The 71707-nt window shown below is 43.1% G+C and overlaps 2 protein-coding genes and 1 long non-coding RNA gene across 4 annotated transcripts in view; 2 read left to right on the top strand and 1 right to left on the bottom strand.

Annotated features, from left to right (window-relative positions):
- The window catches only part of NEFL (neurofilament light chain), a 4159-nt gene extending 572 nt beyond the window's left edge, over nt 1–3587 (top strand). Inside the window, exons 1-4 of the mRNA XM_008249462.5 lie at nt 1–608; nt 1553–1677; nt 2134–2453; nt 3012–3587. The exon at nt 1–608 is cut by the window's left edge and continues 572 nt beyond it. Of these exons, the coding sequence (XP_008247684.3) occupies nt 1–608; nt 1553–1677; nt 2134–2453; nt 3012–3157 (1199 nt within the window). The 3' untranslated portion in view covers nt 3158–3587. The remainder of the gene's footprint in view (nt 609–1552; nt 1678–2133; nt 2454–3011) is intronic.
- A 28754-nt stretch (nt 3588–32341) lies between these two features.
- Nucleotides 32342–37458, bottom strand: NEFM (neurofilament medium chain). Its single transcript, XM_002709311.7, has 3 exons — nt 36319–37458; nt 35491–35615; nt 32342–34217 (listed from the first exon to the last, which is right to left on the bottom strand). Exons 1-3 carry the CDS (start codon nt 37390–37392, stop codon nt 32831–32833), a joined length of 2586 nt encoding a protein of 861 aa, XP_002709357.4. The 5' UTR covers nt 37393–37458; the 3' UTR covers nt 32342–32830.
- Nucleotides 37459–37586: 128 nt separating this feature from the next.
- Nucleotides 37587–45007, top strand: LOC149127757 (uncharacterized). 2 transcript variants are annotated; one of them, XR_016229917.1, is made up of 5 exons: nt 37587–38354; nt 40885–41005; nt 41272–41401; nt 43175–43415; nt 44375–45007. It is a non-coding gene; the product is annotated as an uncharacterized LOC149127757 (long non-coding RNA). The 2 variants fall into 2 exon arrangements; XR_016229916.1 differs by having other exon boundaries at nt 38043–38354; nt 43175–45007.
- The last annotated feature ends 26700 nt before the right edge of the window (nt 45008–71707 follow it).

The raw sequence follows: 71707 nt of genomic DNA on the forward strand, positions 1-71707 counted from the left end.
GCCTGGCTGCCGAAGACGCCACCAACGAGAAGCAGGCGCTCCAGGGCGAGCGCGAAGGGCTGGAGGAGACCCTTCGCAACCTGCAGGCGCGCTATGAGGAAGAGGTGCTGAGCCGAGAGGACGCCGAGGGCCGGCTGATGGAGGCGCGCAAAGGCGCTGACGAGGCGGCACTCGCTCGCGCTGAGCTGGAGAAGCGCATCGACAGCCTGATGGACGAAATCGCCTTTCTGAAGAAAGTGCACGAAGAGGAGATCGCCGAGCTGCAGGCGCAGATCCAGTACGCTCAGATCTCCGTGGAGATGGACGTGTCCTCCAAGCCCGACCTCTCCGCCGCCCTCAAGGACATCCGTGCACAGTACGAGAAGCTGGCCGCCAAGAACATGCAGAACGCCGAAGAGTGGTTCAAGAGCCGCTTCACCGTGCTGACCGAGAGCGCCGCCAAGAACACCGACGCCGTGCGCGCAGCCAAGGACGAGGTGTCCGAGAGCCGCCGCCTGCTCAAGGCCAAGACCCTGGAGATCGAAGCATGCCGGGGCATGAACGAAGCGCTGGAGAAGCAGCTGCAGGAGCTGGAAGACAAGCAAAACGCCGACATCAGTGCTATGCAGGTGCGGCCCGGTGCGACACACGGCGGGGGCGGGGACCTGCAGAATGTGGGGGTCGGGGCAGGGGGAGAGTTGAAGCTGCGCCCAAAAAGTGGAGACCAGGGCTGGTAGGGGTCGCACTGTGCTCCCAGGGGACGGTGTGGGAGGGGCGGGGCCCTTGGGTGGGGCGGGGCCGCTACTGCAGTCTGGGTGTGTGAGTGGTGCAGTGGAGTCTGGGTTCCGCATTGAAGCTGTCCAGCGTGGGAGGGGTCAGGCGGGGGCGGGGGAGAGGTGGGAGTAGGGCGTTGCCCTGGCCTGCAGGGATGTCGGGCCACTACCTACCTGCATTCACCTGAAGTTACTTTGCAACACCAGTGGGATCACCTGGTTAATAACCATAGCGAGTAAGTCTTAGTTAGTCCCGAAAGGTTACTGTGGCCAGTATATTTTATGACTGGTTAAGTACCAGCTACTCCTCCCCTTAGCAGGTGGACAGGAACCCAGACAGATTTGTCTTGGGTAACTAGCTGGGGAGCAGAAATATAGGAAATATTTTAGAGAAAGTATAAGCAATTTAGCTACTTCCTTCTCTTATGAAAAATGGATAAATTTTCTGGATTGTGACCTGGCTAAAGTGAAGTTAACCCATAAATGAGAATCCAGCCTTTTCTGTCAAGTTAGTTTCCATGCAGGCATATTCTGATGCTCCTTAGATTGTACTAGTTGAGGATATTGTCTTAAAGGAATGTTCTTTCTTTAGTTTTTTTTTCTTCTCATACTTCATGAAGCTGGATATTTTAGGCAAGAAATATTTTCAAAAAAGAGCGAGCAGCTGTTTTAGGGGAGATTTTTATTAAAGGTGTGCCCCTCGACTCTAACTGAAACTGAGTGTTTGTAACTGAGCTACAGTAAAATGATAGCAGTAGGAATTGATGCTTAGATTTTCTTCTTTTTCTGTCTTCCAACAGGACACGATCAACAAACTAGAAAATGAATTGAGAACCACGAAGAGTGAAATGGCACGATACCTAAAAGAATACCAAGACCTCCTCAATGTGAAGATGGCTTTGGATATTGAGATTGCAGCTTACAGGTAACAACAGAAGGGCAAAGGTAGTAGCCAGAAAGCCTCGGAAGAAAATCAGATGCCATTTAGATCATGTTGAACCAGAAGCCTTCTGCAATAGCCCTCTGAAATGAGGAGATATTATTATGATTAGTTGGCTTCTTCGAAGGAGCAAGTGTTTAGACAAATATCAAAGAACTTTACCCTGTAATATTAAGTCCTGTTTTTAGCTTCTCATTACACTTAAAATCTAATAGAACTATTTAACGTACTTTATTCTGTATCCCCCCACCCCACCCCACCCCCAGTCTCATTCATAAAATTCCTAGCCATTGGATTTTGGTAATTCCCAGCCCTCTCTTGCTTGCATTTGCCTGTAGGGTGGCATTGGGAGAACAGATGAGAGGTGGGCTTAGAGCAAGTCATTAAATACACTTCCTAGGTTGTTTTAATTTTAACCCCACCCTCTGTTGGTCTCCCCAGAAAACTCTTGGAAGGTGAGGAGACCCGACTGAGTTTCACCAGTGTGGGCAGCATAACAAGTGGCTACTCCCAGAGCTCCCAGGTCTTCGGCCGGTCTGCCTATGGCGGTTTACAGACCAGCTCCTACTTGATGTCTGCCCGCTCCTTCCCGACCTACTACACCAGCCACGTGCAGGAAGAGCAGATCGAGGTGGAGGAGACCATTGAGGCTGCTAAGGCCGAGGAGGCCAAGGACGAGCCTCCCTCTGAAGGGGAAGCTGAGGAGGAGGAGGAGAAGAAGGAAGAGGGTGAGGAAGAGGAGGGAGCCGAGGAAGAAGAAGGTATGATGAAAAACAAGCCCATGCACCTTCACGTGCAGACTGGGCATGGCTGTTTCTTAGGAGAGGTACAAGGTAAATGAAGTCCTGCTTGTGCTTAGGGGTGCTTTATTCAAACATGATCTCAGAATCTTAAATAATACATTTATCTGTTTATTCAATACACCTTTACCAAGCACCTATTGTGAGTGAGATGATTGATCAAAAATTTCTTTTTTGCTTTTTTTTTAAAATTGTCACATACTTGTAAAAATCCATCTTTTCATATATTTAACATAGCAACCTGGTGCCCTAAAGAGCAAAAATAATCCCAAACATACATAAAAGACTCAGAATAGGTTTTGCAGAGGAGCAGAGCTCCCAGGTGTGAATCTCATTCTGTGTACATTTGTGGCCTCTGGCAAATCACTCCTTGCAAGCCTTGTGTGTTCCCTGTGCTTTTTGGAGAATGGAGCTGGGGAATTTGGGTAAGTGCTTTGATAGCTGTGTTTTCACAGCAAACCTTTGCAGAAATGTTTTCACTAGACTTACCATGGATTTGGATTTTTCTTTGTGTTCAAGCTGCCAAGGAAGAATCTGAAGAGGTAAAGGAGGAGGAAGAAGAAGGAGGTGAAGGTGAAGAGGGAGAAGAAACCAAAGAAGCAGAAGAGGATGAGAAGAAAGATGAAGGTGCTGGGGAGGAACAGGCAACCAAGAAGAAAGATTGAAGCCCCTTTCCCTTAACTATTCCAGGAATAATTCTCCCGAAATCAGGTCAACCTCATCACCAACCAACCAGTTGAGTTCCAGATCTTCTATGAATTAAGAAGTCAATATATGTATAATTCTGAGATGACTTAGGTTGGACATTCAATGTTGTGCTATGAATTTGCTCCTTAATGCAGAGTATCTGTTTGCTTGCAGAGTGGCTTTCTGGCTTGCTGCCAGCCTGTGCATGGTCCACGCTTATGAGTTCAGGATCTATGGCAATGTGAACCATTCAGATGTTTACAATAAAAACACAACATGAATAAATGAATTACTTATGTTAATGTTAACCTTCATGGAAAAATAGTCCTTTGAACTTTTGGTGGTTAGAAATTAAAGACCTCGAGTTATGTGCAATAAATAGTAAATAAAGTTACACTGAATGATGTATTCCTTGCTGTGGTTGTTGACTCAATTAAAATATCTTAAAATGGCATCAATATAAATCATATACAAGTGCACTGTTGACCTTTTTTTTAAGTCAAAATTTTTAGCAATGACAATACTTTTAAATTCTTAATTGGAAATCCTGTGAGATAAAGTTAGAGCCTCATGAAATCTCTCCCCTCAAGACATATAATGATAACAAAAATTATTAAATGAGACAGCCTAAATAACAACTTAGTTTGCCCCACAAAATGTACTGTTAGGTTGAGGCATGGCTTTTTAGGAGTTTATTCTGAAACTGTGTGATAAATATATCCTTTATGGTTAGCAGGTGCTAATACAATCTGTGCAGAACATGAATCCCACACATTCATGACTATAACTACATTTAAAAATACAATCTAAATATCACATGTAGAAGTTGGAACCTGAGCAAATGATGCCATTAGGATAAATACTTTTTTTAGTAATGTATAATTTTGGGAGGAGGATATGAATATCAAAAGTTATTTGCAAACATATTGTCTGCAGGCCTGAGCTCATAATTCCATGTGCTGATAGCTTAAATTTGTTGCCTCAAGGAAATAGCATATAATGCCACACATTTTTCAACCTTTTATAAATTACAGATATAGATAGTGAGATAATTATCAGTCACTTTGGGGGTGGGGGAGATAATGTACATTATATTGGCATTACTCTGTGCGTCTATTGGGAAATATCTGAATTTCAATGATAGCTCAACTGGTTGGACATTGCATCAAACACATGTCCCTTCTGTCCTCCCTGTCCACTGTAAAGTTATGAAAGCTCTTGCACTTGCATTTGATGTGGAATATAGATGAAGCCGCTAACTGCTGCTCTGCTTCTGTCCTTGAATGCTTTGTCAGCTAATTTCATTCAGTATTTGTTTTCTGGATAACTTTAAAAGTTATGAATTTCACCTGAAGCCAAAGTGGTGTCCATTGAAAGTTTTTGTCCTATAGCATTACTTGTTTCTAGTTAAATATATGTTATTCTACAATAGTTAAAATATTTATTTGTTTACCATTATGATATGGATTTGAACTTTGAAGGCTGTCAGAACATCAGCTTCTGTAAAGATGTGTAGTGTCCTCCAAAGCCAAGATTTCCACATTTATGCCCATTAGACACAGGCTAACACACACGGTAAAAGACAGATGCAAACTGTGTGTTGAAAGTAACTTTAGCCAAATGGAAATGGCAGGCTGGTTGAAGAAAGATCATTGTACCATACTCTATCCTGTGTGCCATAATAAAATACTAAAAAACCTAAATTAAGTGAATTTGAAGTCTTTTGTAAAGTTTTCCTAAATTTGATACTGTGGTAAGTACCCCCTTTCCCTCTTGCCACTCCAAAAACTGCAGTTCTCATTCAATATTTTCTCTTGCAATTGATGATCCTACTTTGCTGTCATCTAATTGTACAAACCAGAACCTCTATATGACTTCATACATACCTCCCATTTCCTCTCCTCAATCAGTCTAATCTAATGTATCATCAAGTCCTATTGAGTTTACTGTTTACTACCTTGAACCCATCTACATTTCTCCAATTATACTGTCACTGGCCTAATGGTGTCTATTCTTACCTGTCGTCGATCAGCACACCACAGTGTGCTAATCCTGTGAAAAGCAAGTCAATCAGCAAAAGTCTGATTAAACTCCTCCAATAGCTTCCTATTTCTCTTATAAAACACCAAACCTTCAAGGCCTACATAGACCTGACCCCTACCTCTTTCTCCAACTACATTGTGTATGCATCCCCTGCTCCTCTCTACCAGCACGCCAGCCTCTCTGCACAGTTCTCCACTTGCCCCCTTGTGGGGAGCAACTCGGACTAGACTGTTACTGGAATTAAGACTTATTCTATGCATCTGCTCTCCCACAATATGGCGCTGGGAGAGGAGAAAACAGCTTCTACACAGCTGCCTCCAGTTCAGCCAATAAACTGTAGGACTTGCTCCTGATTGGAGAGCAGCGTACTCGGCGTGTGGGCAGCCGAGTTAGGATTGGCGGAAGAGGACTATAAAGGAGGAGAGAGACGGCATGCACCAGGAACATCTAAGGGGAACATCTAAGGGGAACACCTGTGCAGCCCCCGAGAGAGCCGGCCTTCCACGGAGGTGGAAGGGACAGTAGCCAACCCGGGAAGAACCAGCAGCAAACCCGGGGAGGGCCGAGCAGACGAAAGAACAGCGCAGGGTCCTGTGTCGTTCCTCCACGAAGAGGGGGAGCAACATAATGGTGCCGTGACTCGGATATGAAGCCTAGGCAGGGCTTAGTGTCGTTCCTCCACGAAGAGGGGGAGCGACACCCCCTGCCGATTCCTCTGTCTGGAATACTAATCTTTCTGTCCTTCCCTCATCCTCGCCCAGCCCATTCCTACTCAACCCTTGGGATTAAGGCTTAGTTCTTCCCAAAGAGAAGCCTTTCTTGACCTCTTCTGATGGGTCTATTATGTCCTTATTAAAATCTACCACCTGAAGGGAGTTGCTATATTTCATGTAATGTTTCATTTCTAAGATTGACTTGGTAAGATGTTAGCTTACTTTTTTGTTCCACATGGAGATTCCAGTACTGTCAGTGTGGCTGATGTATCCTAGGTCCTGTTCTAGATGCATTGTCTGTATTAACTCATTTAATTCTCACTCACTATACAATATCAGGAGTCCCGCATGATCGCCGACCTCATTTTACAGATGAGAAACTAAAGTGAAGCAACTAGAGCAGATCACATGGGTGGTTGGGCAGGGCTGGGCTTCAGACTGCATGGTTCAGCTGTGTAGTTCATGCTCTTAACTAGCCCGTCACACTGCCACTTCTTTGCAGTCACTTTGTAAGGTACACTTGGAATCAGACTACGTCTTCATAAGCATGTTTTGTGGCAGTGGTCAGGGATTTTTTTTCACAATAATCAGAACTCTTACGATGCATTCTTTGTAGCATTCAAGGGCTGCACAGGTACTCAGAACATCCCATTGTACGGTCATGAGCCCATAGGATGCTGCTGCAATCAGTGATGACCCCTGTATATTACAGTGGTCCCTTAAGATTGCTTTGCCTATTGATATGGCAGCCATCTTACACAAAGTAGGCTCTACGATGTTTGAACAAAGAAAATTGCTTATGACATATTTCTCAGACTATCTATGTCACTAAGCAACATATAACTGCAGTTAGGAGGTTCAGGCTTATCTTTCAACCCTTTAATGATGAATATCAGTATCTAAATCCTTCTGCCTCGTGACAAGGGTTTAGAAGGCAGAAGCCAGATCCATAAAAAGACATGCCCTTGAAATTTATCTTCTAGAATCATCAGTTTTTTTTTTTTTTTACAAAAAGATTTACTTATTTATTTGAAAAGTTGAGTAACACACACACAAACACAAGCACACAGATCTTCTATCTGTTGGTTCACTGTCCAAATGGCTACGATAGCCAGGACTGGACCAGGCTGAAGCAGGAGGCAGAAACTCCATCTGAGTCTCCCATTATGGGTGGCTGGGGTCCAAGCACTTGGGCCCTTTCCTGCTGCTTTCCCAGGCACAGTAGCAGAGAGCTGGAACAGAAGAGGAGCATCCAGGATTCTCTACTGCTCAGATATGGGATGTTAGCATCTCGGACAATGGCTTACCTCACTGTGCCATAATTCCAGTGTTATTCTTACACAGATCTCTTGAACTTTTAGTGCTCCTCATTGTTTCTCCTTTTACCTCTTTTACTCTTTTCCCCTTCTTTCTTTTTCTTCTCCTTCCTCATCCTCTTCTTCCTTCTTGCAGGACTACTTGTTAGCTATTTTAAACAATTTGGGGAGGAGAGGTAAAGACTGACTGAATAAATAAATGTCTTTGTTTCCTTCCAGAACATCCAACCAAGCACCATTTAATGTTTAACAAATTTAAATAATTTTTAGCATTTCAACAAATGTTTCTGGGATGGCAGAGTTTAATATTTGGGAGAACGTTCCATAAATGTAGAGAGATTCTAGAATTTCTTCTTTGTCCCTTGGGGACAGTGTGTGAGGTGTCAGAACTGGTCCAGGCAAGATTCATTTGTAAAAGCTCCCAGTGGAGAATTCGGGAGATTTTCTCCTCAGGAAAATGTCCAACAGAATGGAGTGCAGTGAATTATACAAGCTATACCCAGGGAGCTGTTTTCAATTGAAAGTCCTCTTGAAAATTTGCAGTGACGAGTCTTACATGAGGACTAGAATGGCAAAAGGTAACACATCATGGAAAGGAAGAAATCTTCAGCAGCCCCAGAAGATAACTCTTGGTAATTTCTTTTATACCAGCCTTTGTAAATTACTTCAACATAGACAATTATTTTTATATGGAGAGTTTTTAAAAAGATAATATATATAACAGCATTAACAAATTTAAAAGGAAGAAATCACATTTCCTACATTCAACTCCAATTATTTTCATTTTTATGTTTTCCTTCAGTCCTAGATCCTGTATATGTATATTTTGACATAGATCCTCCATCCATTCCACCAAATTAATTACACAGGTGGTGCTCAAGGTGAAGTACTGAAGCAGAAAGTGTGCCTGCTTTGAGGGACTTAGCAGTAGGATGTATGTATCAACAGATATGAACAAGTAAAAGGTTAATAAATAGATGCTCTTTGATCAGAGTCAGGTAATGTTCTGAGGAATGATGGTTTTGGGTAGAGGGAACAGCAAATAAAATGACCACTTTGAATCTAGAAAAATGCCTTATGCTCCTATAAGTAACATAAATAAACAGAGGGCTAGGGAAACTAGGCAAAGGTCAGATTATGCGTGGGTGCATAGATCAAGGAGTTCAGATTTTATTTTTCTGCAGTTGGGTACTTTTGAAGAAGTTGAGCAAGTATGGTGATAGAATCTCATTTCTGTTTTGTAAAGGCTACTGTGGCTCAATTGTATGAAATGGACGTTAGGGAAGCAAGAGTCCATGTAAAGTGACTAAAAGGCACTTTTAGTCCAGGTAAGAAAAGAAGGAATGGTGACTTAGAATAGGTAGTGGCAGTAGAGACTGTATGACGTGGTATGACTCAGAAAATTTTTGAGGCAATTTCTTGCCAACAGAATGAATGCATGGAGAGGAAAAGTTATATACAGTATCTTATTTTTGAAAACTATGTAGTACAAGAGTCCTCAAAACATTCATTTAAAATGCATATTATGAAAAAACTATGCAAAGATTTTAAAATGTTTGAACCAAATAAACTTGTCTTTTGGCTCTGTGTTATAGGAACTTTTTATAGTCCCCTCATATTTCATCTTTGTAATATGCAGTTATATTAGTTATCTTGACTGCATAATAAATCACTTCAGAGCCTGCAGCTTTAAACATTCCAATCATTTGTTATTTCTCAGTTGGTGTAGTCTATTATTTGGGAGTGACTCTGTTGGGATTTTTAAAATTTTATTTATTTATTTTTGACAGGCAGAGTTAGACAGTGAGAGAGAGAGAGAGAGAGAGAGAGAGAGAGAGAAAGGTCTTCCTTCTGTTGGTTCACCCCCCAAATGGCTGCCACAGCCGGTGTGTGGAACTGATCCGAAGCCAGGAGCCAGGTGCTTTCTCTTGGTCTCCCAGGTGCGTGCAGGGCCCAAACACTTGGGCCATCCTCCACTGCCTTCCCAGGCCACAGCAGAGAGCTGGACTGGAAGAGGAGCAACTGGGACTAGAACCCTGCGTCCATATGGGATGCTGGCGCCGTAGGCGGAGGATTAGCCTAGTGAGCCATGGGCGCCGGCCTCTTGGGATATTTTGGCTTTTGTTTTCTCAGGGGATTACAGACAGATGTTGCCTAAAGTTGCTTAACCAAGGCTGCAAGATCCATTTCAAGGTGTCTCATCCTTTTGGCTAGAAGTTTCCTCTCCATGTAGGCCTTTCCATGGAGCTGCTTGAGTATCCTTAGAACATGACAGCTGACTTAAGCAGATGGTGCAATGTCTTTTATGACCTCCCTTTGGAAATCACACACCCTCACTAGCGTTTTATTCTCTCAGTCATGAAGACCAACTTGTCTGACTGAATGTGGGAGACTCTACACAATGGTAATGCTAAGATGTGAAGATCCTCAGAGGCTACCACAAGACTGGTGGGCACATGGCTATTTCTTTTAAGAACAAAAGTCATCCATTCCAGAGTTTTGAAACAAACCCAATTTCAAATATGCTTTCAATCTGTTATCACCTTATCTGATCTTGTATACCAAACCAAAGTTTAAAAACAGCTTTGTGAGAATTACAAATAGATTGGCAATAGATTTCTTTATCCAATGGATAGATTCATGTTTGCCCACCTATTGAAATAGTTCTTTAGTAATTCCCCAGTGGAATTATGTGATCAAAGGGTGTTATATATATATATATATATATATATATATATATATATTGACAGACAGAGTGGACAGTGAGAGAGAGAGACAGAGAGAAAGGTCTTCCTTTTGCCGTTGGTTCATCCTCCAATGGCCGCCGTGGCTGGTGCACTACGGCCGGCGCACCGCGCTGATCCAATGGCAGGAGCCAGGTACTTATCCTGGTCTCCCATGGGGTGCAGGGCCCAAACACTTGGGCCATCCTCCACTGCACTCCCTGGCCACAGCAGAGAGCTGGCCTGGAAGAGGGGCAACCGGGACAGAATCCAGCGCCCCGACTGGGACTAGAACCCGGTGTGCCAGCGCCGCAAGGTGGAGGATTAGCCTAGTGAGCCGCGGCGCCGGCCAGTGTTATATATATTTTAATAGTTCCTTATATGCTGCATCCTCATATCTCTTTTCTCTATAGAGGTTGATAACTATACTTCAAGGTCTTACCTTTCTTCTGTTAATCCATTTAAAATGCAATTCATGTCACTCTAGTTAATGGGATAAATATGATGGCAGCTAATGTATGACTTCGGGTAAGTTGTGTTAAAGTCTAGTGAAAGTTGTCAGATACAAAATGGAGTTGCCCGAGTCAACCCTAACTAACACAAATAAATAAAGCTGGGAGGTCATAGTTTCCTATGCATAATTCCCTGATGGTAACTGTCACAGAAGGCTCTTCCACAACCACAACATTACACAGAGGCCACCACAACCTTACAGAAAAAGTACCATGTCAAGGACATTTGCCCAGCAACTGTCTGTTCAACCTCAGATTCATTTCACTCTGGTTATTAAACACTGTGGTTAAAGAGTATTTCAAAATCCTCCTCATTTTTTACTTTAAGAATTTCCTTTGTCTCAGCCTCTTTAAATAGTCCCGTATTTTACCATGGCGTGCCTATTTCCATTGCAATGCTGTGCTATTCCCAATTACATATCATTATTCTTTGGAGGTACACACTCACTCTCTGATTGTTATTTGTTTTATTATTTGTGTTGACAGTTGTGACAGAACAATGTGTTTATTGTTTCGTTGGATGTTCAAACCCATCTCAGTTATCTTAGCTTTCCACATAATTTTAAATAGGTATCTTCTACTAAATAAAAAGCAATGCTGATTGCAAGTCATCTTAATATGAAGTCACTTAAGACAAAAAACAGATACTATGGATGAGTCTCAGGCTTCTTGTCATTGTCAAAATACTTCCATTTGTGTATTGCTGTCCATTAGCCTCTTTTCTCTTAGCTAAATGTCATTTTTTCAATAACCAGCCCACAACCTTCTATCATATAGCATATAGGCCCATACCTGATATGACCACCCCCCCCAAAAAAAAACACCAAATAGAAGAATTCTTTTATATAGGAAAACTAATATTCCTTGTTTACTCTGTATCTATATAAAGATGCTAATCCAGATAGAAATCCTACATTAGAAACTCTGTATTTTACCTGACTATCTCTGGTTAAGAGGAAGGAATGGTCTACTTACTCTAACTTGCAATTTTGTTTTGAATTGTTTATTCACTGGAGAACTCTTCTTTGTTAAACACATACGCACACTCTCACACCCCCAAGGGAATCCCTGGCCACCTCTGTTTATCCTCTTCTCCCACCTAGATATAAACACAGAGAAGATATGTGAGAGAGCCACACCTGTTAAGTCCCACATTCACACAGCTAGGGTAGGAAAATTGGTGTCAGACATGTGAAACCCGAGGGTGATTCTGAGGTGCGAGTGAAAGATTCTACCTTTGCCAGGTGCAAACAGTGTTTGTCACTGGCCCCCACGGTCAGCTGATTCCAGGGACTCACCCACTGCTCTGGAAATGTACCTAACGGGAGTGTGCTTTCCCCTAGAGCGATCTGTGGACATGAATTCAGTGTGAAACAAATTCTAACCAAAGGGCACACTTGGGAGAGCCAGGAGCTTCGGACCCAGCTTGTTCTCTCTGTCCCGGCTGTACACTTGGCATCTGCCCCTGACACATCTCAGTCTCACTTGAACAGTGGAAATTCGAAAATGGCAAGTGAGAAGCCAGCTGGAGCATCCAGACAGCTGGGACTGGAGGTTGCTGTAAGCTTCTACAATGCCCCTGCGGTGACCCCCAACCCTGAAGCAAATGGCCTTTCTCAGGCAGAGTAATTGACCAGGGCCAAACTTGTGTGTGTGTGTGTGTGTGTGTGTGTGCACGCCTGTGTGCTACCATGTCTGCAGCAGAAGGTTCTGTAACAGGGGCCATACAGGAAACTTGCTGTTCAGATGGTGGAAGGCCGTGGGCCTTTGGCCTGGCAGTGACTTGTATCAGTGCACTTGGGTTCAGCTTTCAGCTCTGTCCTGCTTCCTGCTCAACTGGTGATGCCTCAAGTGGTTGGGATCCTGCCATCCACAGCGAAGATCTGGATTGAGTTCCGGCTCCATCCAGGTCTTGGCCCTGCCACTGGGGGCATTTGGGGAGGGAATGAATCAGGGAACGGGAGCTCTCTCTGTGTCTCTGCCTCTCGAATAATAATAACAATAATAATAATATTAAACAAATTAAAATAAAAATAAGTGGGGCAGACGGCCAGGAGCCTTTGCAGCCCCACAGCGCTTGCAGCCTGCTAAGGAATCAGCACTTGGATCCAGCTCAGGGGTAACTGAAGCGCAATGAGTAGCAAAGTCCCTTCTTTCATCCACTGGCAGCGTTCTTCCTGGAGGGGAAGGCTTAAGAAATCTTCCCCTCACTGGCAGAATGGCCTTCTACCACGCGTCCCATTCCCACCCTGGGGAGCGCTGTATGGTGGGAAGCGGAGAGGTAGGAGTACTGGGCTTCCATCTCCTTCTTTCCTGGGGACTCCTGCCGCCGGCAGGCACACTCCAGGGAGCTGGGTTTGTTCCTAGACAGGATGGTTTCCCTTTCAGTGGCGTTTGAGGATTGCATTGGAAATATGTATCATTCTAATGTATTTTAAACAATAACCTCTGTGAGAATCTAATGAACGAACAAGAAGAAAGTCTTTGAAAATAAAAAACCTCCCGATGTCACTTTTTTATTTTACACCGCTGGGATTCGGTTGTCGCAGGAGCTCTCTGCAGGCGCGGTCTGCCTCGGCTCCGCCCACCGCCCCGTCCCTCTGGGTCCCCGTGCTTTTCTTTGTTTCTGTGCCTGATATGAGGACAGACAGAAAGGGGGCTGTGTGGAGGCTGGGGTTGGGGCACAGACACCACCAGGCTGCACACGAGGGCTTCAAAAGCTTTCCCGGTCACCAAAATGAATGCACCAAGTCCCAGGATGCTTTCTGGGGGAAAACCCGGTGCTGTGTGCAGCCCACTTCCTCCTGCAAAGGCGCGGAGCGCCGAAGCTATAACCTCAACTTTCTTACCCCGAAAACCAGGCAGTCCCCACACTTCTGAAATGTGCTAAGGCTGGTTGCGCGACACACATTTTTCACTGCGAAACTCAGCCACGTGGGGTGGAGCGCAGAGTCGCGGGAGGCGCTGGGGAACCTCAGTTTGCCAGATCTTTTCTCCCGGTCGCCGCTCAAGCACTGCAGGCGGTGAAGTCGAACTGCAGGCGGTGAAGCCGTAGCAGCGCCCGGGACCGCGGGAGAAGCGCGGTGGTGGCGCTGAGAGGAGCGCGGGGAGAAGCTCCTCTCGGAACGTCCGTCGCCCGCCCAGCTCAGGGAGGAAGAGGGAGACCTACCGAGGGCTGGGGCGGTTGTGGGCCCCCGGTTCCAAAGGGGAATAATGCGTGTGTGGGGGGGAGAGGGGTGGTTGGCCACAATGAGATGCGGAGAGGTTGGGGAGGAGAGCAGGCTGCAGGGGACCAGTCAGCCGGCACCTCGCCGGAATTCTTGGTGAAGGGCGGACCAGCTGCGTTGGCATCGCTAGGGCGCTGGCTGCAAAAGCACTCCTGTCCATATCCCAGGACTGCTGCGTCTTAACCAGATACCTGGTGATTCCTGTGTACGCTGAGTATCAGGTCCCCAGTAAAGAAATAAGGGATTCTGGTCTGCGGCCCACTGGCTCAAGAGGCAGCTAAAGGAGAGGTGCGCCAGAGGAGGTGGGAGGCTGCCTCTCACAGCAGAAGGGAGGCAGGAAGAGGCTCCACATCTGTCTCTTTGCTTGATCAGCTGAGGACCAGGGCAAGGGCAAGAGCCAGCTCATGACATTGTCGTCTTCCTCTTCCTCTTCTTCTTAAAAGAGGGTGGATGTTTTGATGGAGTGGGTTAAGCAACCACTTTTTTTTTTTAAGATTTATTTATTTTACTTGAAAGTCAGTTACACACAGAGAAGAGAGAGAGAGAGAGAGAGAGAGAGAGAGAGAGAGAGAGAGGTCTTCCATCTGCTGGTTCACTCCCTAGATGGCCACAAGGGCCGGAGCCATGCCAATCTGAAGCCAGGAGCCAGGAACTTCTAATGGGTTTCCCACGTGGGTGCAGGACCCCCAAGGACTCGGACCATCTTCTACTGCTTTTCCAGGCCATAGCAGAGAGCTGGATCAGAAGTGGAGCAGCTGGGTCTTGAACCGGCGCCCATATGGGATGTCAGCTCTGCAGGTAGCTGCTTTACCTGCTATGCCACAGCTCGGGGCCCAGCATTGTGTTCTAACCATGCACTCCCCCCACTCCTACCCCAGAGCCACAGCTTGGCAAAGTGGCTTTGAGAGAATCCCAAGGGCTGGAATCCCAAGCCTGCTGGAGGACAGCCATTTGTGATGCTCTGGAACTTTCAGACCCTTGATCTCCCACGACTGCCTCCACCCTGTCCAGGTGGGGAGGGGGAGGGAGAGGAGAGGTGTAAACTCAGAAGTGGAAAATGGTGTCAGGAGAGAACCCAAATGACAATTAAGTTTCCTTAGGCAAGATGATTGGCGCTTCTGACCACAACATCCCGTCTGACTTCAAGTTCATGTTTGCAATCTGCCAAAGTGCCTGACCCCACGTAGTGCTTCCCAAGTTCACCTGTGTAGTAGTCTCTCCCTCTCTGCAGGCTGGGGCGGTGGTGATTAGCAAGCATGTACTACAAATTTCTCTGGACTCTGTCTACCCCAGGGAGAGCTGAAGCCTGGCCCTGGGCCCTGCGGAGTCAGCAGCCCTGGTGCCTGGCATGCCCAAGCCAAGGAAGAAGGCGAGGTGCTTATGAAGGCTCAGGATCTCTGAGGCAAGGTGGGTTTTTGTTGGCTTTGGCGTGAACACTTTCCCTGGAGTTGAATGCTGGGTTTGGGGACTCACTGTTGTCTATATCTGCTAGTAAGGAGTCCAGGAAACTTTCTGAGTACCTGCTATGAACTAGATACTGTCCTCAGGCCCTGGGACACAATATAAATACAGCCATCCCCCAGTATCTGTGGGAATTGATTCTAGGACCTCACACAGGTATCAAACACCTCAGGTGCTCAAGTCTCTTAGATAAGTACAAAAGGTCACATAATTAGCATATAATCTATGCATCCTCCTCTATACTTCAAACTATCTCCAGATTACTTAAAAAACCCAATACAATGTAAATGGTTGTAACATTGTTTGGTTTAGGGAATGGTCACAAGGAAAAGTCTGTACATACTTAGTACAAATATAACTTTTTATATTGTTTTCAACTTGACATTGACTTTGGCAATTTTTGAAGTTTTATTTATCAGAGAGAGAGAGAGAGAGAGAGAGAGAGAGAGAAACTTCCATCCATAGGTTCACTCCCAAAACTTGCCTAAACAGCAAGCCAGGAGATCCATCTGGGTCTCCCATTTGAGTCGCAAGAACCCAAGTAGCTGGGCCATCACCTGCTGCCTCCCAGACACAAGCTGGATTGGAAGCAGAGGCAGAACTCAATCCCAAGCACTGTAATATGTGATGTAGGAATCCCAAACAACAGTTTAACTCACTGCAGCACAACAAGTTGCATACAATTGTTTTTGACTACTTTTGACCAATGGTTGGTTGGATTTGTGGATGTAGAACTGAAATTGTGATTGACCCCCTAAAATATCATATCAGAATGTGGCCCCCTTAATGTTCCCCAAAAGTCCCATTTGGGGTACCATATGAAATCCTGATTTTGGGGTGCCATACAATATCACCTGTGCTTATTAATAAGTTCCCCATATTAATAAGCCCATGTGGGTTCTTGTCTAATATTCAGAGAAGAATTCTGAATACTGGCATAAATGAACGAGGCAGCGTGGTACATTTTAAGCTTTTATTCAGTGCAAAAGTTGCATAGGAGAGTGAGGGCCCTGTCTAAAGGAGAGAGGTAGATCTGGGCTCATACCGAGTACCAGGAACCAGACACATGGAAGAGCATCCAGGCCAAGAAGCATGGGGTGGGTGGCCCAAAGGCCATGCACCTGGGAGGTACAGGGCTGCATAGGTCCAGTACTGGCAAGAGGCCAAGGAAAGGAAGTGGCAGGCACACTGTGCCTCAGGTTTTTAATCCACTTTCAAAGGGGGAGTGGTTAATTAACCTGATTGGCCAGTGAGTGTGCAGGTGTGGCCAGGTAGGGGTGTGAGGTCACACAGAGGCATGGTGAAGGTGTGGTCTTCCAACTCACAAACCTACTCATTTTTAACCTGTATGCCTGCCTACCTCAGAACCTGTGGATATGAAGGACTGACTGTACCTTGTTTTCATAGAAGCAGAGGACTTTTTTTTTTTTTTAATTGATGTTGTATCAGGTGATATGGATTCTAATGAAAAGTCAGGGGTGGGAATTTGGCTCAGCAGTTAAAATGCTGCTTGGGGTACCTGCATTCCATATCAGAGCACCTCGGTTCAAGTTCCAGCTCTGTTCCTGATTCTAGTATCCTGCTAATGGGAAGCAGCAGGTGAAGGCTCCCTGCTTCGTTCCCTGCCATTCTATGTGGGAGACATGGATTGAGTTCTGGGCTCCTGGCTTAAGCCTGGCCCAGCCCCAGCCCCAGCTGTTGTGGGCATTTGGTGAGTGAGCCTACAATGGAAGATCTCTGTCTGTCTCTGTGCTTATTCTCTGTCTCTCTGCTTTTGCAATAAAAACAAATAAATTAATGAAAGCGAAGTAGGTAACTGGGACGGAGTTAGCAGGGAGGTGCAATCACATGGTCAGAGAGGTTTTCCTATTAAGATGGCATTTAGGCAGGGACTTGACATTAGGGAGGGAGGAAGGCCATGCAGATAATTGGTAAAGTTTAGTCCCTGGGGCCTGAGGTGGGAGCACAAGCAGTGTGTTGGAATAAGAACAAAGAGGTTGGTGGAGGGTGGTGAGAGATGAGATCAGATAGGCTATGAGTCAATGAAGTAGGGCCCTGGGAGATGGGAAGTCATAGGAAAGCTTTGGAGGATTTCCAGCCACCCAGTGACATGATGTAGTTTCTGTTTTACAAGGATCACTCTGACTGCTGTGTGGAGGATGTGACATGGGGGCAAGTGTGGGGGCTGGAAGACCAAGTAAGAGGCTACTGATATAATGTAGGTCAGAAATGATGATGATTTGTTTTTAGGTGGTTATGGTGGGGGGTAATAGTTGGTATAGAAATGTGTATGTATTTTGAAGGCAGAGCCTATGGAACTGCTGTAAGATGGAAAGTGGGACAGGCCGGCGCTGCGGCTCACTAGGCTAATCCTCCGCCTTGTGGCGCCGGCACACTGGGTTCTAGTCCCGGTCGGGGCGCCGGATTCTGTCCCAGTTGCCCCTCTTCCAGGCCAGCTCTCTGCTGTGGCTAGGGAGTGCAGTGGAGGATGGCCCAGGTGCTTGGGCCCTGCACCCCATGGGAGACCAGGAGGAAGCACCTGGCTCCTGGCTCCTGCCATCGGATCAGCGCGGTGCGCCGGCCGCAGCGCGCCGGCCGCGGCAGCCATTGGAGGGTGAACCAACGGCAAAGGAAGACCTTTCTCTCTGTCTCTCTCTCTCACTGTCTACTCTGCCTGTCCAAAAAATAAATAAATAAATAAAATAAAAATAAAAATAAAAAAAGAAAGTGGGACAATCAGCAGAGTCAAGGGTGACTCCAGACTTTTTGATCTGAGAAACTGAGAGAACAGAATTTCTGTTTGATGAAATGGGATAAGACAGAAGATGTGACAGGCTGTAGAGCAGGGGCAACACCAAGCCTGAGGTTTTGACCATGTTTACTTTGCAGTAGCAGATAGAAATGCATGGTGCTAATTCAGTGCTAGATAGACAAATCTTGCTAGTGTTTTGAAGCTCTCCTCTTCAATACTCTAAGCCCTTTTAAGAAAGATCCCCTTGAATGTAAAATACCACAAAATTAAGTAATTCCAAAATTATAGAAGCTGCTTTAGAAACAGTTCTAATTTTATGTATGAGGAAACCGAGATTCAGTGGCAGGAAGGGACATAAAATGACTTACAAATATGATGTCACTGAATAGAGCACCACTGGGACTCCAAGACTCCAGTGTATCTCTCCTGAGTGGTCCAGCATTGCCACCTGTGAAATAACATTAGTACATGTTATTCCTGTTCTCTTCTGATGGTAAAAATTTTGGAGGACTGAATAGATTAGTGAACAACTAGTCTTGTTTGGTTACAACAATGTTAGTACAACAATGGGCAGGTCTGTATCATTTAACATGGACTTCTCTCTATCCTTTTTACCTCTCTCTTTCTGGGATTTTAGTCTTATTGCTGACTGTTTGGTAGCTAATAAATAAAATAATTCCATCAAGGGTCAGTTATTGACTCAGAAATAAGGGTATAAATCAGGAAAACTCTTGAGGGTTGTAAATCTCATTTGTTCCTTTAGTTCTTAAGATCAACTATGAATAAAAGAAATGCACACTGTTCAAGAAATGACTTGAACTTTTTTCTTGATGAATGCTTGCCTTTGAAATAATCAAGCTGAACTGAATGGGCAAGTTCTCAATTCAATTAACTAGCTGGCTGAATCAGACTGGACATGTTGGAGTTCACTTTAGGTTTTTACTCCTGGCAGAGGAGAAGCTGGAGAACGGTAGGTTGAGAGTCCATGCCCTGGGTGGTATTAGGAAGAATGGGGTGGCTACTGCAGCAACATGGAATGTGGACCTCTGCCCACTGTGAGAGACCCATGCCATCAAAAGGTCTGTGGTTGAAGCAAGGGGACTGAGGGGTACAACATACTAGAAGCCAGCCATTTATTCTTTGGGCAATCAATAACCCATCCTAATTCCCAAGGAGTAAAGGCAGATCTAAGCAAAGTACTTTAAAAGACATAAATAAGCACATGGTAATTACAAGCAGTCCAATGTGTCATTATCTCTATTCTTTGTTAAAGCCAACAAATTCATTTTACATCTCTGTTATGAGGCTTGTTTTCTCCTCTGTCCCCGTCCTACCATCCATATGGGGACCAATTCCCCATCTGTCCATTCCTTTCATTCCTTACAGTTGAGATTTTAATTTCAATGATAATAAAATTTATCACCATCATCAAGTCTTGGTTTGATAGTATGTTTTACTTTTGAAAGCACCTTCACCATTTCTCACAAGACTGAGAGGTAGGAGGACTCTTCTCTACACAGCTTACATATTAAATAAGATACACAGTGGTAACGGTAATTGGTTTCTCTTGAGATACTGCTGCTACTTGAATATCTCATGGACACTTTCCATGACAAAGACTATGTCCCTGTTTCTCCTCTTCCCTAACCCCACTCTCTTCTAAATTCTTCCCTAGTGGATTCCATACCAATAGTTGAAAACTCCATCCTTTTGGGTTCCCAGACCAGTCACTCTTGAGTCACCTTTGATTTTTCTGTTCTACTCTATTCAGTTCTCCATCAGCAAATCTCATGGAAGTCAGTTTCAAAATAAGCCAGAGAGGCCCAGCACTTCTCACCATCAGATATGTTACCATTTTGATTTTAGGCACTAAAATCTCTTATCTAGATTATTGTAATATCTTTGTAACTCCTTTGCTTCAACTCTTCCTGTCCCCCTATCTATACTCAATACCTTTGTAAGAGTGACTCTTTCAAAATGTACCTGTGTCACTCGTTTATTCAAGGCCCTCCAAGGCCTTGTACTTGTGATCTAACAGTCTCCTTTTTTTTTTTTTTTTGACAGGCAGAGTGGACAGTGAGAGAGAGAGAGACAGAGAGAAAGGTCTTCCTTTTGCTATTGGTTCACCCTCCAATGGCCGCCGCGGCCAGCGTGCTGTGGCTGGCACACTGCGCTAATCCGATGGCAGGAGCCAGGTGCTTCCTCCTGGTCTCCCATGGGGTACAGGGCCCAAGCACTTGGGCCATCCTCCACTGCACTCCGTGGCCATAGCAGAGAGCTGGCCTAGAAGAGGGGCAACTGGGACAGAATCCGGCGCCCCGACCGGGACTAGAACCCGGTGTGCCGGCGCCGCAAGGTGGAGGATTAGCCTAGTGAGCCGCGGCGCCAGCCGATCTAGCAGTCTCCTGAATCAGGCCCCACCTGTACCATACCTCTGCTTCGTCTTGCCTAGTCTTTATTCTTGTTAAAAATTTATTTATCTATTTTGATGGGCAGACACACACACACACACAGTGGGAGAGAGAGAGAGAGAGAGAGAGAGAGAGAGAGGAAGAGACACAGAAAGAGGAGACAAACTGGCAAATGAAATCTTTCAACTGTTGGGTCTCTCCTCAAATGCCTACAATAGTGGGAGCTGGGCCAAGCCAAAGACAGGACTCCCTGATCTCAATCCAGGTGTCCCTCACAAGTGACAGGGACCCAAGTACTCGAGTCATCACCTGCTGCCTCCTAGGGTGTGCATCGGCAAGGAACTGGAATCAGAGTAAAGGCAGGACTCAAACCCAGACACTCTCATGTGGAATGTGGGCTGCAGCAAACACCCATCTCCTCTCTTGTCCATTATATTCCTACCAACCTGCCCCTCTCGTTATTTTCTAAATGTGCTAAAAAAGATTTTGCCACAGACCCTTTGCTCTTGCGAATGTATTCTCTCATGCATGAGTCTATCTATGTATCTTTCATAGCCATTGGCATGTATGAACATACTTCAAAACATTCATGGAAAAATGGAATTGAAAGATAATGAGTATTTTCCATTAACTTTTTAAAAAGATTTTTTAAAATTTATTTGAAAGGCTGAGTTAGAGAGAGAGAGAGAGAGAGAGAGAGAGAATCTCCCATACACTGGTTTAGGAAGTGAACCATTCCCACATGGCCACAATGTCTGGATCAGGCTGAAGGTAGGAACCTGGAGCTTCTTCCAGGTCTCCTACAAGGGAGCAGGGATTCAAGCCGCTGGTACAACTTCTGGTGCTTTCCCAGGTGCATTATAAGGGATCTAATCAGAAGTGAGGCAGAAGTGGAGCAGCCAGATCTTGAACTGGCACCATATGGGACGCCAGTGTCACAGGTGGAGGCTTAACTTGATATACCACAAAGCCGGCCCTTCCATGAACTTTTTAAAAATCTCTCATTTATCTCTTATGTATTAAAGTGACCTTCCATAACTATCCTGTGTGAAATAGACATGCCTTTTCTTGCATTTAGTGCTTTCTAAACTCCTTAGCCTATCTTATTTTTTTTCCTCAAGGCAATGATCATGTTCTGAAGCCGTTATCTTTTCCTAGTGCTTTTCCCCTATGTCTTCCTACAGCAATATAAATTCCATGAAGGCAGGAACTTGCCTTATTCGCTGCTATACTTCCAGGCTGGGGAGCCATGCCTGTCTCACAAAGTATTTGTACTTATTAATATAGGTTGAATAAATGGCTTAATGAATTCAGAGCTGTTCAATGGGATACCTTGGTTAACAGTAGGCTCCTTCACCAGAAGGTTGCCAGTATTGGTAGAATGTTATAAAATTGATTTAAGAATTTCAAGAATTATGCTCAACTAGATAGTATTTAAATAAAAGTGGTGCAACAGTATAATACAGGGCCAAGATCATGTGTCAGAGAGAACTGACTTGAGTGTATTCTCTAGTGATCATTTTCTGATGTTGGATAAGCAATTAAACTCTTAATCTCAGTTTTCTGGAATTTTATACTCTATCTCACAGGGAGGTTGTTAAATTGAAATAATATAAGGTAATAAAAAGTGCTATTATTTAGTAGCCGTGATGCTTCACACTTACTAAACAAATATTAACTATGATGATAAAGTCCTTTATAGCCTTGAGATTCTGAGAAGCTATGAAGGGACACGCTCAAGATCACCCAAGACATGGGTCTATCTTTTGACTCTTGGTTGGGTCATGCTTTTCCCTCCAAACTACATTGTCAGTTCTTTTCCTTCTGGCTTCCTGCTTTAGTTCTGTTAACATTCCTTTCTCTATTGATTCTTTGATCTCTCAAATTCCTCTCTATTTTGGAATTTTTTCTCAACCCCTATCTCGCCTACATCTTGACCTTTGCTGCTGATACTCACTTTACCTAATGCCAATTTTTCAACCAAAAACATTGCTACCACAGATTTCTCACGTTGACTCAGATTTAAGTGGGATGAATCAAATATCAATTCACTCACTCCTATAGTTGGCATGACTCCTGCATAAACTAGATATTCAATAAACATCTGCTTACTGTGCATCAGGAGCATTGTCTTTAAGCAAAGGCCGAGGTGTAATCATCATCATCACAGTAGAGATTGTTATTATCAACTGAATGTGCCTATTTTCTTAATGGAGATAGTTTGGGTTACAGTGACCACAGAGACAGGAGACTATTTATAGAAGGATCATTGGATATGATAAATGATAAATGCTATGTAATATCTAGCCATGGTGACAAATGACATAAAGTGGAGGAACATTTATAATGATATACTTAAAAGTGAGTTTCTAACTTATATCTTCAGAATGATCACAGCCATATTAAGTTTGTTCATTAAAAAAGTCAGAAGGAAATACACTAAAACACAACACTTATTTAACCTGGCAAGAATATGATTGAGTATTACCCAATGCCAATAGTGTGCAATGAATAGTTATTACATTTACAATTTAAAAAGTAATATAGCTTTTCTTATAAAAAGCAGCCTAGTAATGTGTATGGTAGGGCCTACATGTAATTTTCTTCTAATACAGATAAAATAATCTCTTTCAGCTTCTATTTCTGCAAGGTGAAAGGGAAGATCACAATATAAATCCTGAATACTGTGAGGCTTAAGCAGGACACAGTATCTGAAGCTAGTTCTTCAACTGCAGAGAAATGTATGAATTTCAGGTGTTTTTAAGCACTGCTCCAGAGGTAGCTGTGAACATCATGCAAAGCCTCACGTTTCCAGCTCTCTGTGGGATGGCTCTTTCCCAGCATATTTTCTGACCTGCTGTCTGTCTGGGGGGTACAAACGCTCATCAGGACTCTGTGTGAGCAAGCTTGATGCGCTCAGGTCCAACCTTAAAGGAGAGAGCCCTGGGATCAGGAAGCATTGCTGGTTCCCTAAAGATTCTGGTTGTCCTGGCACATTAATTCTGAAATGATTCCTCAATTAGTATTGATTTAGCATAAATAAAAACTGGACATTGAATTGTTAATTCTGAGCTTCCTATCCCTGATCACTCAGCTGTGTCCTGATTATTGCATTCACATCCAATTCCTCTTATTGTTTTCTTCCACAAGCTGATCAAATGCCTTCATTTTGTTTCAGAAGGAGAAAAACACCAGTGTTCTCCTGGGGGTCTTCCTTTGCTGGTGGTACTCTGCCTTGGGGCTCTGTGCTCTGCAATGTATTTTTCAGGAACGTGAGAGGGGCAGAGTAGTTGAGATCCATTGCATTCCCATATTTGCTGCACTGTTTCCTCTTTCTAGAAAAGGATTTGACCCTGCAGAATGGCATGAACTTCCTCTCAATGACCAGTTCATGTTGAAGGGATTGAAGCTGTAGGACTCCAGCTGTGCATTTGTTCTCCATCACCAAAGGGCACCTTCTAGGGCTCTTATTCATGAGCAAGGTGATGGAGTCCATAGGAGAATTATCTATGCAGAGTCACTGGGCTTTCCTTTGATCTGACTCCTGAAGTATGAGAAATAGCTGCATGGATGAATAGTCTATGGTTCTCAATCTATTGATTAATGATCTGTATTGTCACACACAAAAACACATGTACACAATTTTGGAACTTTTGTACAAGCAGAGACTTTTGGACAAGTGGAAGAGTGGAATTTCACATCAAAAGAAGGGAAAAAGAATTAAAGAGTAGAAATGAAGCTGGGATGGAAACTCGCAAATTGTTTTAACCTTTCTAGAAGTTTCATTTTACAAACGGTTAGGGTCAAACCAACATTTGGGTTTTTGTGGCTTATTGGTCCCCAGACTAGATAAAGTGAAGGTCTCCTAACCAATTACAGGTAGCACTTACTGAACTCTTACAATATACTAGGTTTTTTACATGGCCCAATGAACTTCACAAGAGCTAATTCCATAATGCTCAAAAAAGCTCTTCTATTGGCCATGTTTTGCAAATGAAGAAATTGTTGTTCAGAAAAGTGGAATGAATTGCTCAAGGATACATGCTGGGCCGGCGCTGGCTGTGGCTCACTAGGCTAATCCTCCGCCTTGTGGCGCCGGCACACCAGGTTCTAGTCCTGGTCGGGGCACCGGATTCTTTTCTGGTTGCCCCTCTTCCAGGCCAGCTCTCTGCTGTGGCCAGGAAGTGCAGTGGAGGATGGCCCAAGTGCTTGGGCCCTGAACCCCATGGGAGACCAGGATAAGTACCTGGCTCCTGCCATTGGATCTGCACGGTGCAGCCGGCCGCGGCGGCCACGGCGGCCATTGGAGGGTGAACCAACTGCAAAAAGGAAGACCTTTCTCTCTGTCTCTCTCTCTCACTGTCCACTCTGCCTGTAAAAAAAAAAAAAAAAAAAGATACATGCTGAAATATCAGTCATCTGCCACCTTGCTCTGAGCTCCATTTCTCATCCTGTCACTGTGCTGCTCTTGTCACAGGAACTACATATCCCAGACTCCCTTGCTAAGCAGCTTCCAGGTAAGAATCATCCATGGGTTGTACTGGAAAAAGAGTCAAAAAGGGAGGAGGGAAATTCTGGTCATCTACCCACTTCTCAGTCCTGTTTCTGGGCAGCCTGTGCAGCAGGAACATCTCCTTCTTGAATTCTTAATCTGGCCTCTGTAAGCCACCGCTACTCCAAGGTCTCAATGCTTGCCAGCCTGCCTCTGCTGTCAGGATTCTAGCTGTCCTGGGATGATCCTGGCTTCTGGGCTCTAATTCCTATGGCAAAGGCTTCTTTGCTAACTTCTGAATTGTCCCATTGTCCCTGCTATCGACTCAATTATCTCTACCCAAAATTTATATGTGGAAGACTTAAGCCCCACGATGTGACTGTGTTTGAAGACAGGGCTTTTACAAGAGTAATCTGATAGGATTAGTATCTTTGTAAGAAGAGACACTAGAGAACTCTGCCCTGTGAAGATACAGTGAGAAGGTGGGCATCCACAAATCAGGAAGAATGCCCTCCTCAAAATGATAATTCTGGCCCCCAGAACTGTAGAACATAAATTTGTCTTGTTTAAGCCAATCAGTGTGTGGTAATTGCATGGTAGTCTACACTGATGAATACATCCCCTTTGGAATTGTAAGCTATTCCTCTACATTTCTGCCTTGTCTGGAATTCCTAGAATGATTTTTCTCCTGTCTCCCAATTGGTCCCTGACTTACTGAGTCAACTAACAAGTTTGGAACTGGATTTGAAGTCCTTATTTAATCAGTTAGTAAAATCTGTGTTCTTGAAAGTTACATTGTTCTTTTCAACCTCCTATTGGCTGTCTGTGGAGATTCATGGGGGAAAATCAGGTAAAGAGGCTCTATCCAGGGGCACCAAAAGGGATGGGAATGAAGAAAATGTCCATGGGGCTGGTGCCGTGGCTCATTGGTTAATCCTCCGCCTACGGCACCAGCATCCCATATGGGCTCCAGGTTCTAGTCCCGGTTGCTCCTCTTCCAGTCCAGCTCTCTGCTGTGGCCCGGGAAGGTAGTGGAGGATGGCCCCAAGTGCTTGGGCCCCTGCATCTGCATGAGAGACCAGGAGGAAATACCTGGCTCCTGGCTTCAGATCCATGTAGCTCCGGCCGTGGCGGCCATTTGGGGGGTGAACCAATGGAAGGAAGACCTTCTCTGTCTCTGTCTCTCACTGTCTATCTGTCAAGTAAGTTAAAAAAAAAAAGAAAAGGTCCAAGTTTTCAGAGGTTTTTAATGTGATATTTTAGATACAGCCTTGGTAATGACACACTGAAAGCTGATGGTGTATGTGGAGAGAGTGTACTCCAGTTAGTGACTCTGATGCTGTAGAGCAGCAAGAGGGAGAAGGATTTGTCCTGATGGAAAGACCTCTAGCCTTCCTTATCAAGGTTGTAAAATGTATCATGCAATGGCATCCAAACCCTGAACTGGATTATGTTTTTTTTTTCTTTTCTGATAGGACATGTTGTTGTAAGATATTAATGTGGCAAGGTACCAGACTTTTTTATTCCTTAATAAGTATTTCTTTTCTCTCCAGGAAGATCTTGCTCACATTTTCCCACCAAATTTGAAGTGGGGGGCAGATACTTTAGATGACACATTCATTCATTCATTTTCCTCCCTCGACTTTGTTTTTGTTGTCTCTTGTTGGAGATATTGAGATCCATGTCTTCCTGAGCAATCCTTTACGTACGTTCCAGGCAGAAAATTGGCAAAGCAGTTTGCTGATTGCCAAGGAGAAAGATATCACTGTAGAAACATTGGTGGCATATTTCATAGGTGGCAGATGAAGAACGGAGATGGGCATCAGCTCTTCAAATGTCACTGACACATGATATGCTTCTAATTATAATGCTCTTTCTAGTGTGCCAAGGGAATGAACTCTGTGGGTGGACATGCTTTCACAAGGACACAATGATTATTAGCCTTCATAATCAATGATGCCCAGTAAAGGAAATTCAATCTCAAGCTATGATAATGACAGATGACAGTGGGTGGGATGTGGAAGTGACATATCCAAATTTGTTCAACTTTCTAGCATGCTACATTCAAATCATGCTTTGTTAGAACTGTCTGGACCTATCTAATCACTGATGCACAGAAATAAATTCACTTGACACTCAGTCATTTTAATCAAACCTAAAATCCTTTCCTTGTGCTATCACTGAGGACTGAAGTGTTGGTAAAAAATATTAGACAGATGTGTGTTGTTGTATCCTGAGTTGTATGTAAAAAGTGACTAATGGGCTGGCACCATGACTCAATAGGCTAATCCTCCACCTGCGGCGCCGGCACACCAGGTTCTAGTCCTGGTAGGGGTGCCGGATTCTGTCCCGGTCGCTCTTCTTCCTGTCCAGCTCTCTGCTGTGGCCTGGGAATGCAGTGGAGGATGGCCCAAGTGCTTGGACCATGCACCCGCATGGAAGACCAGGAGAAGCACCTGGCTCCTGGCTTTGGATCAGCGCGATGTACCGGCCGCAGCGGCCATTGTGGGGTGAACCAAAGGGAAAAAGGAAGACCTTTCTCTCTCTCTATCTCTCTCTCACTGTCCACTCTGCCTGTCAAAAAAAAAAAAAATGAAAAAAAAATAAAAAAGGTGACTAATGGATAAAAGGGACACTAACTAGTTAGCTCATTGTTCCTTAAGAGTCTGAGACATGGGAAAACAGGTATGCAACATTTCAGGCACCAATCAGAATTTCAGTATGTTTTAGTTGATAAAGAAAAGCCCACAAAATAATGTTACATGTCCACATATGGGATGGAACCTAGACCATAATCCAGGGGGATACATAATTGAATATACTATTTCTGCCTCCTATATAGCAATAACTTCTAAAGGAACACATCCCAAGGGTCAGCTAATTTCTTCATAATCTAAAAAATGCAAAATGGAGAACTATTTGGGACAACCTAAGCACAACAGGTAGAAAGTTTATTTCAAGAGTAAACAAATGTATATATTTTTTGTCTATAAAAAAGGCATGGACTTAATATTAAAAAACACCAAGGACTGGGTTCCTAATGTCTCAAATATATAAAAAATGATCAAAATAATGTCACACGTATGTTTGTTGGGACAATTCAATGATTTGTTACAGGAAAAGTGCAAAGAACACATAATAAGCAGTCAACTCAACAGTTGTTAATGTTGCAAGTTGTTTAGATTTTAGCAAAGCCCTTCACTGCTCTGATGGTCCACTCTGCAGAAAAGGGAAGAGGGTTGAACTCCAGAGGGAGTTAACATTATAGGGTATCCCAAATTGGAACAATGTAAAGAAGCCTTCCTAAACAATCAAAGGTAACTGTTGGCATGGTGTAAAGCAAGTAACTTCTCTGTCACTGTGGATAATCAGTTGCAGATTAGGTAATAACTTTTTAGGCATGAGAGAGATAGATTAAATACTAGAAAATAATCCAGTCTTCAAGTGTCTATGTTTCTAAGTAACAGGCAGTAAATATAGTGCAAAGATTTATATTCATCTACTTTTTGAAGTTTTGTGAGTATTTCCTATGTTTAAGACAGTTTAATATGCATGACTGCTTTGACTATTACTTTTTCTACTACTACTACTACTACTACTACTACTACTACTACTACTACTGGTGACAATGAAAGTTTATCATTTACCAGACACCTACTCTTTGTCAGATGCTCTTGAGTCTTGCATTGTAATTTTATTTAGCACAATTCAGTAGAAATTAGATAGCCTTGATTAGAAAGAAATCAGGCCGGCGCCGTGGCTCACTAGGCTAATCCTCCGCCTTGCGGCACCAGCACAGCGGGTTCTAGTCCCGGTCGGGGCGCTGGATTCTATCCCAGTTGCCCCTCTTCCAGGCCAGCTCTCTGCTGTGGCCAGGGAGTGCAGTGGAGGATGGCTCAAGTCCTTGGGCCCTGAACTCCATGGGAGACCAGGATAAGTACCTGGCTCCTGCCTTCGGATCAGCGCAGTGCGCCGGCCGCAGCGGCCATTGGAGGGTGAACCAACTGCAAAAAAGAAGACCTTTCTCTCTGTCTCTCTCTCTCACTGTCCACTCTGCCTGTCAAAAAAACAAAAAAACAAAAAAAGAAAAGAAAGAAAGAAATCAGGAGAAAGAGGAGACAGCTTCCTTTTTTATTTCAGATATCCATATATTCTATACTTACATAGGTGGAAATTAATAACTTCTAAACTTCCAAATATTACCATACTGTCTTTTAAGGGCTAATTTCCCTTAGCTGAAATATTCTTTCTGTGTAAGAGTAAATTTTGACATATAAGTTGAGGAAGAAAAATGCACCATATATTATGAAATCACTATATCAGGATTCAACATATACTTACTTGTGTTTTTCCAAGTGCTGTGGTTTGAAGGTATCCCCTAAAAGTTAATGCAATGGAAACTTAACACCCAAATTCATATGTTAAAGGTACTTGGAGGTGGGGTCTTTGGGAGGAAATTAGGACGAAGGGAGGTAGTGAGGGTTGGGGACCTCATGCTGGCGTCATTGGCTAGCACACTTGTTCTGTGCTCTCTGCTGTGTTTGAAATAGCAAGAAGGTCCTCTCCAGATGTTGAGCAGACACTGGCACCCTGCTCTTGCACTTCCCAGCCTCCACAATTATGAGCCAAATAAACTGTCCTTTGTTAAGTTTTTTTTTTTTTTTTTTTTTGATAGGCAGAGTTAGACAGTGAGAGAGAGACAGAGAGAAAGGTCTTCCTTCTGTTGGTTCACCCCCCAAATGGCCGCCACGGCCAGAGCTACATGGATTCGAAGCCAGGAGCCAGGTATTTCCTCCTGGTCTCCCATGGAGTTCAGGGCCCAAGGACCTGGGCCATCCTCCACTGCCTTCCCGGGCCACAACAGAGAACTGGACTGGAAGAGGGGCAACCGGGACAGAATCCGGTGCCCCGACCTAGACTAGAACCTGGCGTGCTGGCACCTCAGGCAGAGGATTAGCCAAGTGAGCCACGGCGCCAGCCTTTGTTAAGTTTTAAAAATTATTTATTTATCTATCATCTTTTTGTTTTACTTGAGAAGCAGGGGGAGAGAGAGAGAGAGAGAGAGAGAGAGAGAGAGAGAATCTCATTTGTTGGCTTACTTGCTTTTGCTAGATTAGGCTGGGCCAGGCTAAACTGGGCACTGGGATCTCAATCCAGACAGCCTATGTGGGTATCAGACACCCAGATACTTGAGCCAGCACCTGTTGTCTCCCAGAGTATACCATTCGCAGGTAGCTGGAAACAGAACTTGAACACAGGCACTCCAGTTTGGAATGTGGGTGTCCAAGCAGCATCTTAATGACTAAGTCAATTGCCCACCTGGACCCTTGATTTTGTGCTCTTCCCCCACATCACCCAACCACAGATACAAGCAAGAGGATGGGCCTAGGGGCTTTGTGACTGGTCTGACTTCTCAATTATGTCTTTAGAATGATTACTCCCACTGTGAACATTAAAAAATATATAACTTTGTTTTGTTTTGTGTTTTTATTTTATTTATTTAAAAGACAGAGTTACAGAGAGAGGAACACACACACACACACACAAACACACACCCAGAAGGTCTTCTGCCCACTGGTTCACTACCCAGATGGCCACAATGGCCAGGGCTGGATCAGACCGAAGCTAAGTGCCAGAAGTTTCTTCTGGGTTTTCCATGTGGGTGCAGGGGCCCAAGTAATTGGGCCATCTTCCATTGCTTTCCCAGGAGCATTAGCAGAGAGCTGGATCAGAAGTAGGTAGCCAGGATTTGAACTGGAGCCCATATTGAATGCCAGCATTGGCTTTACCTGCTATACAACAACACTAGTCCCTAAAAATATATAACTTTTGATGTAGTCAACTGTCAATATTTTTTTCAGCTCTATTCTTATCTAAGACAAGAATGCTACATAGAATTATAGAAATGATTTACAGTTAAGAAAGCAGAAACGTATAGGCATAATATAATGGACCTAAGTTGACAATTTCGTTATCTGTAGACCCTGTACTTGAACTCTAGCCCAATGCTTTGCCACTACTAAGGGTAGAAGAGCCTTGGAAATGGAAAAATTTTGTGCAGTCCAAATAAAATAATTCTCAAAAATAGTGCCTGTGTTCATTTGGGCAAATGATATAAACCACCAGGAAAAAATACGTGGTTCCAAACTGGAACAACCAACTTATTTGTAGAAACAATTATCCTAATGTTTTAATACTGTTTTCATACTGACTGGCAATAGAAGGAAATATTCTAGAAATAACACTTTCCTTTTCTATTGAATATGAAAACTACTTTAAGAAAACTATTTGCCATGTTTTTGTGCATTGCAAGGTATTATAGCAGAATGAATTATCACTTATTTGGTAGTTGAGTTTTTATTCTTCTCATGATGGAAACAGTGCCACAGAGAAGCAGTATCATTTCATTTTTTAAACATGAAGAGATATATAAGCATATTATGTGAAAGATTCATAGCATGACCCTGTTTTCTTTCTTTCAGTCTAACAAGAAAGAAAGGAGCACAGCTAAATATCCTTATAAATCGAGACAGCCACAATGGGTGGGCTTGCGAGGTAATACGAGGTCATGTCAAAAGATTCATGGAAAAGTGGAATTAGAAGATAAACCTGTTTTTGTGCAAAAAATTTTGAAACTTATGCATAATTTTTTCATACTACAAATTTTCCATGAGTATTGTGATAACTCTTTAATATGCCTGAATTGCAAACATTTTTTGTACCAAAATAAATTTGCATTTTACATACAAATATTGATCTTCCTGATAAGAAAAATACAGACTTCGAAAAGATAATATGCTAAATAATATATTAGTGATCTCAAAAGTCTGTAACAAATACATTTTGAAAAGGTAATAGTATTTCTTTGGGCAAGATTAGGCCTATTTTTAAAATTTAAAAACACTATGTCAGAGAACCTCATTTTTCTTTTTCCAAGCAGGGTGTTATTTATTTATTTTTGATATTATTTCCCCCAGTAAGTGAAAGATCAGAAATATCAACCTTTATCACCCAGAACAGGAATCAGTGATGCAGTGTGTATATGAACCAAAGGCATGAACCTGAGGCTGACTATTCCTTATTAGAAGGCTTAATGGTTTCAGCCCTACTTCCTCTGGACACGTGGTTATGCTTGCTGAGTTCTGTTGTCTGGGACATTGTGTCTTAATGCACAAGTTCCTTTATTGCCTCTCTCACCTGGAGGTTCTCTAGGTTCTGTTTTGGGGTGGAAACATGGAGACCATCCCACCAAATTCCCTTTTTTATCTGATGCTTTTATTTTTTTGTTTCAAAAATACAATTTTAAAGTTGAAGGATAAAAGTTGTTCTCAGCAAAGATGTTGGCAACTCTAAATGTCAGCAGCAATTATGTCTTCCAAGAGACCATTCTTATCAAAATAGTGGTCAGAAGTGAAGTTCACTTACAATTCCCTCAAATAATCTATCCTACAGAAAGAAAGCTTCAGGTAGTGGAGATTTCACTGTGCAATGACATCACACCAAGCAATTGACTATGTTTCCAATATGACCTTTATTGAGCAAATACTGCTGTGACGTTTTACATCAATCAACATAAGATTGCAAACTGTGCATGTCAGCGAGGTTCTCCCATGAACAAAAGTCCATTTTAAATGCACCAGTGAGGTAAACGTAATTATTCATATATAGCTTTCTTAAGGCTAAGAGAGTTCTGTGTTTCATTTATTATTTTTGGCTCAGTTGGTACTTTGCATAATACATCTCAAGACATCCCCCCTGAGTACCCCCTTCCAACAGCTTAGGAAACTGGCAAATTCCCCAGGTACGTACAATATCATGCATTTGAATCCCCCGAAGACTGAGGAGGGAGCACCCTGCGCTTGCATGCAGTCCCCTCATATTGCACAAAGCAAAATACAATGTCTGGAGCCCCCATGGGAGAACCCGTTCTGTTTTGAAGCTGTCAATCACATGCATTTTGAAATTGTCATATGGCTTAACCTTTTGCAATGGACTCAGATCTTAGTCACTCTGGGTGACTTCCTTTACAATGGCGTGTGAAGTGACTTTTTCTACCTTTTTAGTAGACACTAGTTTCTCCTCAAAGGTCTCTTCATGCTCTTCGACCTTTTGAGTGACGGTTACAGATTTAGTGATGTATTTGGTAGCACCATCGCCCCCCTCAGTGGTGATTTTTTCTACCTTTTTGGTCACCACCACTTTCTCCTCGCTTCTGTCACCCCCCTTCTTCTCGTCTGCTGGGCTCAGGTCTAACCCATTGGTGACGACGCCTTTCTCCTCTTCTCGCCCACTGCCCTTTTCCTTGGTCTCCTGCTCTTCCTCCTCTTTCCCTTCAACCTCCCCATTGACAGCTATGTCTTCCTTCTTGGCTTCCTTTGACCCCTGGTCGCTCCCTTCCTCCTCACTGCCTCCCTCCTCTTCTGCTTTCTCCTTTTCCTTCTCCTTCTCCTGCTGCTGCGGCTTCTCCTCTTCTTTGGCCTCTTTCTCTACGCTCACCTTTGTGGGTTTGGTGATGGTGGCAGCCTCTTCTGCGGCCTCCTCTTTTACCGGGGATTCAGCTTTCTTCTTTGGCACATCTTTTGGTTTCTCCTCCTTCTTCTCCACCTTCTCTTCCTTTGGAGATTCCTTGGCTGCCTCTTTCTTTTCTTCCTCAACCTTCTCTTCTTCCTCTTTCTGCTCCCCTTTCCCTGCTGTGGCTTCAGCTTTTGGCTTCACCTCTTCCACTGGTGATTTTGGCACAGGGGACTTGGCTTTCTCTGGCTTTCCCACCTTGGCTTCTGTCACTGGCTCCTCTTTAGCAGCCACTTCTTCACTCTTCTCCTCGGTTTTCTTTTCCTCCTTGGCTTCTGCTTCTTCTACTTCACCTTCAGCCTCGGTTTCTCCTTCTTCCTGCTCACCCTCGTCTTTCTCGCTAGAGCCTTCCTTCTCTGATCCTCCCTCTTCAGCTTGGTCTGACTTAACACCTTCATCTTCTTCCTCTTCTTCCTCCTCCTGGCCTTCTTCTTCCTTTTCCCCTTCTTCCTCTTTAATCTCGGGTGTGGTAGCCTTCACTGGAGACTTCTTGGCAGCTGCAACTTCTTCTTCAGCTTCTTGCTCCTCTTCCTTTCCTTCTGCCTCTTCTTCCTTCTCCTCTTCCTTCACAGACACGGCCAGTTCCTCTGCAATGGCTGTCAGTGCATCTTCCATTTCTGACTTCTCATCCTCCACTTTGGTTTCCTCTATGATCTCCTCAACAAATTTGTGTTGGACTTTGAGCTTGGGAGCTTCCACCTTTGTCTTCTGAATCTTACTGGATATGGTGACTGAGGGCTGTCGGTGTGTATACAGTGGCCCAGTGATGCTTCCTGAAAATGTGCTGAATCTGGTCTCTTCACCCTCCAGGAGTTTTCTAAGATGAGAACCAACAAAGACAAGACATTCATTAACATCTCATTGGGCCTTCTGAGCTCAATTATATTAAGGGTATTTCACAGCCACCTTTCACTAAGTAGAATCAGGTAAGTAAAAGATTCTATTAAGCTGGTATAACATTTGCTATCATTTCACTGGTTTATTGTGTCATATTCAGTGAGGGAGACAGATCGTCCCTGAATGCCAGCCAGTCCCTGCCGCCATCACTAACCACACCCAAGAGTCCACCAATCACATCCAGGCACTAGGTCTTAGCTCTACAGCAGCAACCCATTTGGTGCTTTATGAATATTCTGAAAAACTCCCCACCAGCCAACTCAAAGCAAAAGAAAAACCAGACTTAATGACTTTGTGAACATTTAGACTTTCAGGATAGATACTATTTTTAAAGCAAAAATAAAGCTAGAAAATTTACAAAATTATTAAGTGTATTTCAGAACTTATGCTAGAGCAAATTAGAGCTAGGTATTAAAATGGGTGTATTAAGTTTTAAATTGGTCTTCAATTTCAATCAAAAAATGTCTATTAAGTGTAATTACTCTGTTTTCTGGAAAAATAAGCTCCATGAGTGCAATTTAGTCTTGTTACAGTAGTATTATAATTACCTTATTCATAAGAGAAAAACTGATTAATCAAAGATTTTGTCCTTTGAACTTAATTAACAGCAAGATCACATTAGTTAACAGAACTGAAGTTATCTCTATCTATGAAGAAATCATATATACATATGTTTATATATCTATATATAATGATCTAAATCTAGATATATAGATTAACATATGTGTTACATATTTAGATATATAATCTATACTTTACAGTACTTTATATTTGAATATTTCAATCTGTATCTATTCTCAGCCAGGTAATGGCAACAGTAAGCTATACCAATAAACAGAGAAATAAAAATGTCCTGGTGTTTGTCCTTGGCATAATGGATTTGAAAAGCTACAATCACCAGATGAAATATTAAAAACCTAAACTCCATTTGTGCTTCAAGCATTCTCAAACATTTCATATTTTCTAAAATACAAGTGTTTTGTTTCGACTAGTGTTCATCCTTTCAAGCTGTATATATAAAGTGGTTAAAAAAACCCCACACATTTACAATTCTTTAGGACAATTTCCTTTTAATTCTGGGAGAAAACCAGACTCGTGCAACCTGGCTGAGCTGACTTCCTGGTGAAGGTTCTGTCCCAACAGCCTGAGCAGTGCGGGGAGCCTCGCGGCCACCCCCCCAGAGAGCCCCCTACCTGTAGGCTGCGATCTCGATATCCAGAGCCATCTTGACATTGAGGAGATCCTGGTACTCTCGCAAGTGGCGGGCCATTTCCCACTTCGTTCCCCGAAGCTCATTTTCCAGCTGCTGAATGGTGTCCTGAAACAGATACAAGGAACCTCCACAGATCCATCTTCCAAAAACGACTTTCTTCATAGACCTCTTGCTGGCTTCTCCCTCACCCCCCTCTTCTGTTCTGTGGCCCCCCTCCCCCCACCCTCCTCTCCCTCCTGCTCTGCAAACCTTGTAGCTGTCGCTTCCAGCTCCCTTCCTTTCCTTTCAATCTAAAGGATTCTCAAACAAACAAGGTCAACAAGACATTTCCTGGGCACATCAAGTACTGAGACCAGTGGACCTAGGACAGATTCGCAGGAAATACACACGCGTGGGGACATTCAGTGCTGGCCTGGCCCTTGCCATCTGAGCCTTGGGGGCTGAAATCAACTTGAAAGTTCTCCCAATCATTGCGGGAAAAGTGATGCGTTGCTGCATACGCTATCCTAAAGTCGCTTATTTATCAACTACCTAAACACACTTCCTACTTTAAATGCGCAAGTGCGCAACAATAGAAGAGAAGCACGTTTTGGAAAAAGGCCTTGAGTCTCAGGAAGCCCAGGCAAGGTGGGTGGGCATGGGGAGGGGCGAGGACGCTTGCGGACACTGAACTTGGCGTGCCGCGAGCGCTCACGGACAGGCGACCACTAGGGAGCGCGTTGGAGAGGGCGCCCGGGCACGCGCCCAAGTGGCGGGGGCGCGCGGCGCTGGCGCTGGCGCAGGCTGGCCGCGCAGCCGCGATTCCTACCTGGTAGCTGCTGAGGTCGTGGTTGTGGCGCTCCTCGATGTCGCTGAGCTGCCGCTCCAGGGACTCCTTGGTGCCACGCACCGACTCGAGCTCGATGCTCTTGGACTGCAGCTGGCGCCGGTACTCGGCGATCTCTTCCTTGGCGGAGCGGATGGCCTCCTTGTTCTGCTCGGCGGCTTCGGTGAGCTTGGCGTAGCGGCACTTAAACCACTCTTCGGCCTGATGCATGTTCTGGTCGGAGTGGCACTCGAGCTGGGAGCGGATCTCCTTCAGCGCCGACGAGATGTCCGTCTTCAGGTAGTCTTTGCGCTCCACCGTGATGTGCGACGCCTGGATCTGGGCCAGCAGGTCCGCTACCTCCTCCTCGTGGTTGCTCCGCAGGAAGGCCACCTCATCCTGCAGCGACTGCACCTTCTTGTCCAGCTCCACCTTGACCAGCGACGACTCCTCGATGTCTTTGCGCAGCGCGCGGATGGCTGCCTCGGTGTCGTCGCGCAGCCGTGCCTCCTCTTCGAAGCGCTCCTTGAGCCGGTGGATGTCTTCCTCCAGGTGGTCGGAGTCCAGCTGCACCTGAGCCTTCTCGTGGTTCACCATCTCGAGCGTGGCGCGCAGCTCGCGGATCTCCTGGTCGTACGCGTCGCCCAGCTGGGCGTGCGAGGCCTGCTTCTGCCGCAGCGCCTGGATCTCCGCCTCGATCTCCTTGTTCTGCTGCTCCAGGTAGTGCACTTTCTCGATGTAGCCGGCGAAGCGGTCGTTCAGCCCCTGCAGCTGCTCCTTCTCGTTGGAGCGGGACAGCTTGTAGTCGCCGCCGGCGCCGCCGTTGAGTAGCGACGAGGACTGGCTGAAGTCGAGGCTGCTCTCGGCGGAGCTGAGCATGGCCGAGCTGTAGGTGAGGCGCGGGGCGAGCGCGCTGCGCTTGTAGGAGGAGGACACGGTGCTGGGCGAGCCGCGGGACCACGACTGCGAGCGGAAGCCGCTGGACGGGGAGCCGCTAACGCGGCTGAAGCTGGAGCGGGTCTCGGTGACCCGCCGGTAGGCGGACGGGTTGCCCAGCGAGTCCAACGTGTAGCTCATCTTGGAGGCCTTGGTGTGTGTGGCTGTCACAGCGTTCTGCCGGCCTCGCCGCAGCCCATTTATAGCCGCGGCGCTGGTCCCGGGCCAGGGCCCCGCCCCGTGGAGGCGGCGGCCGAGGAGGCGGGGACTGCGGGCCCGGGCCGGGGGGAAGGGGGCCGGCGGCCCGGCGGTGATTCAGCGCGCTCTCGGCGGGGGCCACGCTGCGCCCGGCTCGGGGCTGCGCGGCCCGGGTCCCGGCCCCTCCCCCAGCTCTCCTTCGGGTCCCAGAACACTTGTCGCCCCGCAATCCCCTTCTCTCCTGTTTCTCTTCTCCTCGAGGTTGCATTTTAGACCCCGGGTGCGAATATCCACCCAACGCCCTTTCTTTGTCTACTTCTGTCCACGTCCCGGCAGCCCCGTGTGGACCCCTGGTCCCCCTGGTTCCTGGTTAGCGCTCTCTCCACTCTTGTCCTCACGACCTTCTCTTCTTTTGCCCTTTCTCCGTGACTTTTTCTGTACCCATCTTCCTTCCTGCTCTGTTTGGCCCCTCTTTCCCCTACTTAGTCCCATTCAACCCGTCAGCCCTCTAAGCCCCTTCCTTCGAGAATTTTTCTTCTAACCATTTCCTTGCCCTCTTCCCTCGTCCTTTCTTCATCTCCCCTGCTCCTCCCCTCCCCCATCCTCACCCCCCTTTCAGCTCCCCCTCCTCCACCCTCATCTCCCCTTCTCTTCCCTCCCCTCTTCCATCCTCATCTCCAGCCTCCCTCTCCCTTCCCCCACTCCCTGCCTTAAAGCTGCGGGAGATGAGCGCAGAGGAGTTGAGTCTGGAAGAAATAAAAAGACTTTGAGAAACGGTCGTCCTGAAGCCTTCGGGAAGGGGACAAAGAGTACAGACCGGGGTAGTTATTGTTTCAAAAGTGGGATATGGCGCTACAATCTGCTTTCTGTGTGGCGGACGTCCGCAGCTTCCGCGGGGGCAGAAGGTAAGGCGCTGGAGCGCCTATGGCGCCGGCAGCACCAAGGACAGCGCCCAGGCCAGCGCGCGAGATTCAGCTCCCAGGGGCTGATCGCCGGCCTAGGCCTTCAGGATGACAGTGGGGAGAGGGCTCTCTTCCCCCTCTTCTCTCAGAGCAAATACAATTTAAGTCTGCTTGTAGTAACTCAGTTTGCAGGGGCCAGGCTGGAATCCCACGCTAAGACTTCTCTGCAATGCAGACCTGGCACAATGAACAGAATGCAGGTTTTGAAAACCAAAATTTATTAGAGTCAATTAACAGAAATATTAAGTGTAATGTAGCCTAAGTTTTCTGACATAGGATGGATGCAGAAAATCAAGAGATATCAAGGCCCCAAATTTGAAGGTCAAATATTCCTTGGAAAGGGCAATTTGAAATCTGCTGAGATGAGAAGTCCAGCAAAATACAGTTTGTGATAAGTTTGAACATAGTTGCCTTGTCTTCTTTTGGCTCAGGACTTCCTATATGTAACTGCAATGACTAATTTGAGTTAATTTTAAGTTAATTTAAAAAGACTCACTACAACCTTGAAGAAAATCAGATATTTTCCCTCTATCTAAAGTGTACTGTTTCTCTCTGTATATTTTAATGACTGATTTAAAATGGATTTTCTATATCTTTAAGCATGTTTATTAAAACAAGAACTCCAGACTTTCTCCTGTCTGGTGCAGTCCTAAGCATTAAAATGGCCCTTTGTTGTGGATAACACTGTGGGGGATAATTCAGGGTAAAAAGTTCTGAATGCTCCAAGACACAGTGAATGATAGAGTACAGGACTGAAGACACTACCAGGACCTCAGGGACAAGTGACTGAGTGTGAACTGCTTGCTATGGATGAGGAGAAACCACTGCTGTAGAGACTCTAGGCTTATTTTCTTTGTACATCATGCTTTTTCTTGTCCCTATTTTATTAGATGAAAGGATCATGTACATCAGTAAGTTATCAGAAAATGCCTTGGTTTCTAGTAGTTTTTATTTTTTGCTTTCATACGCCCTCATGGCACATTGATACTAAAATAGAAACTATTTTAGAAAGGGTTAATTCAGGGAATCACTTTTGGTTCATTAATGTGAAACTGCAGCATTGCAGGCTGTGTGGGAAGGATGTTCTCATTTGCTGAGGGATGGGGTATCTCTCAGGGAAGCAGAGCCCAAATCTCAAGATGTTGAAAGGGACAGATGACAGAGTGAGGGAAATGACTTGCCAATGTTGTCAAAACAGGATTTTCTGTTTCATCCAGAGAAATAAAGGAAAAGAGAAAGAAACTCCCTTGTATTCTGTAAAGTCCTGAGGGTCTCAGGGTTGGACACGGCAGGATGGATCTAGATGAGGCCACATACTAATTACCAAGTGACTATGACTTAGTTGCATATTACTTTCTGTTTTCATTAAAATATAGAAAGCCTTTGGCGGTTTCATGTTGCACATTCACTGAGAGCACTTTCTGCAGTGAGAGCACATGGTTAACCCGCAGCCTTCTGCCGTGAGTTTTCTTTAGGGCTTTGGAAATGCAATGACTCTGCAGAGAGACATTTACAGGGAAACACATGTCTAATTTCACAATGAGCCTGTTTTGCCTTGTATCTAAGCTAACTCAGAAACTGTTAAGCTTCCAAGTGGTTACAGAAGGAGGAAAGCATTTTGTATAAGCAAAATAATGGCCAATTACTCAACCTAAATCTGGTGCCTATTGCTTAAAATTGTAACTTCAATGTCACATGCAGTATTTTTCAATCTGAACACTGCAGAATAATGCAGAGAATTATGAGAGTCACTTTTTTGAAGAAAAAATTTCCCTAGCTTAAAAATTACGGGTCCAGTTCTACATTCAGATAAATGGTTTATTTTATATCAGACTTTTTTTTTTACTTTTTTTTTTTACTTTACCCCTTCATGAAGGTGATTTGAAGGTTATATCCATCAGTGAATTTAGCACAAAAACTTTAAAAAGCTCTATAATAAACATCCTTATTTTTTCTAATGTTTTTGAATTTAATATTTTTTGTAGAAAAACATTTTGCATTTTTATTTCCTACCGACACTAAAGCTATAGGATTTTCAACAAATATTGAGAGAAAAAAGCATGGCAGTTTATCTGAATTTACCACACTGCACTGACAGAGTTGAGTTGACTACAGTATTTTGGAATATATATTTTTAAAAAAAGGTTCATGTATGACTTAGGCATAAGATATTTTTAAATGAAATTATTTCTGATGTGGTTTCATAAGCTACAGTTCTGGATGATTTTATAGGGGAACACAGAGCAGGGTCCAATTTGCATGTTCTGCCTGTGGGTAAAGTGCAAATGTTAACTTAGTAATTAAGAGCAAGCTGGTGTGAGATTTCTTTCTTTCTTTTTTTTTTTTTTTTGCATCAAATGATAGTGGGGAAAATACCTTGTTTAAGGGATTTATTTATTGTTTCAGGGATTTATTTATTCAATCAAAAATTAAGATAAAAAATAAGAACTTGGGCATTTTCTCCCTTTTCCAGTTTCTTCATGTTTATTCCTTTAAACAATACTTTTCTGATACACAAGAAAAGCTGGGAGGATGGCAAGTGGGAACCAGCAGCAAGCGAGGCTCCGGATGGAAGCCACCACTGTGGTTTCAGGGTGAGTCAGTCTGAAACAGGATGATCTGTAATTTGTCCCAAACCGTGATGTCTTCCAACTAATTCTTTTTCTTGGGATCTGGTTCTGTAACTTGTTATGCATGATTACTTATGCATTTTCCTTTGCTAATTATGTAAGGGGTTGTTGGTATAGGAAACTGAAACAGGAACATGAGGAAAAAGGAAGCCATAGTACTTATTTCTACTTGAGCCTCAGAATGGCAAATGTAAATAGTAATTTTGACTTTTACTTTTTGGTTTCTTCAGGGGAGAAAGGCTGTTTCCAGTCAGGGAAATTGGAACGTTTATGTGTGTCCCTCTTGCCTTTCATTAAAGTGAATAAGTCTGGACTTTTCTGACGTGACGCCACTGCAGTGGGGTTTGTGTTCCATGCCAGGTATTTTAATCATCCAACGTTGCCTTATATTTCTGTCAGTTACTGTTTTTATGAAGTTAATTGAAGTACTTAAAAAACTTAAAGCACTTAAATCTTTGTAGTGTTCCATATACGACCTCAATAGGTTTGGAAATTTCATGTTTTATAGGGAAAGATCCTGCTTTCGGCTTTAACGTAACCTACTGAGTTTTTTGCTGTGTAATGCCTTTACTCCGCCACTGTGAATCAGTTCTGTGAAAAGCAGAGAAGACTTAGAATGTTTAACAAGCATTTAAAAGACTACTGCTAAAAGTGATTCTAAAAATACATTTCACTAGATGCATAACAACAGTGCTGCTGTATTAATTTTCAGTTTGTGTTTAATTGATCACTTTGGCTTTATCTATAAAATAACAGATCTTGAGGATGACATGCACTTGAATTTTTAAAGCCCTGCATTACACATGACTTTGCACCATTGTGGCCCTGTAATAGTTATAGCATATTTTATCACAATCTTACCAAGGCCTGACTTAGCAAGGAATGTAATTCTTTTATTAGAAACTCTTAATGAAAATGAGCTTTGTAAAACTAGAACAGATCAGTGATTTATTATCTTTGGACCAAATTTCTGAAAAGAGCTAAACCTAGAGATATAAAGTCAAATAGCCCCACCTAATAAGTAAGTCTCATCATTTCTGTTTTTTTCCCAAAATCTCAGAAAAGCAGCACTTTTTCACAATATTTTGAAAATGAACTCACCATCATAGTTCCCTCTTGTCAATTATATTGCCAATAGCATAATTTATTTTAGAATATTTAACTGACGTTTTATTTATTCTGGTTAAAATACACATTTAGTGCAGAAATTACAAAGTGCAGTTTATTTTCTGAAATTTTTCTCTGTGATCTAGATGTAGATATAATCTTTCTGTTTATATAATTCCATGCTCTGTTTTTTAATACAAGTATGTCTGAATATGCAAATTGCTATCTTTAAACAAAATGTGGTAGGTTATGTTATATCCAAGCTCTAGCCAAGTATTTAACTTGCCATTTTCTCTTTAAAAAAAAGTTTTTAAAAGACCTTTTATATTTAGAGTGATAATATAGTAATAGCAATTAAAATGACTACTACTAATCATAGATCAGGAAAGCCTAGTTGGGTCTGACATTAATCCCCATCTCTCTTTTTGTCTGCCCCCCCGTCTCCCTATTTATTGAGAGGAATGTCATCATGAAGTTGAGGGCAGGGGTGTGACAGACGAGAGTGCAGTTTTTTATTGGCCTACACAGACCTGAGTACTGTATTCTTTACATTTAATGGAACTCTCAATCCCAAAGTCGTCATCACCCTCACCATCAGATTTTTATGTGAGAACAATGCTGCACATCAAAGAAGCAAAGCGGGCAAAAGAAAGCAGTGCAGCCTTATCTGGTTTGAGCCATGGGGATCGATAGGGTACAGGCAAATGATTATTTCTGTTTCATAATTGAGTAGTTCAAGGTACTTGTCCCAGGCCACGTATCTGGTGAGTGGTGGAGCCTGGGTTAGAACTCAGATTTTCTAACTTACAAAAAAATCTTTTAGAAGGATATCAAAATCAGCCTTAATCAGAATGCAAAAATAAATTTAAAAGTAGGCAGATAGCAGCAATATCAACAACAATAACTGGTATTTTATAAGTGCTTACTATATGCTGGGTACTGTGACAAGGTTTTGCTGGATTATCTCATTTAATCATTACAACCATCCTGTGAGGTGACAACATTATTATTATTTCCATTTTGTAGAGAAAGCAATTGAGCACAGAGGAGTTAAGTCCTACACACAATGAAGTAGTGCAGTAAAGACAGGAATGCCTGTGTGGTCCGGCTCTGGAAGATGACCCTCATCACAGCTGTCATTTGGCCTTGCAGTCCACTTCAGAAGACACATGCAGTGCATCTTCACAACCTCATCTGGAAGCTATTTGTTTTACTCTTAGAATCTGGAGCGGAGCCAAGCTTAAACCTTGGCCCTCAGTTATGGAATGTGAGCGTCCCAAGTGGAATCTTAACTGCTATGCACAATGCCTGCCCCTGAATTAATTGTCTTTGTTATATTTTATCCTAAATTAGTTTTCTGTGTGATTTGAATATCTAATTCATTCATTCTAGCCTATGCTCTGTGAGTAATATACCTAAAATGCATCCATTATGTTATCTAGTATCTATTGATTATTTATGTGTACACATGCTTTGGGTTTCATTTTTAGAAGATTTTACTTTGTACTGCACATTCATTTTTTATAGTGCCATTTATTTACTAATATATCTATATATTTAAATATATTTAATTTCAAAGGAAAATCTTTAAAATATGCATGCACTTTTTTTTTGATAGATGTCAAACTCCTTAAACTAAATCTACTTTGAGAGGTCCAATAGTAAGCATTTGAATCTTGGCAGAAGAAATAGCTGGGGCCATGATCTTCATCAGGGAAGTTCTATAAGGCAATGGCTGGCCAGGAAGCAGCTTTTAAAATCTATTAGAACAGTGAAGAGACAGCCATGAATAATTTTAAGTGAATCTCTTGATTATCTATCCTATATACTAAAATCAGGTTATATGACTGTATTTATATAAGTTGCCTGGAGACAAATCAACCTTAATTCATTTTTGTTATTTATAGGATAAAGTGCTCTGACTCACCCTTATTTTCATTTATATAAATCTGCTATGGTTTCTGCTTTATCAGATGGGGTCAAGGAAGAGAACCATTTCTCATTTTCTTGAGCAAAAGTTGACCTTGAAAGGAAACAATGTATATCCTGTATTAGTCATGGTGCAATGGGCTTCTGGATTTGGATTACATAAAGTTATTAGGAACTGAATGCCTCATGAAGAAAACCCTTCCTTAACCACTGTGACTCATTTAATATAATTTGGTATGTTTTCTCCTGCCTCCTGAAACTGTACATGGCCTCTTCCTTATGTTATTTTCAATACAGGTTGGAAATTTGGTGCACCTTTGGAAGCTCTGAAGAGGGAGGCACTTGTGTGTCTTCTTGCAAAAGGCATGCTCCTGTCCTGATCAAGCCATTGAAGACCCTCCATTGCCTTGGGGAAAACCTTATGCTTCTGGTTTGACATTCTTGTTTGTGTTTCCATTACCTAGTCCTAGGAAACTCCAACTTATCCCGATCCTTCCTGCCTTTTTTTTTTCTTGGTATAGATCCCTCTCCCAGTCCATGAAGCTGGTTGTTTGAAGACTTTTGGTCAGTACCACCTGTTGGTCATTTAAACAATGACTCAACCTGTGACTGAAATTCTAAATGGAAGACAAATATTACAGATATTTGAATATCCCTTGGTAATTTACTGATTGTGACTACCCAATATATTCAAGCACACACAATGGGCTGCATATGTATCCCACAGTGGTCCTCTAAGGTTATAAGGGAGCTGAAAAGTTCCTGTAACCTTGTGATACTATAACTTCACAATAAAATGCAGTATCCATGTTTTTGTGGAGCTGCTGATGTGGACAAACCTTCTGCACTGCCAGTTGTATTAAAGTATAGCCCTTACAATTATAAACAATCCATAATCCTTGGTCATGCTAATAAATAATTATAAATGGACTTATGTGTTTGCTGTATTGAACTTTCTATCATTATTTTAAATTATTGTCATTATTTTGGAGAGTACTTCTTATTTAAAAGTGCACTATAAAAGTATGCCATGTAACAAAGGCAGCAGGCTCACACATCTCATGTTTGCCTTGATTACATCTAACAACCATATTGACTGATCTCCACCATCTAGATTTGTGAAAATGCACTCTATGATGTTTGCACAACACAAGAAGTATTTATTGTGTGAATAAGTAGTTGATGTTCTATCTTTTTCCTCAAAGTTTCACTCAACAGTTAATCTCTTCAGTATCAGGTGCTGTATTGGACACTGGGGAGGCATGAAAGACGGGCTCCTAGCTTGGAAGAACACAGTCTAAAGGAGAATGAGGCACCTACATACCTAGTTACCTTGAAGGGCTATCTATAGCATAGCCAGAGATAAACAAAGTGTGCTACAGTATTGCTGTGGATTCATTCTGAGAGGAGAAGTGCAGTGGGGGCAAGAGGTGCAGAGTCACGACAGACACTGATTGAGTCGGGTAAAAGTGGGCTAGAGGCAAGCAGCTTGTAAACTCCTTTATTTCGGTTGGTGCAGTAGCTTATATAGCTGAGGCAGCCTATCCGGTCAAGGGGCGATTTATGCTGCAACCAATCACTGCCTGTTGCCAGGCAGGCTCCTTTGCCAGATGGGGGGTTCTGCTGCCATTTCCTGAGTAACTGACGCTTGCTTGCCAGTGCCATCCTGGTGCGGCATTCTCATTCCACCACACTACAGGAGCACAGAGGCTGGGTAACTGCACCAACTGTGATATGGGTGGAAGATATTCAAGGACAGCATTCTGGAGGAGGTGGTGGCTCAGATGAGTTTTGAGACATAAGTTGGAATTGTCTAGAGGAGAAAGGGAAGTGAGAGCTAGCACAGTGTGCTCAAAGTGCTACTTATGAGTAGAAAAAAAGGGGACTGTGATGCCCTGCCTGGAGAGAGGGGTACACAAGATCCTGGATATAAATAGGGCACATAGGCAAGAGTGTCAGGAGAGGGCTCATGTGGCCCAGGCTGGAGAAAGAGGCACAAGAGAGAGCGTGGAGACCTCCCTATGTATTTGTCTTATAACTGGTGAGACACAGTTATAAGATAAATTAAGTTAAGAAGGTTAGAAACCTGGTCAAATTGGAAGTTAACAGAAATCATTTTGGCTGAAGGGAGTAGAATAGTTGGAGGGTGAAAGGGAGTGGAAGCAGGGCCATAAGTCTAGAGGCTGTTCTTGTGATGCAGATGGGATTCAAAGGAAGTATACATTTATTTACAAAAAATTTTTAAAAAGATTTATTTATTTGAAAGTCAGAGTTACACAGAGAGAAGGAGAGGCAGAGAGAAGGAGAGGCAGAAAGAGAGAGAGAGAGGTCTTCCATCTGCTGGTTTACTCCCCAATTGACTGCAGTGGTTGGAGCTGCACCGATCCGAAGCCAGGAGCCAGGAGCTTCTTCTGGGTCTCCTATGAGGGTGCAGGGGCCCAAGGCCTTGGGCCATCTTCTACTGTGTTCCCAGGCCAAAGCAGAGAGCTGGATTGGAAGTGTAGCAGCTGGGACTCGAACTGGCACCCATTTGGGATAATGGCTCTGCAGGCTGCGGCTTTACCTGCTATGCCTCAGTGCCTGACCCAGAATAGTAAATTTATAAAGATGGGGCAGGAGAAGCAAGGCCTGGAGTAGAATGGATAAGTTTGGGTCATAGTAGGACGGGGATGGAATTCCCTGCTGTGATTTCCTGCTGTAGCGAGTTATCAGGCATCTATCTGGTGGCTTAAAACTATACAAATTTGTTACCTTACAGTTCTGGAGTTCAAAAGTCTGAACTCAGTCTCAATGAGCTAAAACCAAGGTGTTGGCAGGACTGTGTTCCTTCTGGAGGATCTAACAGGGAATCTATTTCCTTGCTTTCCCCAGCTTCCAAAGGTCACCCACTTCCTCTTTTCATAACACCTTCTCTCCTTCTTTTAGTGACTTCTACCCCATGTTGCATGTCCTCCTTCACTCTCACCACAACTTCTCTATATAAGACCCTTGTCATTACACTGAATCCCCTGATAATCCCGGACACTCTACCCACATTAGAATCTGTATGCATTTTCTCAGGCTGCTGTAATAAAATACCACAGATTGAGTGGCTTTAACAACAGCAATTATTTCTTTACAGTTCTGGAAGAAACTGGAAGTCCAAGATGAAAGTGTCAGCTGGACTGATTTTTTTCCGTGGCCTCCTGGGCTTGTAGATGGCTGTTTTCTCCTGTGTCTTCATTTGGTCTTCCCTTTCCATGTGTCTCTGTTGTATTTTTTCTCAGAATCGTTGGATGAGGATATGCTCTAAGGACCCTGTTTTAACTTGATCACCTCTTTGAAGCCCCTATCTCCAAATAGTCATGTTTTTAGGTACTGGGAGTTAGAGTTTCGTCATATGAATTTTGGAAGAGCACAACTCAACCCATATCAAAATCTTTGTTAACCATACCTGTGACATCTCCTTTGCAATGTGAAGTAGTGCATTCACAGGTGTGGGGAGTAGGATGGACATCTTTTTTATTTTTATTTTTTATTACAGAGAGAGAGAGAGAGAGATCTATCCACTGGTTCACTCCCCAAATAGCTACAACTGCCAGACCGGGCCAGGCTGAAGCCAGGAGCTCCCTCTAGGCCTTTCACATGGGTGCAGGAGTCCATGCACTTGAGGCGTCTTTCACTGCTTTCCTAGACCGTCAGCTGGATTGGAAGAGGAGCAGCTGGGACTCAAACCAGATGGCGTATGGGATGTCAGCACCACAGGTGGAGGCCCAACATACTGCTCCACAGTGCCAGCCCCTATTTATTTGTTTCAAAGTCGGATTTACAGAGAGAGGGACACACACACACACACACACACACACACAAAGATATCTTCCATTTGGTGTTTCACTTCCCAGATGGCTGCAATGGCCAAGACTGGGCTAGGCTGAAGCCAGGAACTTCTTCTGGGTCTCACACATGGGTGCAAGGGGGCAAGCACTTGGGCCACCCTCCGAAGGTTTTCCAGGCCATTAGCAGAGAGCTGGATCAGAAGTGGAGCAGTTGGAACACAAACCAGTGTCCATATGGGATGCTGGTATTGCAGGCTTTGGCTTTACCCCTCAATGCCAGCCCCAATGACATCTTTAGAGAGGGCCCATTATTCAGGTAAGCATATCACCACAAATGTATACTACAAGAGGAACATCAAGTTTAGATGTTAGGGGATGTTGAACCCTAGAATTGTACTTGCCAAATCTGGAATATCTGTGAGGCAACTAAGTCAAGAGTTTTCAGCTATCTAAATTTCCTTGACCAGTGGGGAAAATTCCCACTCCTGAAATACAGGACAAATAGAGTGCTTCACACATGTATACAGGTATGTGTCTTGGTCACTATAAGTCAACATGTACCTCCTATAAGAAAAGGAATGTAGCACTTAATTACCTACATATTTTTCAGTAATTATTTTACTGAAGTGCTCTTACCTTGATGCTATAGTTTTTATATTGATCAATTTTCTTTATTTTTAATAGAAATCTTTTATTTAATAAATATAACTTTCGTAAGTACAACTTTTAGATTAACTGCCCTCCCACCCCCAAACCATCCCACCTCCTACTCCCTCTCCCATCCCATTCTAAATTAAGATTCATTTTTAATTATCTTTATATACAAAACAGCAACCCTATACTAAGTAAACATTTCAACAGTTTATACCCACATAGACACACAAAGTATAAAGTACTGTTTGAAGACTAATTTTACTGTTAATTCTCATAGTACAACACATTAAGGACAGAGGTCCTACATGGGGAATTAAGTGCACAGTGACTCCTGTTGTTGATTTAACACTTGACACTCTTATTTATGATGTCAGTGATCACTCGAGGCTCTTGTCATGAGCTTCCAAGGCAATTGAAGTCTCTTGAGTCCACAAGCTCTGACATTATTTAGACAAGGCCATAATCAAAATGGAATTTCTTTCCTCCTTTCAGAGAAAGGTACTTCCTTCTTTGATGGCCCCTGAATGTCTTGTTTTTAAAGATGTATTTATTTATTTGAAAATCAGAGTTAGATAGAGATCTTCCATCCACTGTTTCACTCCCCAGATGGCCATAATGGCCAGGGTTGAGCCAGGCCGAAGCCAGGAGCCAAGTCTTCCACATGTGTACCAGGGACCCAAGCATTTGAGCCATATTCCTCTACTTTTCCCAGACCATTATCAGGGAGGCAGATGGGAAGTAGAGCAGCAGGGACATGAACTGGCACTCACATGGGATACCAGCATCCCATGCAGCAGCTTTACCTGCCATGCTGCAGTAGTAAAATAATCTTTTTAAAAGATGTCTCTCATATTGTTTCTTAGTCCATTTGTGATGTATCAGGAGCAGAAGCATAACTTAAACTCAGGGACTCCTATATGGGATGTGGACATTCCAAGCAGAGACTTAACCATTGCCCCTCACACAAGCCCCAGATAAAGTCTTGTATCTCAGTGCTACCAGTGACATATCTGGTAAAGCCAAGAGCAGAAGTTCAACCCATACAGTTATAGATGAGAAAGTTCCTTTGTGGTATGAGGTAGTATAGCCTGATACCTACAAACACTAGAATACCTGGATCTTTGAGTTCAAATCCCATTTCCACTAATTTCTGGATTTCCAGCTGAGTGAACATAGCCGTAAGTTCCTTTCATTCATCAATTTCCTCATATTCTATATGGTGAGATTAATATTAGCATCCTTTCATGGAATTAGAACAGTGCTCAGTAAATAGTAGCTACTATTAGACTTGCCCTTTCTCTATATTTAGCCTCTACAATGCAACAAGTACTTACTGAGCTTCTGTGGCATGCTGGGCACAATTTCTGAACATCTTACTTAATATTTATACCAGTCAAATGCGATGATAATATGTTTCTTAATTCCCAAACAGGAGACTGAGACACAGAGAACTGAAATGCCTGCCTGAAGTTTTTATGTAGTGTGAAAGACTCTATCCCAAGTCTATTTTCACCACAACACAGATGTTCTGTATTTGTGCTATTTTCACCACAACACAGATGTTCTGTATGATTTTTTCCCCCGATAACTTTAAATTCTTTTTTTTTATTTTTTATTTTTTTTTTGACAGGCAGAGTGGACAGTGAGAGAGAGAGACAGAGAGAAAGGTCTTCCTTTGCCGTTGGTTCACCCTCCAATGGCCGCCGTGGCTGGTGCGCTGCGGCTGGCGCACCGCGCTGATCCGATGGCAGGAGCCAGGTACTTATCCTGGTCTCCCATGGGGTGCAGGGCCCAAGGACTTGGGCCATCCTCCACTGCACTCCCTGGCCACAGCAGAGAGCTGGCCTGGAAGAGGGGCAACCGGGACAGAATCTGGCGCTCCAACTGGGAGTAGAACCTGGTGTACCAGTGCCGCAAGGCGGAGGATTAACCTAGTGAGCCACGGCGCTGGCCCAATAACTTTAAATTCTAATCTCGTTGCTAATCTAACTCCTAGATTCTTATTTCAAATGATTAAGTTTATGCCCTTCAAAACTTTTATTTATAGGCATCTATTAATAAGTTAAAATTAGAAAGAAATTATAAATACATTCCAGCAAAAGTAGTGTGGGGATGAAAATAGTAATTTATCACTGCATACTTGATATTAAAATATCTGACAGACAGTTTATTATTTTCTTGACAAACTGCTAAGACTTCAGAAAAGGATGAGAGAGTCCTCTTTCTCAATGTCACTTGTCTAAAATACTAATTGTCAGAACACTCAGAAACCTCCTGTGCTTGCTAGAACTTAAAAAAATTGATCATCAGAAAAAAATTGTAATGTGCAAATCTGAATGCAAATTGCCTCCTATTTAATTACATTATGGGTGTAAATTACCTCCAATGGCAAACATTTCTGCCCTGGGTTCCAGAGCTCTGTATTGCAATTATGTCTTCCAGAGCTCCTTGAAATTTTACAGTGGCAACAAATGTGTAATAGCAATAATTATGCAAACCATTTTCAACGTGCAGCTTAATTTAAATACTAGGTTCATGATTCTATATTTAAAATGTAAAATTTAACCCTACAAAACTTTCATCAACACTTAAATTTAAACAGTTCTATTCACCACCTCAGGAATAAGAAATGACAAAGTTGTCAAAGGCAAACAGTGAGGCTCTGGGAATTAGTGAATAGGACAGCACTGGCAAGTCATGTGACCTTGAACTGCTGTTGACTTCATTTTTCTTATCTGCCAAATGGGTATAGCATCTCTCTACTTACATATGTATAAAAAATAAATTATGCACCTGGGAAGTCAGCAGAAGACTGACATTCATGTAGGAGATAGAGTTCTTGGCTCCTGGCTTTGGCCTGGCCCAGACTGGGCTTTGTGGCCATTTGAGGAGTAAACCAGTGGACAGAAGATTCTCTCTCTCTCTCTCTCTCTCTCTCTCTCTCTCTGGCTTTCAAATACTTAATAGGCCGGCGCCGCAGCTCACTAGGCTAATCCTCCACCTTGCGGAGCCGGCACACCAGGTTCTAGTCCTGGTCGGGGCGCCGGATTCTGTCCTGGTTGCCCCTCTTCCAGGCCAGCTCTCTGCTGTGGCCAGGGAGTGCAGTGGAGGATGGCCCAAGTCCTTGGGCCCTGCACCCCATAGGAGACCAGGATAGGTACCTGGCTCCTGCCATCGGATCAGTGCGGTGCGCTGGCCGCAGCGTGCTGGCCACGGCGGCCATTGGAGGGTGAACCAACGGCAAAGGAAGACCTTTCTCTCTGTCTCTCTCTCTCACTGTCCACTCTGCCTGTCAAAAAATAAAAAAAATAAAAAAACCCAAATACTTTTTAAGTATTTTAAGTATTTTAAAGTATTAAGTAAATAAATATTTAAAAATTAGATCTTAGGTTAGTTAAGTGAAAAGGCTAAGCTGATGTAACAAGACACCCAATATTACAGTGGGTGCAGGAATGAAGACACTGATTCCTCTCTGCTGTATGGATCTCGAGGGGTAGATGGCCCTGTTTTGGCCTGTGTTGTCATTTTGCGGTCCTGGGTTCCTTGCAATTTGTTTCTTTGCTGTATATGAAGGCAATGACCTCATCTGTGCAATCAGAATTGGGTTTCAGGCAAATCCAACTTATTGAAAGAGGAATATGCACACAGGCACTTTTAAAATCCAGACTTAGAAAATATTCACATCAGCTCTGTTTGCCTGCTATTGGCAGGAAGAAAATCACTTAGAAGAGGACGCTGCCATGGGACCTAGTAAGTCTCTAGCCAGGCAGCACTGGTCCAGTCACAACTCTCTGACAGTACAGAAGATGGAGGGAATAAGTTTTGGTGGATAAAACACTCTCCTGCAGATATGACTATTACTGTGCTCCTAAAGTGGAAGTAAGGTAACATTATTTGAACTTCTCCTATAAGCTACCAGTGTGCACACCTGATTTTATTATCTCAACAGTCCTACAAAGTAGATACTCTTATTCAGCATAAAAATATAGCTTTACAGATGTTTCACAAGTTAGTCAATTTATAATAATAGCTGGAATTGGAAATATATCTGATGCCAAAGGATAGTTCTTTATACTAATCAAGGTCCTAAAACTTAGATTTTAGTGAATTGACTGGTCTAGAGGGCACCATGCTTAGAATTCTGATATTTCAGTATCTCTTCTTCCTGAAAGCCTCATATATCCCAATTCTACCCACTAGATCACATTTCTTCTTCTACATCCTCTTGATGACTTCACTGCCTCCTCTTTCCCCATCTTTAAGCTCTTTGAGTACTATAGTTGGTATCAGAATTTAGTGTGTATCCTGGTCTCTATTGCTTTGCATTGCCCACATGAATAGACCTTGTTCCTGCAATGGAACTATAGATTTCTTCAAGGCAAAGAACTCTTCCTTAAAAAGTTTTACTTATTTATTTGAGAGGCTGTTACACACACACACTCACACAAAGATAGATTGATAGATAGAGAAAGCTGCAATTTACTGTCTCATTCTTCAAATGTCCACAAAAGCCTGGGCTGGGCTGGGTCAAAGTAGAAGCTGTGAACTTAATTCCAGCATTCTCTAAAGTACTTAGCCACCAGAACTGCCTCTTAGAGTATACATTAGCAAGAAAACTTATGTAGCTGGAATTCGAAAGGAAGCTGGGACTTGAACCCAGACTCTCCCTACGTATGATATGTAAGTGTCTCTAGTGGCATTTTTTTTTTTTTGACAGGCGGAGTTAGAGAGAGAGAGAGAGAGAGAGAGGGAGAGAGAGACAGAGAGACAGAGAGAAAGGTCTTCCTTCCGTTGGTTTACCCCTCAAATGGCCATTATGGCTGGCGTGCTGCGCCAATCCAAAGCCAGGAGCCAGGTGCTTCATCCTGGTCTCCCATGCGGGTGCAGGCGCCCAGGCACTTGGGCCATCTTTCACTTCCTTCCCGGGCCACAGCAGAGAGCTGGACTGGAAGAGGAGCAACAGGGACAGAACCGGTGTCCCAACTGGGATTAGAACCTGGAGTACCGGCGCCGCAGGCAGAGGATTAGCCTAGTGAGCTATGGCGCCAGCCTCTAGTGGCATCTTAACCACTAAATCCAAGGCTTGCCCCATTGATCTCTTTTTTATGCTACGTTATGTTCCCATACTCCCTGCCACTGACTGCCAGTATGTAGAACAATAGCAAGTAACATAAGTGCTTTCCAAACATAGACATAGTGAATTGAATGAAGTCAGAGAGTCTCAGAGATATGATTTCCCTGTCTCAGATAAAACAGAGTTTTGAACCTTGTCTTTTCCTTGCTTTTTATTGGCAACTTGGTTAGGTTTTCTACCTTTAGATTTTGACTTCCTGATGTCCTGGTCAGAATTTTTCCATGACATTCACTTGGGACTTCTTCCCAAAGGCCAGGGTGTAGGACAAGCAAAGTCAAAGAGGAAGTTGGTAAGTAGTAGGAACTGTGGCCGTTTAGGTGTGTGGCTTGTAATGATGATAAATGGTGGTGATGGAACTCCTGGATTATTTTTATATATCTGCTTATCCTCCATATTTTTGGAGACTGCACATCACCTTTTATAAAGTATATTTTAACTAGGAACAATGATGGGGATGATTATGCACTTTAACAATGACTATACCCAGTCAATTGCCAATTAATGTTGGGTGATCAAGTGGTAAACTAGAAAATAAGGGGAGAAAAATGAGTTTTCTCCTAGTGATTTCTTCTAGCCAAATGTAGGATTTGATTTTGACCCTTTGCATCCCAAAGGAAAATCCTTACCTTGAGGTACCACGTAGTGGGCAATATAGGCACTTAACAATTTCATTCATTGCTCTTTTGATTTTACTTCATGAAAGTTTCAATTTAAATCATGCATTGTGTCTACTTCAAGCTGCTTTATATAGGGAGAGAAAAGGGAAGAAATTCTGTATTAACTTTTTAATATTACAATTAAATACCTGAAACAGCTAACTTATAAAGAGAAAAGGTTCATTTAGCTTACAGTTTTGGAAGTTCAAAGTCCAAAAACAGGCAGCTGCATTGATGGCAGCACATTATGGTGGGAGGGCATGTGAGTGGAAGAGCCTATGTGGCCAAACAGGAAGTCAGAGGGAGAGGCTGAGGTCCCACAATTCTTTCAAAAGGCATGCATCAATGACCTAAGGGCCACTCACCAGGCCTTGCCTTTCAGATTCTACTGTCTCCCAACAGAGCCATCCTGTGGACCAAGCTCTTAATCATAGAACTTTAGGGATACGCAATCCAATATTCAAATTGTAGCAGAATGCCTGGTGACTGTTGATGATATTTGTTGGGAACAGTTTTAGGGAGCTGGAGCCTCTGCTTTGAAAGGAGGTCTAAAAAGAGAGGCCTTCAAAACTAGTGGTTTATTTCAAGGAATCTGCTTCATTCCTGGATCGTGAGGACAGTTGTAATCGGTATAAATCATGCATTGCCTCTGAAATTGAAGTGCAGCATTTGATTGCGTGGTTGATTTCTTTTTGGCTTTTAAGTCAGTTATTTTAAATAAATATGTGTGGGTTCTTATTAGACATGTAGTAAAAATAGCAACTGGGTCACATGCCAATTTTTGAATTAAACATTTACATCATAGTTTATATCTCCAAAGTCATTTGGAAACACTTGGATTTGTTGTCAGTGACAATGCTATTGTGAGCAATATATATGAAAATGTTTTAACTTTGCCTTGGTAGAGTGATGGAGGGAATGATTGAGCATTTCATTTTTTAGAATAGGCTAACAGAGATCTCCTGTTGTTATTATTTTTCCTACTATCACTGCTGCCATAGTTACTAAATAACTAAGAAATACCAATTAAGTATGAGGTGTTTTACTTACAATTTTATTTTATTTATTTGAAAGGTAGATGAACACACACACACACACAGAGTGAGAGCGAGAGCGAGAGCGAGAGAGAGAGAGAGAGGTGTTTCATCCCTAAGTGTTTGCAACTACTAGGGCTGGGCTAGACCGAAGCCAGGAGCCTAGAATTCAAACCACATATTCCATATGGGTGCAGGGACCCAAACACTTGAGCCATTACCTCCTTCCTTTCAAGGTGCACATTAGCAGGAAGCTGGAATTGAGGAGGAGCTCCACTCAATGCCAGACACCCTGATTTGGGATGCAGGCATCTCAAGCAGCTTCTTAATTACTGTGCCAAATATCCACCACTAAACAGCATTTTCAAGTGTTAGTGAGCATGGATTAGAAACCATTCCTAGGCTCTACTGTTTGTTAGCCTTGATTGGCATTTCTCCCTTCAATGGAAAATGCAGTCTTGAGAAGAGTTGTGTGAGAGATTAATTGAATCCAGGCACAATGACAACCGAATGGTTCTAGGTAGGTAGAAATTGACTCACTCTAAAAAGGTCCTATCAAGAAGAGAGCTCACACTTGAGTTAAGTGAAAGTATTTTTTTTTAACTAAGTAAATAAAAGACTACTAAAAACGCAGAGGCATCTTATGGGGGAAATTCTGAAGGCCTCATTAAAAATCACAATGTAGAAAAGTCAGGTACATAATGGATGCCTTTCTCCCAGAATCTAATGAAAGATCAAGAAAGACTATGAGCTGTTATTTATTCCATTATTTGCCATTTAGTTAATAGTAATTATTTCTTTATAAGGGAATTATTTTCTTGAGTATACCACTCCTGTAGTTCCATTCTTGGTAACTGTTCACCGTATTTTGGAATAAACTGTAGTTTTCACAACTAAACATTTCCCCTATTATTCTAGTATTCTAGACCTCTTCTGTCCCTGGTGCAAATTAGGTCATGAAGATAAAGAAATAACATCTTCTAGAATTATTTATAATTTGAGGTATATCTTCTCTCAATTTTCCTAGTGATTTTAATCAATTTCATCTGATAAACTGCCTCATATAATTGTGTTTATTCATTTATCAAAACCTTTCAGTTAGTATTAATTTGGGTCCTATAATGATTAATATGTTGAGTTGGGACTGGTGGGTTTTTTCCATAGGCCCAGGATTAGAGCTGGAAATGTGTCGAGTGTAGATCTGAATATTGTCAGACACATTTCTGACTGTGAATGAAGGCTTGTCTAAAATGTGAAAATGACTAAGTATAGAGCCCTCCTACAGTTCAAAGCAGCTCATCCCATTTTTCTCTTACAGTGTGCCAGGCATTGTGGTCATGACTGGAAAATCAACACAAACTAAGAGTAAGCCTCTGTTCTACAGAAACTATAGTGGAGACATACACTGTAATGCCAGCAGGCTACTCTGCACCTAGGAACAATCATATAAGAAGGCCAGATGTGCTTTGATTCACTTCAATCCTCCAAATGACACTAAAATGTCAGTGTTATTTTCACTTCATAGATTAAAAAACTGGTTCAAAATCAGAGTATCATACTGTATGATTTTCCATACATCCATTTTCTATCTCTCCTATTTCCAATTCTGGAAAATTCTTTTCCAGAAAATTCTTTTTCTTTATATGGGTAAGATTTCTCCTTGGACCTCTCTAAAGATATAGCTGTCAGATAATAGAAATGTATCAGTTTCAATGAAGATTTGGGATGGTCATGCTGTGTCTAAGGTAGTCTACACCCAGCATCTATGTCAATGAGGACAGAGAATAAGCATGCTGCCAATTTTTGTCTCTTTAGCAAAAGGTTACCTTATAATGCACTTCTTGAAGTACCTCTACATCTGCTGAGCTTCTTGTCTATGAGGGGAAAAAAGTCTCTTCTTGATGTTAGCATGATTTGTCTGATTTATGCCTCTGATCCTTGTAGAACACTGACAGACATAAAAATGTTGGACAACAAGGAAGCTGTGTTTAGCTTTGTCTTGCTTATTCCAAAAACTGTAGGCTCTTGGCACTAGAAAAATATATTCAGGATCATCTGGTCTCAATTTATACATGGGAAAATGGAAATGTTCTTGTTCAAACAAGAAAACATTTGATTTCAGAATCAAAACACCTATTTAAATCTGATTCTAGAGATGAATTTTGCTTATTTTACACACTGCTTCTACCTTCTTAGTGGCAATGTGGGAGCACAATGTGATGGAAGAATAGCTACATGTATGTGGTGTGGTAAGAGGCAGACAGAAGTGTATGACATTTACATTAATCTGCTATGTACATTCATCTGTAGACACCTGTAAATGCAATCTCCAGTACCAGTCCATTTGTCAACAAAGGAGTCAGGCTTTCCTCCTCAATTTTCTTTTGCTATAGATATCAGACACATGGGAAACCTGCCTGCACCAAATAATTATTGAAGCAGCTCTCTGCCAGTCATTGTGGTGAGAGTTGGAGATACAGACTTGAACAAAGCTGAGTCTCAGTCCCAGGGAGCTCAAAGTACAATTCACAATCTTCCACTTCAGACTCATTAATGAAACATACATCTGCATTGGTAAAACAGTCTAACTTATTGAGCAGAATAATGTAATTTGAGGGCTGGAAGGAATTTTCATATATATATATATATATATATATATATATATATATATAATTTAGTACAATCCTGTAATTTCACTGATGAAGAAATTGGGCAGAGCAGGATTCTGGCTTTCCAAAGATTGCTTTGGTTCTTACCATCTGAGCCAACACTAGACTCCAGATTTCCTGACTTCTAAGCATTATTCTTTCATCACATTTTTTGCTTACCTTACAAGCAACTGAGGAAGTGGTTGAAAAATTGTTTTCATAAACTGAGAACTCTTCATGGGAAACATACAAATATTCATGCCTGGGCCCTGTAAGCTCAGTTGGGTAGGGCCTGAACACAGATTTATTCACTTTTTTTAAACATCCACCAGGAACTCTCCCCTCTCCCCACCACCCCAGAATCCCTTTATTTAAAAGGTATACAAACTTCATGCATTTCATAAATACAACTTTAGGAACATAGTGATTCTTCCCACCATACCTGCCCTCCCATCCACATTCCCACCCTTCTTCCTCCTCCCTCTCCTAATACCACTCTTGTTTTTCACTAAGATCTATTTTCAATTTAGCTTTATACTAAATAAAAAGTTCAATAAATAGTATGAAAAAACCTTTCCTCAACAGTCAAGACAAGGGTTGTTCAAAGTCATTGCATCTCAAAGTGTCAATTTCACTTCTATGGATTACTTTTTAGGTGTTCTATTACCACAGATCAGGGAGAACATATGGTATTTGTTATTTTGGGACTGGCTTATTTCACTAATTATGATATTTTCCAGTTTCATCCATTTTGTTGCAAACCACAGGATTTCATTGGTTTTTACTGCTGTGTAGTATTCCATGCTATGCATATACCATAATTTCTTTATCCAATCTTCCATTGATGGACATTTGGGTTGAATACACTATCTTAGCTATTGTGAATTGAGCTGCAGTGAACATGGGGGTGCAGATAAATCTTTCATGTGCTGATTTCATTTCCTCTGGGTAAATTCCCAGAAGTGGGATGGCTGGGTCATATGGTAGGTCTACATTAAGATTTCTGATGTATCTCCATACTGTCTTCCATAGTGGCTGTACCAGTTTATATTCCCACCAATGGTAGATTAGAGTACCCTTTTCCCCAGCATTTATTGTTTGTTGATTTCTATGTGATAGCCATTCTGACTGGGGTGAGGTGAAACCTCCCTGTGGTTTTGATTTGCATTTGCCTGACAGCGGTACTGAGCGTGTTTTCGTGTGTCTGCTGGCCATTTGGGATTTCCTCTTTTGAAAAATGCCTGTTCAAGTCCTTTGCCCATTTCTTCACTGGATTGTTTGTTTTGTTGTTGCTGAGTTTCTTGATCTCTTTCTATATTCTGGTTATTAATCCTTTATCAGTTGCATAGTTTGCAAATAATTTCTCCCATTCTGTCAATTGTCTCTTAACTTCACTGAGTGTTTCTTTTGCAGTGTAGAAGCTTCTCAATTTGATGTAATCTCATTTGTCAAAATTGCTTTGATTGCCTGTGCCTCTGGGGTCTTTCCAAGAATTCTTTGCCTGTGCCAATATCTTGCAGATTCTTGAGTTGTTGATTTCCAACTTCATTCCATTGTTGTCAGAGAAGATGCATGGTATGATTTTGATTTTTTGAATTTGCTGAGACTTGCTTTATGACCTAGCATGTGGTTTAAACTAGAGAAAGTTCCATGCTCCAGTGAGAAGAATGTGTATTCTGGAACTGTAGGTTGGAAAGTTCTGTAGATACCTGTTAGGTCCATTTGGTATGTAGTATCGATTAATCTGTTGTTTTCTTGCTGATTTTCTGTCTAGTTGATTGTTACTGAAAGTGGGGTATTGAAGTCCCCAATTATCATTGTATGGAAGTCTATGTCTTCCCTTAGATCCATTAACATTTCTTTTAAATAGCTGAGTGCCCTGTAATTAGGTGAATATACATTTATTATAGGCATATCTTCCTGTTGAATTGATCCCTTAATCATTATATAGTGCCCTTCTTTGTTTCTTTTGACAGTTTTTGGATAAAGTTTATTTTGTTTGATATTAGGAGGCTACACAAGCTCTTCTTTGTTTATGTTAACATCAAATATCTTTTTCTAATCTTTCACATTCAGTCTGCATGTATTTTTGTTGGTGAGATGTGTTTCTTGTGGGCAGCAAATAGATGGGTTTTGTTTTTATTTTTTAATTTTTAAATTTTTATTTATTTGGTTTTTAAAGATTTATTTTTATTTATTTGAAAGAGTTACAGAGAGAGGTAGAGACAGAGAAAGAGGTCTTCCATTCACTGGTCCACTTCCCAGATGGCTTCAATGGCTGGAGCTGCACTGATCTGAAGCCAGGAGCCAGGAGCCAGGAGCCAGGAGCTTCTTCTGGGTCTCCCACATGGATGTAGGGGCCCAAGGACTTGGGCCATCTTCTACTGCTTTCCCAGGCCATAACAGAGAGCTGGATGGGAAGAGGAGCAGCCAGGACTAGAACTGGTGCCCATATGGGATGCCAGCACTTCAGGCCAGGGCTTTAACCTGCTGCACCACAGCACAGGCCCCATGGGTTTTGTTTTAAAATCCATTCAGCCAGTCTGTATCCTTTAACTGGAGAGTTTAGGCCATTTACATTCAAGGTGACTATTGATAAGTAATGACTTAGCCTTCAATTTTTCTATAAATATTCCTATTATTCACTTTGGATTTCCTTTGTACTTTTACTAGGAGGTTTTCTGCCTTCAACTTATTTCATAGTGATGACCATGTTTCTGTGTGTAGTACATCCTTAAGCATTTTTTTAAGGCTAGGTGAGCACTGATGCATTCTTTCAATTTCTGTTTGTTTTGGAAGGTCTTTATTTCACTTTCATTCATAAATAAGAGCTTTGCAGGGTACAATGTTCTGGGTTGATAGTTTTTTTTTTTCTCTTAAGACTTGGAATATATCTCACCATTATCTTCTGGCCTATAGGTTTCTGATGAGAAACTGGTTGTGAGTCTAATTGGAAATCCTCTGAAAATAATTTGGCGTTTCTCTTGTGCACATTTTAGAATCATTTTTTTTTTGATGTTTTACTGTGTAGCCTTTGAATACAATGGGTCATGGTGAGGATCTTTCTTGGTCATCTCTATTTGGAGTTCTATGTGCTTCTTGTACTTGGACATCCCTTTTTCTCTTCAAACTTGGAAATTTTTATGTAATTATTTCATTATAAAGGCCTTCTTACAGTCTTTATTTCCATGCCTTCAAGAATTTCTAGGACTCATATGCTGGGTCATTGATAGTATCCAATATATCTCCAATACTCTTTGTTAGTTTTCTAATTTCTTCTTCTTCCCCTTCCCTTTCCCCTTCCCCTTCCCCTTCTGCTTCCCCTCCTCCTCCTCCTCCTCCTCCTCCTCCTCCTCCTCCTTCTTCTTCTTTTGTCTGACTGCAAAATTTCCAGAGATTTGCCTTCTGACTCAGGCATTCTTTCTTCTGCCTCACTGAATCTGTTGTTAAGGCTTTCCACTGCATTTTTCATTTGATCTATTTAGTTCTTCATTTCCAATATTTCATTTTGATTTTCTTTAAAATTTCAGTTTCATGGGAAAATTTTCATTCATGTCATGTATGGATTTCTTTAATTTGTGGATTTGCTTCTGATTACTTTGAAGTAATCCTACCATCAATATTTTGAATTCCGTTTCTGGCAATTTTTCAATATATTCATCTTTGTATTCTAGTATTGAAGTGTTATTGTGTTCTTTTAGGGGTGTCATGTTTTCTTTGCTATTCTTGTCTCTTCACTGGCTGCATTTATTTTTAGGCATTTGTGGAGACACTTGTTGGTTCTTTTTTTCCCTCTGTGATGGCTTTTATCATTGAACTATTCCTCTGTGGCTTAGTGGAGTGTCTGCTCTTTCAGTGAATACCCAGAGATGTGTCCTGGGCGTCGCCAGGGAGCTCTGTTCAGTGCTCCAGAGTGAGAGGAGTGTCAACGTGACACCCAAGTTGGGCATGGTACATCTCTTTTTTAAACTTTTTTTTTTATCAGAGGGAAGGTTTGAACAGCTCTGTTGGTGTAGTTTCATGCTTACCTCCTCTCTAAGGAGATCAGTGCCTGGGCCCTAGCCCCAGTAGGTACAATATTCATCTGTGCTATTACAAGAACCACACAAAAGATCCATGTAGTCCTTGGTATGAGCAAAGATCCTGCAGAAATGACCCTTACCAGGGAATCAGGGACCCCAAGAGTGTAGAGCCACCCACAGTGACTACCCAAAGACTCAGTCACGCCCTCTAGCCTCCCATGCAGCCACAGTGTTTTTACAGTCACAGCACAGAAGGTTCCCACAGTCACAAGCACACCAGCAACCCAGTCAACTTTTCTAGCCAGACTCAGGCATCTTCTCTTGGGTGGTATTGGGGGTGCGGACACGAGCTGGCACAGCTGCTCTGTATGTCCAAAATGGTGCCAATCCCCCCACCCCCACTAGTTGAAGGATGCTGGTGCTGGGTGGTTGGGGAGAGAGAAACATGCCCCCTCTTTTTTCTTCTAGGTTGGCAAGAACTCTGTCCACCACAGGGTTGTAGGCCAAACTCACACCAGGCTCTTCTCATAGCTTTATCGTCAGTGGCTTGGGCTGCTGCAGTCTGGTTTCGCCTCACTCTCCAAAGCTGGTGCTGAGGCTCTCGGCTACTGGGATCCTACGTTATAAGTCTACACCCTCCACGTAGATCCACAGTGTCCCTCTAATTTGTAATGGATTTTCTTCTGGAGTTTTCTCCCTAACTCTTCCCTGAGATTGCTCTCTCCACTTTTTTTTTAAACTATCTTCCCTAGACTAGAGCAGTAAGCTCTATCTCTAGTCTGCCATCTTTCACTTGCCCAGGAATTTCTTCTTCTTCTTTTTAAATTTATTTTATTTATTTGAAAGACAGAGTTACAGAGAGAGGTAGAGCCAGAGAGAGAGAGAGAGAAAGATCTTCATCTGCTGGTTTACTCCCCAAATGACCACAACAGCAAGAGTTGTGCTGATCTGAAGCCAGGAGCCAGGAGCTTCTTCTGGGTCTCCCACACTGGTTCAGGGGCCCAAGGTCTTGGGCCATCTTCTACTGTTTTCCCAGGCCATAACAGAGAGCTATGTCAGAAGTGGAGCAGTCAGGACTTGAACTGGCACCCATATGGAATGCCAGTGCTGCAGGCTAAGCTTTAACCCTCTGTGCCACAGCATCAGCCCCCCAGGAACTTCTGATGTACATCCTGTGCTGAGAATGATTGTCCTAGGAGCTGTCAAGGATATAAAGTGGGTAAGATGTCTCTTGACCTCTAGAGGTTCCATTCCATTTGGATGAAGGAGACGGCTTTAACTAGACAGACTGTGTCTCCAAGTGCGTCTCTAAATCAGTGTGCTCTAATATACAATAAGATCACTTGCATTTTAATGTTGTATTGACAATTAATTCATGGAGTTGTAACTTTTTATTTTGTTGCTGATAATTTCTTGGAATTGAATTGAGTCTTATTTATATGTCTGTATTCTATCTCAATTTTAATAGCAGAGTTAATTAGATTTCAAGGATAGAGTTTACTCTGTTTTCCAAATGGCTTTACTCTATTTGATTAAATCAGAACACTGGGAAGTTGGATGGCTCTGGCTAAATGTATTCCTCTGATTAAAAAACAAAATATCTGGCATTATGGCATAGAGGGTTAAGCTGCTGCTTGTGACACCAGCATGCCAAGCTGGAGTGCCACCTGGAGTCCCCGCTGCTCTATTTCCAATCTAACTCCTTGCTACTGTGCTTGGGTTGGCAGCAAAGGATGGCCTAGGTACTTGGGCCCCTGATACCATGTGGGAAACCAGGATTGGGTTCCTGACTTTTGTCTGGCTCAGATCTGGCTGTTGTGGCCATTTAGGGAGTGAAGTGGTGGATGGAAGACTAACTCTCTCCTCCCACCCCTTTCTCCTTCTACCTCTCTCTGTGTCACTCTGTCTTTCAAATAAGTAAATATATTTTTAAAAAGCTAACTGGTGGCCGGCGCCGCGGCTCACTAGGCTAATCCTCCGCCTTGCGGTGCCAGCACACCGGGTTCTAGTCCCGGTCGGGGCGCCAGATTCTGTCCCGGTTGCCCCTCTTCCAGGCCAGCTCTCTGCTGTGGCCAGGGAGTGCAGTGGAGGATGGCCCAAGTCCTTGGGCCCTGCACCCCATGGGAGACCAGGATAGGTACCTGGCTCCTGCCATCGGATTAGCACAGTGTGCCGGCCGCAGCACGCTGGCCGCGGCGGCCATTGGAGGGTGAACCAGCGGCAAAAGGAAGACCTTTCTCTCTGTCTCTCTCCCTCACTGTCCACTCTGCCTGTCAAAAATAAATAAAAAAATAAAAAAATAAAAAAAAAAAAGCTAACTGGTACCTCCAAATTATAAGGAGACCAAAGTCTAAACCTAATTGGTAAAAAGCCATGTTTAATGTCATCTGTTTCTTCCTCCTCCATAGCCCTTGATCCATTCAGGCTGCTAACACAAATGTTTTGTTCTCAGTTCTGGAGGCTGGAAGTCTGAGATAGAGACACTGGGCGATTTGGTGTCCAGGGAGGGCTGCTTCCTGGGTCACAAACAGCTCCTTGTCTCTGTCCTCACATAGCCGAAATGGGGAGGGCATTCTTTGAGTCTCATTTTTAACAGGACTAATCCCCTTCATGAAGGCACAACTCTAGTGATCTGACCCTATCCCCAAATTCCCACCTTCTAATTCCAATGCACTCAAGATGAGGATTTGGGAGTTCTGGGAGGACACAGACATGCTGTATATAAAGCACAACCTCGGCAATTCTTTAACCCTCATTGATTCTGTCTTTCTTGTTGCTAAGCTTGTTTTTGGGTTGAGAAGAGGAGGGGACTGTATAAAAGTCTGTAGGGAGGGAGTTTCCTTTCACTATCATTGGCTCCTTGGATCATTTAATTCATGTTAAGCTTTCTTTTGCTTGCCTAAATTTTAGATAGTAACCAGCTGCCTTCCATCCTTTTGTTACACCTCCGTGGTTTACATAATTTCACTGATCTACCATTAAGGAAATCCAGGCCCAAAAACATAATTTACAAGCAGTCACAATTTAGAAATAAAAAGTCTGTATGACATATGTAAGCATTTTATGCTGATTTCAGTTAGTTTCTAGGTTAACTGTGTATCTTACAATTAAATCTAATTGACTCAATGTTAAGTCTGTCCCATTCAAAATCTCTCTCTCTCTTTTACATAAAGTTTTATTCACTTATATTTACATGTAACACTTTAATTCAACCGAAACTCATTCATTATCAACAGATTTTCCCAAATATTCTTTATGAATCTGGCTTTTCTCTTTTCTTTTAAAGCTGGCAAAGCTATGTGAGGTTTACTATCCCCAAATCATGTGGTTTGTGAAGTCAAGAGCGGATCTTACCTGGGAAGGGTTCTGCAACTGGGTACCATGAAAGGATCTTCAAAAGCCTGGTAAAAGAATGAAGTACTTCAATGAACCTTAACAGTTTATTATTTGTGATGATGTAAAATAACTGAATGAAGCAGACAGAAACCCTGTCTATTCAGTGATATAATGCCAGCAACTGTTGTCATAGTGACCGCTGTGGGACTAAAGAGATTAAACATACCTCCGGCAACCTGGCAATAAGCGTGAAACCCTAGAAAACCAACATCTCTGACAGATGCCGTTCTACACAATGAGTCATCTTCAGGACTAAAATAATTTTTAAAAGAAGTTTATAAGTTATTTAAAAATATCTAGCTGGCATTTCCCCATAATAATCTGTTCCAGTTGCAGAATCATTTGCGACTTCAGAGAACTCTTGCTCTGCTGTTCCTCTGGTTCCTTCAGCACCTCTGTGGTGGAAATCCTCCTGTTTCATAAGGAGACTAAGCCTCAGAGATCTAAGTGACTCTTCAAGGTCTCCAAGGTCAGCAAGAGTGAGCAATGTGAGATCACTCCTCCTAAAGAAGAACATGGGCGGGGCCGGCGCTGTGGCTTAGTGGGGTAAAGCCGCTACCTGTGGTGCTGGCAACCCATATGGGTGCTGGCTCAAGTCCCGGCTGCTCCACTTCCGATCCAGCTCTCTGCTATGGCTTGGGAAAGCAGTGGAGGATGGTCCAAGTCCTTGGGCTCCTGCACCCGCGTGGGAAGACCTGGAGGAAGCTCCTGGCTCCTGGCTTCTGATCGCTGCAGCCGTTGCAGCCAGTTGGAGAGTAAAGCAGTGGATGGGAGACTCCTCCTTCTCTGTCTCTCCTCTCTCTGTGTAACTTTGACTTTCAAATAAATAAATCTTTAAAAACAAAAAGAGGAAGAACCAGGGCGTTTCTCTGCAGTCTGGGGCATGTCAGACAGTTGTCATTTGTGCTAACCTCACTGTGCTCCACTTTTGGTGGGAAGACTTCTCAGTGGTTTCTCCAGAAACCTATCTCCTATCATGGAGCGTCTCAGCCTCAGCTGCACACTCAAGTCTCCGAGGCTCGCGCCTTACTCTCAGAGATTCTGATTTAATTTGTCCAAGCTTTCACCTGGGCATCAGTATTATTTTTAAATACCCCAGGCGATTTTGATGTGCATTCAAGGTGTAAACCCCCTGGATTACAAGAGTGCCTCTCAGAGGGTTAAGGATGGGGGAGGGCATGTGCCAGTGTGTGTGTGTGTGCCTGCCCATGCCCAGTAGTTGCCCACAGGACTTTTAGAGAGTATTGAAGACACGTTATGCTCCCCTGGGTATGTCAAGGTTTGCTTATGATGAAGGGTAAGGAAGAGAACATGGTGGGATAGAGATTTGTATTTTGAAATGGGAAATTCCTAGATGCTGATGCTTTCTGTATCATGAAAATCCTTCTCCCACTATGGGAACATAATGCAGCCTCTGAGTTTAATCGACAAGCTGACTGACATGTCTGATCACATGGTCCTTGGAATGGCTCTAGTGCTTGCAGCAGGCACCGCTGTCCATCCTAAGAGCTGAGGAAATGATGGAACAGGCCAGAATGAACTACAGAGTGAATCCCATGGGAAGACTCAAATCATGCCGGTAACCAAAGCCTTTCAGAAGGCTTGTTTGCTTCAATCACTCACACAACAGCATTTATTGCATGTTCTGGATATCCCAGGCACCTGCCTAGGCACTGATTGGTGAGCAGAGCAGGTGAGTGTTAACTTGTGGTCCTAGTGAGCTCAATTATCTTATGGCAAGCATGCTTCAGAGAACACCTGAGGGCTGGCAGCTGCCTCTGAGTGCTTCAGCATCTGTGGAGATGCAAGAGCCAGGTTAAGGACAGCTGGCTAGAGTTGAAGGAGCTGATGACAGAGTTAGCCAAACAGCACCTGTCCCAGGGGAGCAGCTGTCAGGGATGGGAGGCAATAGGGGCTGAATGGCATGTGCCCAGCTAAGAAAACAGTTCTAAGGCTGGCCTGGCCAGTTTGCTAGTTCAGCTCAGCATCAAAGAATCAGACTTAAATATGCAGAGAGTTCCCTCTACTGGGCAGATGCTAGTATTGTATGCCAAGGGATAGATGGAGAGAGGTGCAGCCGTTTCATGCTCTTTGAGAGGACCCCAATGAAATGACAGGTCACACGTCACTGTGTGTTCAATTCACCCGCTCTTCTCATTTTTTTTTTTAAGAAAGCATTTCTGTTTCTACTTTACCTCTCCACCACATCTGTTTTTTCAGCCAGTCACAATTATCTAATAGTATTGAGCACAACCTTTTCTGTCCTGGTGAACAGAGTTCCTGTCTGGTAGGTGCCTGCAGTCTGTGGGGACCAGACATGAATACAGAAGCCAGGAGCTCCCATGTATTTTGCTTTATCAGTTTCTCATTTCAGATGGCTTCTTTCTCCACTCCGATCCCAGCCCTGAGGGGCCCACTGGCCTAGACAAATGGAGGAGCTCTGGACAGACATGGTTGTCTTTCTGTACCCCTTTTATTATGCCCCACACTTAATTAAGAGCTCAGATGCTATGCATCTCCTCTCTCTCTCTCTCTATCTCTCTCTCTCTCTCCCTTCCTCCCGCTCCTGAAAGTGGTTGCTTGTTGTGTGTTCCTCTTTTAGGTTGCAAGCTCATTAAAAGTAGAGAATGATTCTCATGGGGAGATAGATACACAGGCAAGCACTTTCTATACCACGGTGTGTTGGAAGTACATCTATCACAGTGTGTTTTCTTTGCTAGAGGGCAAGGATTTATTTCATTCATCTTTGTTTCTTTAACAATTAGTGCAGGGCCTGCTAATACTTGGTGTTTTCCAAATGTTCTGGTAGAAATTTATGGACAATGATACCTACTGGAGTTTGCAATTTATTATAAAGTGAAAATGGAAAATACAGAGGAATAGGTAAATAAATAATTGCATAGTCTATTATTAGTTGATGCAACTATACTTGAGAGATTTTACAATTCAGTGAAAGATTTTTTATGAAATAGTAAATTTAAGAAAGGAAGCTGTTTAAAATGTGCTTTACTCTGTGCAAAATAGGCACAGCAAAAACACTAGAAGGAAATGCCCATGTTAACAGTGGATCTGTAGTTTTCTGTAGGTCCATCTTTTTGATAATGAGAATATGTTACTTCTTTAGCCAGAAAAATCTCTCTAACTAAATGCCATGACGTAATAATCATTCCTCTTTCACTGTATTCATGCACTTTAGGATTCCTTGCTGCATGTAGGATGAAAAATAAATTGCTTTGCTTGGCAATTTAGCCAAGGCTCAATAACTACCATTTAGCTTCATTTTCTTTCAGATCCCATATTCCAGCCACATTAAATTTCTCTATACAGCTTGTCTTTTTTTTTTTTTTTTTTTTTTTTTTTTTTTTTTACAGGCAGAGTGGACAGTGAGAGAGAGAGAGACAGAGAGAAAGGTCTTCCTTTGCCGTTGGTTCACCCTCCAATGGCCGCCGCGGCCAGCGCGCTGTGGCCAGCGCACCGCGCTGATCCGATGGCAGGAGCCAGGAGCCAGGTGCTTTTCCTGGTCTCCCATGGGGTGCAGGGCCCAAGCACCTGGGCCATCCTCCACTGCACTCCCTGGCCACAGCAGAGGGCTGGCCTGGAAGAGGGGCAACCGGGACAGAATCCGGCGCCCCGACCGGGACTAGAACCCGGTGTGCCGGCGCTGCTAGGCGGAGGATTAGCCTAGTGAGCCGCGGCGCCGGCCTTGTCTTTTGTTTTTAAAAATATTAATTTTAAAACCACATACCAGTCTGTGGAAAAATTTAGAAAATTTTGAAAAGTACAGGAAGGAAACAAAAGTGGCTGTGAGATAGTTGCTCTCAATATCTGTTAATTTTCTTTCCTCTTATGCCTCAAATTCATTTTTTTTTGCAAATTCATATCTACATTTTTTGTAACTAGCATAACTGGAAGGTACAGTGTAGACAGTTTTGCACATTTATTACTTCACTCAATAGATAGTGTTTTTTGATAGAGTTAAAATTTGATTTCCTGAATTTTTTTGTTGTACAATACTGCATTATTATCATCCTCCTCAAGCAATCTCACTGACTTTAATATATATCTCAGGCCCAGACAGTTCTTTACTTAATACCTTAACACTAAAACTTGACATGTATAGTCTTTGCTATTCCAGATATAACAAGCTCTAAGCTGGACTCAAACCTGCTTCTTTTCTTTCCAATTTAGTAAATTGTGTACCTACACTGACTAGGTTACTTCTGATAGACACTTGGAGGTTACTTCCTGGAGTGGGTTGAAATGTGGCCTTCCCCAAAAGAAACATTTGAGTTTTAACCCCCAGTACCTGTGAACATGATTTTTTTTTTTTTTTTGACAGGCAGAGTGGACAGTGAGAGAGAGAGAGAGACAGAGAGAAAGGTCTTTCTTTGCCATTGGTTCACCTTCCAATGGCTGCCGCGGCTGGTGGCACACCACGCTGATCCGAAGGCAGGAGCCAGGTGCTTTTCCTGGTCTCTCATGGGGTGCAGGGCCCAAGCACTTGGGCCATCCTCCACTGCACTCCCGGGCCACAGCAGAGAGCTGGCTTGGAAGAGGGGCAACCAGGACAGAATCTGGCGCCGCGACGGGGACTAGAACCTGGTGTGCTGGCGCCGCTAGGCAGAGGATTAGCCTATTGAGCCGCGGCGCTGGCTGTGAACATGATCTTATTAGCAACTAGTCTTTGCTGATATACCATTAAAAGATAAACTTGGAGGGCCGACTTAGTGGGTAATGCTGTAACCTGAGATGCCAGCATTCCATGTGGCCACTGATTTGTGACCTGGTGGCTCCAACTCCATCCCAGTTCCCTGCTGATAGCCTGGGAAAAGCAGTGGAAGATGGCTGAAGTGTTTGGACCCCTGCCACCACATGGCAGACTCGATGAAGCTCCTGGCTTCTGGTTTAGGCCTGGCCAAACCTTGGCCGTGGGGGCCATCTGGGGAATAAACTAGTGATGGAAGAGCTCTCCTGTGTCTCCCTGTCTCTCTGTAACTCTGACTTTCAAATATATAAGTAAATCTTTAAAAAAAGATAAGCTTGGGTACATTAAAATTTTAATGAATTTATTTGGTAGTTAACTATTTATGGATTGGGCAACAAGAAGTTGGGTACTCCAATAAGAGGATACTTGAATAAGGTGCTCCTGGAAGTTAAACAAAGAAAACTTACTTTATTGGTAGAAGTGGAAGTTCCTAGTCAGAGGTTAGTTTTCTGCTTTCTTATTGATTCAACTTACGTTTTCTTTTATGGTTTACATTGAGTTGTGTTTTGCTTTCCAAGGTACTGGAGTCAGCTCAACCTAATGGCCTTCTGTTAATTTTTTTTTTTACATTAACAAATTAAAATGAAGCCATAATGAATTGGAATAGGAAGCTCCTGAATCCAGTGATTGGTATGTCTTTGTAAGGGAAAAAGAGGCAAATTGGAACAAAAAGATAGAGCAGACCCGTAAGGAAGAGGGCTCTGTAGGATGAAGGAAGAAATCAGAGGGCTGCATCTGCAAGCCATGGACTGCTGGGAGCCAGCAAAAGCTAGGGAGAGACATGGAGAGAGCTTCCGCTAACGCCCTGGGAGGAAGCATGGCTGTGCCAACAGCTTGATTCTGGGCTTCGGACCTCCAGAAGTGTGGGGAAATAAATTTCCATTATTTGAGCTCCCAGTTTGCAGTGATTGTTACGACCACCCCGAAACACTCCTCTACTCCCCTTCCTTCCACATAATAAAGCATGTTCCCCTCCAGCACTTGCATTGCCTCCCTAGATCTCTCCATTTCCACATTTAGTCCAAAACACCACCTTGTACATCTCTTTTGTCCCACTCTAAGAAGCTCCTTGATGACCTTCTGCTCTCGCTCCACTCCCTGTGACATCCCCAGTGGACTTCTAACACTGTTCACTGCAGCAATGTCTTTCGCTTACCAGGCCTTTCCTGTGCTTTCCTTGTTCACCTGGGAGGTTAACTAGAATCCCATTGGCATGGAGTGGTATTCTTCCTGCCCACTCGCCAGCCTCACTGCCTGCCGTTCTCACTGCTTGCGCGGACTCATAAGTCTTCTTTTGCCTTCTTCTTAGGGCTCACATGTGCTGTTTACTCCACATGCAACTCCTTTTCTCTGGCCTTTTCTGATTAACTCTTATCTTCTCTGCTTATCCAGTCCACAGAGGGCCCTCTCCAGTTGTCTTGTGTCTGTTATATTTCTGTTTTAGTCTCTAATGACATTCAATACTATAGCCTCATCTTAATTTAGATCTTTATTTTCAGGAAAGTT

This window comes from Oryctolagus cuniculus, chromosome 2 (genome assembly GCF_051225735.1).
Source record: "Oryctolagus cuniculus isolate XC-2025 breed Fujian yellow rabbit chromosome 2, ASM5122573v1, whole genome shotgun sequence".
NCBI classification, from domain to species: domain Eukaryota; kingdom Metazoa; phylum Chordata; class Mammalia; order Lagomorpha; family Leporidae; genus Oryctolagus; species Oryctolagus cuniculus.

Coding starts and splice junctions, on each gene's coding strand:
- NEFM (XM_002709311.7), bottom strand. CDS start 37,392: ATGAGCTACACGTTGGACTCGCTGGGCAACCCGTCCGCCTACCGGCGG. Junction 35,616..36,318: donor ACGACCTCAGCAGCTACCAG/GTAGGAATCGCG, acceptor TATCTGTTTCAG/GACACCATTCAGCAGCTGGA. Junction 34,218..35,490: donor ATCGAGATCGCAGCCTACAG/GTAGGGGGCTCT, acceptor TTCTCATCTTAG/AAAACTCCTGGAGGGTGAAG.